Raw genomic sequence first — 72,089 nt, forward strand, 5'->3', positions numbered from 1 at the left:
AGCCACGAAACAAAGATTGGACCGATCACCAAGGCTCAAGTTCCTCTAAGGTACAATTACTAATCGATTTGGAATGTTTTTAAGTTCGATCTTGCATTTGAAACTTCAAATTTTTAACGATCTGACCCAGTGGACCTCGAAATTTCCTTCGACAGCAAGAAGTGAAATCGATTTTTTTTTTTTTTGATATAATCATTTAAGCCAGAATCGATTTCAAGAGGAAAGGACAGTTCTTAACTTTAAATCATGAGAAAATGATGATTTATGTAGAGTTCCAAGTTGATCTGGACTGACTTCCACCAATCAAATAGAGAGACTGAATCGGTTTCTAACAAAGACAATGAAGTTGGGTAAAAACTAATTTAAGAAGATGAAGTTGTGAAGGAAAAAAACAATTTTATTTATGGCACACCAATCACGCCAGCACATCATTGTTGTTAACAATGTTAAAAAACCTTTATTTGATGACTGTCCATGAACAACTCGACTAAATATATATATATATACCTACCAACAAATCAAACACTTACTAAAAAAAAAAAACTCCATGGTTCATTAGTTATCGCTCCATCCTCAATTAAATCTTTTGATATCTTTAATTATTTAGGGTCGTTCTAAATGACCCTCAATTGAATCATAAAAAAAAATTACCAAATCAAAGTATCCAAAAATTGAACCAAATGATATCAATGGGGGATAATACAAACCCAAAAATAACTTAACTAAAAATGAGTCAACACCCATTTTTCCACTTCATCATCATCTCAATATTCTGCATTATTTAGGGTCATCCCAAACGACCTTAAATTGAATCATAGCAAATAATATTTCATAATAATATGCTAAAAATGATGCCGAGAGAATATAATACAATCCTAAAAATAAACGAGTCAAATAAACAAAACAAAATATAAAAAGACTAGGTCTAAATGGCAATGTTCCCATACTTGGGGCTTTTCAAGTTTGATCCTCAAAAATCTCCAGTGGAGTCACCACTGAAAGCGCCCTCAATCCGTGGGGTGTACGGATCCGCTTTTGACTTTGAGGTTTGGGAGTCACCACCTAGTTATTACGGTTTAAGAACCGAACATCGACTCTAAATAGATAAGAAAAACTAATCTACAAAAGAAACTAGATCCGGGGATCATGTTACGGGGTTGGAAAGTATTAGGCACCAACCCCGCTCGATAAGCGTCGGTCTCTACTACTTCACAAAAATGATTACATTACAAAATAGATAAAAATAACAAATAATAATAATAAATAAATTAAAAAAAGTTACCATGAGGATTACAACGATTCCCTCAAAACTGGTAGAGAGTATCCTCGTATGTATTTTCTTGCTATTCGCCCGTCACCGGATCTGATTTTGATCTCCAAGTTGAGGTATTTTCTTCTTAGATCGGTGAGTTTTCTGAATTTTTTTATGGATTTCTGGATATTTTGGAAGGATTTTTAGATGTTTTTTAAATAAAAGTTGGGGTTTTGATGATAGGTAAGGGGTTAGGGCTTCAAAATTTAGATTTTAAAAAGGTTGTGGAGGCTCTTTGACCTACTTTTTATATGGGTTTCTCTTTGATACGAGATTAGGGTGTGGAGGCTCCTATTTATAGACTTTTTTGGGTAGAGTTAGTGTTTAATTAGATTTTCTTTAGGGTTTTAATTAGGATTTTGACTTTAGTCTTATGAGATTGACTTAGTCTTTTTATATTAGAGTTTTACTTAGGATTTTGACTTAAGTCTTATGAGATTGACTTGGTCTTTTTAGAATAGGATTTTAATTAGGATTTTGACTTAAGTCTTATAAGATTGACTAGGTCTCTTTAGATTAGGGTTTTAATTAGGATTTTGACCTGGTTTAAATTAATTTTATTAAGATTTTACTTTATATTAATTAATATTTTATTTATTAATTTCATAATTAAAAATTTTAAAAATTGAAAAATTACCGTTTTGCTTTCGAAGAGAACTTTTGTGTTTCAATTCAGTTTTTGATGTTTCGAAATGTTTTGGAATCAATTTTTCGTAAGGAATTCAATGGGATTATTGATTTGTATTATTTATGAAATTTTTTGGTATGAAATGGTCGCGAAACCTATGAGGTATTTTCGTAAGTTTGTCGAATTTGGTAAAAATTGGTGAAATGATTTATTTGGTTTCAATTTATTTTTTTATGTGTTTGAAAGGGTTTTCCTAAGCGTATTGTGGTTTTTACAGTTTTGTTAGTTTGAGATACTTCATCTGAATTTTTGAAATATATCTAGTAAGAAATAAAGTATTGGAATAATCATCCATCATTGAGAATCGTCACAACCAGGTTGACGAGTTGATTAATCAGGTAAGTGCAAAAATGAGGTGTCTACATAAGGGGTTGTTTATGTCTTCAAAAGTAGTCAAAAATATGAAATGACATGGCGAATGTCATATAAAAGATATGATAATAAGGCATCCAGTAGGCTCTATGGCGTGGGAAACTTTAGATAATAAATACTTATCATTTCATTATGAACCTCGGAATGCTAGACTTGGATTAGTCATTGATGACTTCACTCCTTTTTGTTACATGAGTACTTCTCATAGTACATGGCCCGTTGTTTTGATTCCATATAACCTTCCACCGAAGATGTGTATGAAGCAAACTTATTTATAATGTCGTTGTTTATTTCTGGTCTTAAGGCTCCTGTGAATGATATCGATGTGTACCTACAACCATTAATGGATGAATTACATGAATTGTGGATAGAAGCAGTTAAAACATATGATACATCAATAAAACATAATTTTCGGATGCATGCAGTGGTTTTATGGACTATCAGCGACTTTTCTGCATATGTTAACTTGTCAGGATGGAGCACTAAAGGAAAACTTGCTTGTCCATCCTGTCACAAGGATACTTGTTCAATACGATTGCATAAAGGAAAAAAAGAATATTATTTAGGACATCATCGATTTTTGCCACTCAATCATAAATTCTAACATAATAAAATATCTTTTAATGGCAGAAATGAGTTGGGAGATGCACCAAAACCATTGACAGGCGAGGATGTGCTCGATCAATTACATGACTACGATCAAATCATATTTGGTAAGGTAGATAAATATAAGGATGGGAGAAAAAAAAAAGAGATGATTGTAAATTACCAAAAAATTGAAAAAAGAAGAACATTTTTTTTAATTTACCGTATTGGAAAGATCTTTTGTTGCATCATAGTTTGGATGTTATGCACATTGAACAGAATGTTTGTGATAATGTGATCGAAACATTTTTGAACATTGAGGGTTCAACAAAAGACAGTTTCAATGCCGGTCGTGATATGCAATTAATGGGTATAAGAAAAGAACTTCACTCGATATCGAATAGGAAAAAATTGTTACTGCCACCTGCATGTTACACAATGTCTTCAGCTGAGAAAAAGAAGTTTTGTGAATGCTTGAAAGATGCAAAAGTACCAGATAATTATTCATGTAATTTCTCAAGGTGTGTTCAAGTCAAACAATGCAAGATATCAGGGCTCAAGAGTCACGATTGTCATGTTTTGATGTAACAATTTATTCCACTTGCACTAAGAGGAATCTTGCCTAGGAATGTGTATTTGATTTTGATTGAGCTATCCACAATTTTCAGACAATTATGTTGTAAGGTTTTAAGGATAGAGGACTTAGAATGCCTTGAATCTTATATTGCACTAACACTTTGCAAAATAAAGATGATATTTTCGCTAGCTTTCTTTGATATTATGGTGCATTTGCCTATTCATTTAGTCAGTAAGGCTAAGTTGGTCGAACCAGTGCAATATAAGTGGATGTATCCAATAGAAAAGTACTTTCATAGGCTAAAGTCATATGTGCGTGATAAAAATCATCTATAGGGTTCCATTGCTGAAGGGGTATCTTTGTGAAAAATCATTGATATTTGCCTGAGGTACTTGCATAGGATTGAAATGAGGTTCAATCGACCAATGCGTAATAGCGATGTTGTTGATGATGATTCAAGTGAAAATTTGTCAATTTTCAAAGAAAATGGCTGTGTTATAGGAAAGACAATCTCACAAATGTTGAGACGAAGTGAGTAGAAACAAGCTTGTCTGTACGTGCTAAATAACTATGATGAAATTGCTCCATTTGTTCGGTAAGATAAATCATTTCAAATCATTTTTATTTATATTCATAATTGATAGTAGTCCCTAATTAATGAAATAATTTATTGAACAGACAACATAAAGAGATGATTAAAGACACTCATAATCATATAAGTATTAGGGATGTGGAACGAACACATGTGAAGGAGTTCGCCGAGTGGTTTAAACATTATGTATATGATACATATCATCAAAATTAACCTACTTAAATATATTTTTAAATGTATTAATTTCATTCTTTGATCTTAATAGGTTTTACAAATGCGATTAAATGGTGAAGACGTAAATGAACAAATCTATTAGTTAGCTCTCGGCCCTTCTCATAATGTGATTTGTTTTAAAGGCTTCATTGTAAATGGTTTTAAATTTCCTACCAAAGAATGAGATAGTCAGAGAAAAATTCAAAATAGTATAGTATTTGTCTTTGTAGAAACACATAGTTTTGCAAGTGCTACGGACACTAATTCGATGACAGGTAATGTAGGATACTATGACATCCTAAATGATGTTTTAGAGTTAAAGAATCTAGGTGGGAATCATGTCATATTATTCAAATGTTATTGGTGGGATGTCATAAACCGTGGGGGATTCAAGCAAGATATATATGGTTTCAAGTGTGTGAATGTTACACGGGACCTTAACCACCAATGAACCATACATTCTTGCAAATCAAGCACAACAAATTTTTTATATAAAAGACAACACCCATTGTGATTGGCATGTTGTAATAAATAACAACTACGAGACTTATACAATATGGAGTCGAAATATGATGTAGTAGCAGAACCTTTCAAGATAATGAGCTAGGGTTACATCAAAATGAAATTGATAAAAATGATGATGTTATCACTTGGAATATGAATGATATCCAAGGAGTACTTGTTGAAGGATATGTTGGTAATGATCAAGGCTTCATTAATAATGATAATGACGATTACATCTAGTATATGATTGATTGTGTAAATTGTTATTTTTTTTATAATAATAATTTATTTTAATAAAATGAAATTACTCTGTCATTTGAAGAATATATTGATTTTAATTATTTGAGAAATTATTGGTTAGATATGTTGCTTAGAAAATCATCCAAGCAGGTGGTCCAACCGACAAAGGGGAGAAATAACTATAGTACTAGGAGGAGAGGGTCTACGCGAGGTGTAGGAAATTTTGGGCAAAAAGTAGGGCAGAAGATGTTAGTGGATTGGAAGGCTTATTGTCAGCCAATAGGAAAGAATGCTAGTCATTTTACACATTTCCTAGGATACATTGTGAGGCACTCTGGTCATTCCCCGTTGCAATTCAAGTCATGGACTGAGATTTCAGAGCATGCGATGGATTCCTTGTGGCGAGAGGTTCAAGTAAATATAGATTAGTTTATATTTTAGGTATTATTTCACGTTTGCCTTAACAATATGATATATGCTTATTATTCTTTTTGTAATATTTATTTTTTAGAGATTTGTCGAGATTGATGATGATAAAAGAGATTCGGTAATGCTATCCATGTCAATGAAATATAAAGATTGGAAGAATGACTTAAAATATAAGTACTTACAATTCGATACTGATGAGGAAAGATTGCTCAATATTCCTAACGACGTTTCAAAAGTCGATTGGACCTGGCTCATCCACTATTGAAGTACTCTTGAGGCTCAGGTATAAATTATTAAAAATTTGTTAATTAACAACTCTTTAAATTGAATTATATTATTATAATTTTATAAAATTTTTGTAGGTTGTATCTAAAAGTAATAGTGATAATAGAAAAAAAATTAGGTAATCAAACATGTTAGGGAGACAAAAAGTTGTGCTCAACATCATCATGAATTGGTGCATATCTAATATCGATCATTTTGATTATATCACTATATTCTAATATTCAATGTGATCTATGACATATATTAATATGATTATGTTTATGTTACTAAAGGCTTAGGATAGAGAATCGAGTTATTTACCTACCCGAACTGAAGTCTTTAGGAAAACCCATACTAAAAAAAATGGATTACCATCTGATCCTAAGTCGGTTGAGCTTATGGTATATAATCTTCAATAAATTTTAATATAATGTCAAAATAATAACTTTGAATAAGTTCATACTAATTAGTTCCTTTTTTTTTGTCTAGGCTAAAATGAAAATAGATTATGAAAAAAGTGGTGGATTAGATTTTACGCCTATAGGTGAGTAGATATTCACTGACGCGTTTGGACCAGATGGGCATGGTCTAGTGCGTACTTATGGTCTAGGCCTGACACCGAGTTCAGTTTTTGACTCCTCTTCTCGCTCATCTCGTACTATTTATGTTGAGATGAAATCTCAGTTGATTAATCTACAACAAACGTTAGAGGAAAGTAATCGAGAACATGAAGAAAAGTTTGTTGAGTTGTCAAATTAGAGTCAAGTGCAGGAACAAATGGCGCAGTACTTCCGCACCATGTTTCCAGATGGCCATCCTCTTGGCCAGTGATTATGAGACTTTTCCTATATACATGTTTGTCTTTCCCATAACATTAACTTCTTTTTTTATTATCTTCGTACAATACTTAAGACTATATTAGGTAACTCTGTATGTATTTGATAAAACTTTTTTAACTTTGCATGTATTAAGTAAAACCTTTTTAATTCTGCATGTATTAGGTAAAACTTTTTTAACTCCACCAATGTAAAATTAACATTTTACATGGTCGGTCCCAAGCCCGAATAAAGGAGAAGAGATAAGGTATGTCATGGATTCATCACTGTGCAAGTTCATTATTATTTTCTCTTCAGGAATCTATAATAGGTTTCATTTATGAAATTACTGCGCCAACGGTCAAATTTGACTTAATGGACTTTGTAACTTTCCATAGTCTACACTATAAGTACCACAATTTTTCTATTTTATCTGTGATGCTATTTGTATTTCATGTCTAACCTAGACTCACTTGCTAATTTTCTCCAATTACATCAATGGTCTAGATCTTTTTTCCTTTACTTTATTCATGGAATGGGTTTCCTTTATTAACTAATCCACATCTACATATTATAACGTTGTTTGGCCTCGTAGATTGAAAAGTTAGATGCTGTCAGAATCCATGACTTGGTTGAAAGGCTACAACTGTCTTAGCCAGTCAGAGAGACTGTTTACCGTCCGGAAAATCCTCAGTCAGCGAACAGCTCTTTTCTTGGTTGACAATGTAAACCGCAAATTTTCCGTAGTGTCTTCGTTCACTGGTCATCAACTCACCGTAATGGGGCATGTTTCTTAACCCGTTTTCTTACAACTCGCCGTAGTGGGGTATGTTTCTTGACTCGTTAGTGTTGTGAATAGACAGGATGTGGTTACTGTTGTAGGATACCCATTTAGAGGAGACACCATAGCAGTGACAAAGGGAGTGGTGTCGCGGATAGAGGTCTGATTGGTTATCACAAACTTTTTTGGCCAAGCACCATGACCATTAAATTTATTTTTATATATATATTTCCTTTTATTAACGAATTGCATCTCTCCATCTGTTTAATACAACTCTTTTTCTGCAAAACTTTTGCATTTGGTTCATAAGGAAAATTGTACAAACGGCATAAAAGTAGTTTGTCCTCCAATAAGGGGATGAAGAAAATACTAAATGGATCTCGTCAGATGTGTCCAACCAGATTGCATATGTAATTGATTCCCATTTGCTTACGTAATTGATTTGTTGATTCTAGAGGCTGCTTTAATAATGTTGAATACCCATTTACTTTGTTTCATTGGAGGGGCATTTTCTTGTTTTATAAGAATTTTCACTTTTAGGGAATTTTGTGATGGGTATCGGAAACCCATTAGCTTTTTAATTCGAATGTTGAATTTTGATGCCCATTTTCTTATTTCATAGGAATTGTTGCTTTCAATTGTAGTTAGATTATTAAAAAGCCCTCCTTTTCTATGGTCCAGTAGACAGGCTGTGGTTTAGGCATAAACTACTATGTGACTTTAAACGAAAAATAATAATGTACAAAATCGGTAATATTTACACCCACTTTTACTTTCAATAGGCAAAGAATGCCCTAAGGAAATGTTTTCAACAGGACATTTACTAATGTTAACTGCATTATATCTTGATATCGTTTTAAGATTTGAAAGCTTTGGCAGCATTTGAAGAAAAGTCTACCTGAGGGGTTAAACACAAAGCAAAACACAGTGATGATGGACCATTTGGGATAACTGCTACATGCCTTGAAACATTTATAAAAAGCTATGCTGGATATTCCGTTATCGCATATATATTAGGCATAGGTGACAGGTAATCATCAGTTTTAGACTTTTAGTTCTGAAATGAGAGTATATCATAGAAATGCTCTGGCTATGTTTCTTTTGAGGGAAATGTTCAGCACCAAACATTTTGGCAAAATATTTTTCAAAACATGGGTTAGAAGTTTTGGAATTGGCTGAGTTTTGGTGAGGATGATCTCTATGGTGAGGAGATCATCATCACAAAAAATCAGCCCATTCCAAAACTTCTAACCCCATCAAAAATGGTTTACAAAAAATGGACGGTCCACGATTTTTCAACTTGTAAACATGGGGCTAGGAGTTTTGGAATGGGCTGATTTTTGGTGAGGATGATCTCCTCACCGTAGAGATCATCCTCACCAAAAATTAGCCCATTCCAAAACTTCTAACCCATGTAGGAAAAAAATGGTTGGCTAAAATGTTGGCCAAAGTGTTTGGTGCTGAACGGGACCCTTCTTTTGATTGGTATAAATGCTCTGTATATTTGTTGTTTAATGAAAGTAATCTTTTGGACTTTAATCTTGAAGAATCTAAAGATTGTCAAATTTACCTTGAATCTTAAAATGAATAAATAATGTGGAACTCAAAAAGATATCTAAGGATTATTCAAAAGAAAATAATTTAAATTGAAAAGGAGGATGAAAGTTAAAAAAAATAAAATAAAACAACGCACTTCGACTGCTACCTTAGATCTTTTGTGCTTCATCTGTGAAAACTTGTATCATGGGTTGCAACCCAAAGGCAGCCTAGCTATTGTAGTTGTATTGGGCTGAGTGGAATTTTGATGATTCATTTCAGAACTCCTTAAAGACATAATTTGATCCATTTGGGTCTATAGAAGCTCATACATTGCCATTTGGACATTATTGCATATACATGCAAGTGAAATTCTATCTGTGGCCATTGTCAATCCGCATGGTCATATATAAGATATAACAAGTAGAAACATATATTCTCATATAAATAACACCTAATGAAACATAAAAATAGCTTTCTCTCCGTTGAGAATCTCTTACTTTTCCTTCTTAGTTATTTGAATTTAGTTTAAGTACTTTGTACAATTTGTTAAAAACAATGTAGAATCTTGATAGATTATTTTAACCATATGCAATACACCATTATAAGAATCCTTCCTAATCTTTATATGTAATTGACATCTCAAGTTGGTTATCCCATTTAACTTTTGCTCCTTGTCGCATGTTATCTTTCCTGGAAAATTGTTTCATACATGAAGAAATTGATGTTCTTGGATTGTACGCATCTAGACAACCTTCTTCTCAGGGATGATGGGCGCCTCTTTCTTGTTGATTTTGGTTTTATCCTTGGCCGAGATCCTAAGCCATTTCCACCACCGATGAAACTTTGCAAAGAAATGATCAAGGCCATGGGTGGAGCAGAAATTTATGTTTTTCTTCTTTTTTCTGATTACATCACATGTTTTTTACGGTTGGTTTAAGATCCTGCGAAAAGTTGTCAAATATTATACATGTTCACTTCTTGGATTGGTTACAACTTACAACTAATTGCATATTTTTTAACTGTCCAACATTCCTGACATAGCTTGTGATCCCGAGAAAGGCATTCTCAAGGTGGACTCCCTTCACATTTTCTCCATGTCTTCTCTTAAGAATGACTTACGTTGTTTGTTTTAATTAAGGGGTTCTATTTTTTAATGCTTACGAGCTCCAAGAGAAGTTTTGGTTGGACGACCCTTTGTATCTAGTAACTAAGGTAAAAGTCTCTTTATTTTATTTGTTTTTTGTTCTGTTTATTAAACTTTTCCTGAATTTTCTCAAAATAACTTTCATCTGTTTTCTTATGATTTAATAAATACTTATTTTCTCATTTACGCCCAGTGTGAAGATTGAAGGCTTATAGTACTATCGGAGCAAGGCGATATATTATATGTACAAAGAGTTTACAAGGTTGGCTTTTGTAAATTTACAGTGGGGGGACTGAGCTGTAGGCATTTCGAATTTTTTTTGGTAAGCTGATAGAATTGATGTATGCGCTGGGCTGGCTTTAGTAAATTGTTTTTATTTTAACAAAATAGCATATACCGACGGACTTAGAAAATCTGTCTGTATAAGATATAGCAACAGCAAATAATACTATTGGTAAAGATGTAAACAAACAAATGAAAACAAAATTTCCGCAAGAAATTTTTTTCAAAAAATAATGGATATAGTGACGGAAATTTTATTACGTCGTTGCTAAAACAATTATCGACACTACCAACCCTGGTGAGTGCCGACGAAAAATCTCTCTGTTGGTATATTATTCTGTGATGAACTTATGCGGATTTATCGACAAATCTAACCGTCGGTATAAGTCCCTTTTCTAGTAGTGTTTTGGGGAGATAATTCAAGGGATTTTATTAGAAGTTGAAGAAAAATGATATTTAACTCATTTCTTATTAGCATAAGAAAGAAGATTTAAGTGAAAGTGATAATACCAATTTAATAACATAGGATATCTCAAATATAGTTTCTCGAACGAAGTACCCTTCAGTTTGGGTCTTTGTTAGCCATTATGGATCATGTCCCTCTAGCACAACCCGACCCAATCTTCATGTTAGAAAATAATCCAGAAATATTGGAGGAATATGAGGCTTAAGATTCTGTTGAAAAGGAAGGAAAATTACCTTTCAATCAGGATCCAAGTCTCTTGGATTACTACTTGGATTTGGGTACTGCTACAACAACTATGAAACACACCCCAAGACCATGCTCTCAGGTCTCCGAAGTTAACAATGTCTTAAAGGCCATTTATGCTGCTACCTCTAACCATGTCTAGCATTACATGGAATATAATAGTGATTATAAATTCCTCTTCTGAGAACCGCATTTCTGTATCCTGAGGAGAGCACATCTACGGTTCCGAGCTTGTCACGTTAGGTAATTTGATTGAGTTGCCACGTGCCTAAGTCAGATTATCGGCACTCAAGATTAAATCCTCCATTTATTTCGATATTAGAGCCCATGTCTAAGGAGATCACTAATTTTCAAAGAATTTCTAGAAAATTCAAAACTACATAAGATTTTTCCAATGCTGCTATTTCAAACCAGGGTTCCATCTGGTTTTGTTGGTCTTATGATCCCTCAAAAATCAAGTCGATTCATAAAGCGAATCAATTCATGTTATTGAAAGCAGCTATGGAGAACAAGATTGTTAATATTTGTTTTATTAGAGCTTCGTGCATGGTGGATGAGAGAAAGGTTTTGTGGCAAGAAATTAAAATTTTGACTAGTCCAATTGAGAATTTAATGGTAGTAGGAGATTTTAACACAATTTTGCACCCAGATGAGAAAAAGGGAGGGAGATTTCGGATTGGCCAATTTGAGCTTTTACCACTTTTTTGTTGTTTTATAAAAAGGGTATTTATTTTATATATATGCATTTGACTTGCAATCATGGTAGATTTTATTCTTTGGACTGTTTATGATTTTTTATGCAATGATCCATTGATAATTAGTAAGTGTATTATTCATGTTTAGTTAGCCGTCTTGGTCTTTCTAGGCACCTAAGCCATAAGCTTCACTTACTCCTCTTGCCTCATATAGGATTGCCTTGGACTTAAATTATGGTCTTGGTGGTGCTTGAATATCATATAATTAGTATTTGAGAATGAAAACCATTGCAGTAAATACTTCAACATTGGCATAAAAGGAAACAGAGATTATTGCCACTGTTAATGCTTAGCCACCCCACTGAGAAAAAATCCTGGCCTCACCCCTAAATATGTGTGTTGGAGCACAATCATCGTACACAACCTCGATAGAAGATTTTCCATAGATGGATTTGACTTATTTGCTAAAACACACTTTTCTTTTCTATTATTTCCCCTATTTTATTTTTCGATTCTACAATGGGTTGGCTATCCATTCTCATATCTTTATTTACATAAATATGAATATTGTCCTTGTCTATATGCATAGAGTTATCATATTTTTATGGCCTGCCAAGTAACATGTGTCAATAGCATCACAGACATGATATCCTCTTATAGAAAATAGAATTTAATATCTTTCAAATACATTTTTTGGCGAGTGAGATTGGTGGTTGGTAATTAGTTAGTAGGTGGGGATAGGTTTGGAACCCAAGCTATGGTATCAAAACTCACAAACTTTAACCAACTCACAAGCGATCGAGTTATTGGCTCGTCCGACCCGGCAGCATTCATGAGTCGCTCGTTCAACTGTCCCTCGGAGACACGGTCGAGAAGTGCCATGCATGGTCGCCCCCCGTCCTTTCTTTCTCTCGGTCCCAGCGAAGAAAACGTAAGTGCGCTCCTGCGCACGTAGGCCAGAACATGACGGAACTACACCTGATATCAGTAGTGACGTCAGTTAAGCCGTAGTTAGCTAGTAGCCGCTTAACTGACTACACTTTCTCTTCGGCCCTGACGGAACTACACTAATTATCTCGATTGTGTACAAAGAAAGGTCTTTTCTGTTTTTAAGTTTAATTTGTCCTCGGTCATGAGGAGATTGTTGTCTCTATCCCAAAGCGATAAGTAAATCTTCAATAACATGTCTTCAATTGAAGACAGCTGTTAATTTATCTAACCAGCTGTTAGACCTAATATAAACTGCTGATTAAATAGAAACAGTGGGTCCTGCAGTTGAATTTGACCAAACAATGCTTATCACACATAAATAAACTCTAAAAATATCAATCCAATCGCTGATCGATTGGATTGATATTTTCAATCGTGGATTGGATCTGTCCACGTGCCTATTATTTTGTATTATTTTGACCATGATTTGAAAGTCAGAAATCACCAATCGTGCTGGTTTTTCATGTTTGATGAATGCCAAAATATTCATGCATTAGTGGGCCCAAAAGGGTGTTCCAAGGACATGTTATTGAAGATTTACTTATCGCTTTGGGATAGAGACAACAATCTCCTCATGACCGAGGACATCTCTTCATCATCATAGGTACTCCCTTCACCATCTTCCAATGAATTCTTTTCTTCCTTCCTTTCAAGGTCTGATTGTGAGAATTATCTAAAACAATGTAACTTGTAATTATACTTGTGAGTAATTCAATAAATAAAAAAGGGGGTCCCTCTTTGTAATTGAGGGTATCAATTCTATCCCTCAAGAACTTGCAAGAATTATCTTAGACAATATACCTTGTAATTATAACTGTGAGCAATTCGGTTCAATTCGACACCAAGGTCCGTCGAATTTACCACTTTTTCAAGTAGTGAACCCCAGCTTTCCAATCAAGAAATTAAAAGTATAAATCCTAATTCTTGAACTAAGCATTTGACGTAGAGACCATCCACTTGTGGTAATATATTTCTAATTGAACCCCTTGTATACTTCTAAATTTCAAATTTAGTCACAATGGATCCTCTTGAAAATGTTGTTACTGTCAACTGCCTTAGTGTTCAATTACATGTAAACAGGGGAGATGGCATGATAGTTGATACATTTTCTTATACCAAAAAAAAAAAAAAAAAAAAGACTTGGTAGAATTAATAGTATAAAATAATATTTCTAAATAGGGTAAGTTGCAATTATTAGTTTGTAAGCTAAAAAGATTTAGATTAATTATACTTTTCTTTTAATCTTCTAAACCCTTTACGGTTCTATTTCTTTTAATACACTTTCAGCAAAGCTATTTCTTTTAACTTGCTTCTTAATCAGTAAGATAGATGGGTCATCCCTTGAACTCTGTATCGCCACACATCATAATAGAGAAAGAAAACAAATTAACAAGTCCTATAGTTTAAAGAGAATAATTACAAAACACTCACAACCATTTATAGTTATATACTACTAGTAATAGGAAGGGCTCTATAAGAGTATAGAGAGCAACTAAAAACATAAAAAGAAAAATCAAAACACACAAAACAGAACAATCATACAAAAAAAAACCAAAAACACTAAAAGGTACAATCACTATTGGCAGAAATGCGATCCAGGATCTTCGACACCACCTCTTTAGATTCCTTAAGTTTCTTAATACTCTGGTTCAATTTCACACGCTTGGCAGTGATAGAAGGCGATTCCTCCAGCATCCTTTCGATACCTCCATTACGTGGCTCCATTAACTCGTTCACAATCTCCTTCTCCATCTCTTTGTTCACCAGGTTCTGAATACTGAACAAAAGATGGAGTCCCAAACTATCAACCAACCTCCTCAAAACAATCTTCCAATAAGCAGTTACTCTCATTTTCATATCGAACGCTTGATCTAACGCCGTGCAATACTCCCACAGATGACCAATCTCAACTTCGCCCAATCCTTCAAGCTTTAACATTTTGAATCCAAAGCGTCCGTCGAGTTCATTAATGGCCCTCCTGAGGGTGTCTTGTTGTGCCATTAGTTGATTCCATGTCAACATGTACTCGGGATTACATGTATAATCTGCGAGCTTCTCCATCTCTACGATCTCGTTCACTCGATTGATGGACAGATCTCTCATCTTCGTAATCAGATTACGTGCTGCTCTTATGGTAGAAAATTGAAGTTGAGGGTAAGATTCCGAGTGAAACATTAGCACACGTACAACTATACCTTCTATGTAATTCCAAGCGTTCTGAGCAAATTCAACAGGAGTGTCCGAGACTTCCTTCACCCTTCTCTGTAAGATAGTGAGGAATGCGGTACGAGGAAGGAAATTTGGAAGTCCAATCCCTTTAGTTTCCTCTAAAATTCTAATTTCCTGCATTAAAAATTTCTCCATGGAGAGCTTTTTGTTGGACTTCAACCGAAGCTCTTCCGAGTAGTTATTGAGCATTTCTGCCATTCGAGCGGTGCAGTGCATCTCTTCTTCATCTGGGTATTCTTCGAATTCTCCTCTGATCAAGATTTTCTTCAGAGTCTCTTTTGAAGATCCAAGAATCCGCATAAAAGCCGTCATAGCATCAGCAACAGTAGACAAATTCTGAGGCATTCTGTTTAGATCAGATACATTCTGATTCAACTTCTCGTTGATCTTCTTCACAATATCAGGCAAGCATTTGGCTATGCTACTTGCTTGGATTTGCACCAGTTTTTTAGCCAAAACTGGGATACCCACTATAGATTTATCAATCTTAGACAAAAGTGGGTGTGATTTGAATAATTTCGCCTCTTCAATCCTTGCTTCTTCATAGGTCTCATCGCCGATACGATTCCTCACACAAACATAACCAAGCCCAATACCAACATCATCAGAAGTGACTTTCTCCTGCAGACCTTCAGGGGCTTTATCAGATTTAGTAACAACAGCCAAAGTCCTCAGACCAGTTTTATCGACTCTTTGAGACATCCTAATTGACTCACAAGTTGGGAAATCAACAGTAGCCGATAAAACATTGAGAATTATGCTCTCTTGGGGACTTATATATTCCATAATAATACTAGAAATCTGCTCATATATGTCTTCGGGTTGGCCATGAACAGGTACTCTAGTAATACCAGGCAAATCAACCATGGTAAGATCCGGAACGCCATTTTTTTTTACAACGAGAGTAAGAGGGGTGTGGGAGATGCACTTTCCACCACCAGCTATCTCATCAGTAGCAGTTGAAATGGCTTCGGCAATGTGAGTTTCGTCTGTGGGCACCACCTTGTCATGAAATTCCAATTGTAGCTCTGGTTCGGGTGTTGGGTGATTTTGAAGGCGCATTATGAGTGGGACGCGAGTGCAGATGCCTTGACCACGAGGGAGACTTATGCCGGCCAGGGACTCAAGCACACTCGACTTTCCGGATGACTGATCGCCTACGACGACAATGGTGGGTAACTCTATGCCTTCTTGCATGACTTTTAGGTGGCGAAGGTTATCGATAGCGTCGAGAAGAGGTCGAATTCTGTCGTTGTAGTTGGACACAAGAGGTGTAGTATGTACTGTGGGCTGTGTTTCTTCATCACTGAGGTTGTTGAGACCGAATCTTCCCATTTTATCTTGTAAAGAAGAGGATGCACAACAATGTAGAGAGTCAGATTTCATCATCTGAGAAAAGAGTGAGTGTAAGAGCAAGAGTAAGAGTAAGAGTTAGAGAGGTGAGGGGGAGAGGTTGCTAACTTCATGGTTCATACATCACTCCTCGGAGGTTTTTATAATGGTTGGAGGAAACAATAGAGAATCTAAATTTCTGTTATTTTTCATTTTATTTTATTTTCTTTCCTTTTCATACATCTTTCCTCTTCCTTCTTTGATTCGTCTTTTTTACTTTTTTTTTTTTTTCCCTCTTTTCTTCTTTCTTACTCACTAAGTTTCCACTTCTCCAGTACGATGCAATAAATCCCATAGCAATTGTACAAAAAGTCCTCAAACTTACGTCGGTCGAGATGACCAACCTGTACGATGATATAGGTTTCCCACTTTTCTCTTACTAAGGCTCTTCATTGCTGTCTTCCACAAAGAATATAGTACTGGTCCAATGTTGGATTTTGAGTTGACTCACACACACCTGAATCAGGTTGAAAATGAATATCAGGTTAGAAATCTATTTCTAAAATCCTTAATTTTTCTCTCCAAAATCTATCTCCTTCCGGCACTTTAACATTTTTAACATTCCAACCTTGATTTGTCTATCCAAAAATCTATTAATCTTGGAGCTCTTAAACCTGATGGACTTTGCTTTCAATCCATCAGCTTCAACTTCTAAACTCTTTAAAAAATTTTATCATTTTCAAATTCTTAAATCCATTCTACCTTATTTTCAATTTATATCTTCAACCTCTTAAAGTAAATCTTTTTATACACAACAAGGTTTTAATGATGATAATGAGGGCATTAATTTTAGGTTACTAAACATTTTAATTAGACATTTTTTTTCTTTGGAAGATTTTTTATTTTATTTTAATTAAACTTGTTCAAGTCGACATGACTTGACTCTATGAACATCCAAGTCAACTCGGGTTTATAGTTTTAGCGTATTTTTTGTTTACTTTATTCTGTTTTAACTTTTTATTTAAAAAAAAAAAATTGTGGTCGAAAGTGGTGCGAACAATGTAAAGATGTGAATGGAGGCTATCAACATTTGTTAAACCTCACTTTCGTTTTTTTTTCTTTATTTTCTTTTTTACTTGACTTTTCTTTTCTCATATTCTTCTTACTTCTCTCCTAAGTTTAAAAGCAAACCTGAAAAATGCTGAAAATGACTTAAAATAACTCTCAAAGTAGCGTGTCTAAATCATAGTTGCTTTTTCCCAAGACGAATATTATACATAGGGCTGCAATCCAAACGGATGGAGAGTAAACCCTGGCTCAACCCAAGTGATGGTACCTTCAACCCGATCATAGGGCTTGAGTTCACCAACCCGAACTTCATCTTCTAAAATTAGGTTAAGATTGGGTTAACCCAAGTTAGGTAATTTTGGGGAAGTTGGACAAATTAGTTCGTTGAATATCCTTAATTTCATTATAATCAATAAATACATTTTATATCTAAAAAAAATATACAACGTTAAAAACAAAACCACTAATAAATAAAATCACATATAACCTCCGAATCTATCATTGAGAGAATACTTAGAAAAATGATACTCAATCAAAGTCCATATTCATAATATCCAATCGTTAGCAATCCATAATAATAAGTTGGGATAAAAAAATTAAACCAAAATATATATAATTACTAATAAATTATTTGTATATTAATATATAGGCATCGGGTTCGGGTTGAGTTAAGTTGCTCTCGATCCCTCAACCCTAGTTCAACCCAAATTGAGGTCGGGTTAAGATATTCTAACCTAGGCTCAATTCATTTTCTACATAACGCAGCCCAGGCTTGCCCATCAATCAAGTTGAGCCTAGGTTGAGTTTGGGCTAGTCAGCTTAAGTTGCAGCTCTAATTATACAGGCCTAGAGTTAGGATTTTCTTATAAAAGGATAAGATATAATTGTAAAATTGAAGAACTTGAAGAGGATTCGTTTTGGGGAGATAATTCAAGGGGTTTTATTAAAAGTTGAAGAAAAATGATATTTAGGTCATATTTTATTAGCATATGAAAGAATATTAAACTCAAGGCGATGTTACTAATTTAATAACATGGGGTATACCAAATATGGATTTTGTTAACATGTGCACTTTGTCTAAGTGTATTAAATACACTTTGGAAAGAGTTCTGCTGCGAGTGACCTCAAGCTGGAATCTTATATCGCATTTCTTGAGATGAAAGTGGATAGAAACTATAAATGCTTTCACTTGTTTCTCAATGAAAAGCTTTTATGATTCCCATACACTTTCACATCCAGAAATGTGATATAAGGCTCCAGCTTGAGGTCACTTTAGCATAATTTCTTTGGAAATTTGATTTTCAATCAAAAATGCCTTTAAAAAAATTATTTTTTACAAAAATACCATCAGATTCCAATTTCCAAAGTGCATTTATTGCAGTTTAATTTGTGCCCTAATTAAGGATACATGTTAACAAGATCCCTCAAATATTCATTAAAAAATCCGATCATGATTGTATAAAAAAAAGAACTCAGAGGACAGCCACATGGCAATACCTCAATTGCTCACGCTGAGGTGGCATTAGTTGATGTGGATGTAAGACCTGATTTGGAAAGAGAAGCTTCAAATTAAAAATTCGAAAACCTCCATCTTGTTAAAGAAGGTTTTGTTGCTAATTCAGAGAAGCACTACGTCATATTTCACAAAAAACAACGGGCCAAAGCCGTCGTTTTTTAAGAACAATGACGGCCCCCGCTGTCGTACGGGCAGTTGTAAATAACGATGTCGGTTTTAGTGAACGACGATTGGCACGTGTCAACAAAGTGTTGTGGAAAACGACAGTCATGGTCTGTCAAAATAAAACGACGGCTCAAACCCGTCATTGTTTTGTCGAATTTAAATTTAATTTATAGATATAAACGATGGCTTAGAACCGTTGTTTTTGTGTCAACTTTTTTTTTTTTTCAATTACCCACTATTGTTTGTCATTTTTAATATTTTTCACCTGAAAAGAAAATGACAATTTTCATTGAACAGAAAATTGAAATCTAACAAAATAAATAAATACACCAAAAAAAAAAAAGTTTACATTTTTCAAATGGAAACCATTTTCCTTCAAATTTTACATGTGCAATCATAGTCCAACATGCCCCGTTTTCATAGTGTCGATTTTAATCTACATCCCAATGTTTAAAGTAGTTTTTCAAAAAATATATTCTACCAACTTCACTTCACTTGACTTGTAGAAATCAAAATCAACATCTGTCTTTCTCGGTCCTTGGGTGCGACATATTGCCGAAATCTGTAGTTGAAAAATTAAAAAACATTGTCAGATATATAGTAATGACACCGACAACCTAAAGCAATCCAAGTAATTATGCAAGAAAGATGAATATACCAAATTACAAAATAAAAGAGTTCTCATAACTATCACTGTCAAATATTTAATTATTTTAGTGTCTATCTACCATAAAAAGTAAGAAAAGTACCTCTGTTCAGTAAAACTTTATTCGAAATTTGGGCCAATCAATAATATCACCGCATGTCAAATCAACGAATGTTCCTTCTCCACTCTGTAGAATCACATTCCCATCAAGGACCTCATCTAAAAGAATATCGTAACTATCTGAATCTGCATTAGATGTACCTATCACTCTTCTTTTGATAACACAATCATGTGGTCGTTGTAAGCGATTCACCTTACAAGGACTTGTCTGTATGCTTGGTGGATTAGCATGTGACTCATGATGTGGAGAATCAAGCCTTACCTATAAAATCATGTAGACAATGTCATTGCAACAATAGAAGTTCACTCATCTATCAAAAGTAAAATGCCAATGTTGTACCTGTGAAAAACTGCCGAGATTGGTGGAAGACCACATTGGTATCATTGTAGAAAAATTTGATTGTTGTAAAGTCTCATTTATCTTTTGCACCGCTTCCGTCAACTTATCCACTCTATTATGAAGGATTGTCGTCTCTTACGCCAAGGCTTGCTTGTAAGGAATTGAAGTACGTACGGAACTCTTGAAAACACCTGAACCCATTCCCCGAACACGACCCCGACTATCAAGATCACAAACCTGTACAAAAAGTGTCTAATATCAATACCTACTAACGATATGATATCATACTTACTAATATCAATGCCTACTACACAACATTATATCATAATTAGAAAATATTCTAATTAAAATAATGCACATACCAAAACCACGGGGTCATGGTCTAGATCGTTATGTTTATTAGAAGGGTCATTAGTAATCATTCTATTGATGGCCTCTTACAAAATAAATAATAATTAAGAAATATAAAGAATAACAACTATTAAAAAAAAAAACAAAACAAATCCCTTTAAATTTGATATGTTTCTCAATCAAGTACAGATACAAAACAGCCAAATAGATCATCATAATAAGTCAAAGAAAACCACATTGATATCACTTTTCAAATTATTAGATCTAGCCAAATCATGGAATTTGCTCCATGTTATTGTAAGTCTATGTCTTATTCTTCAACATCTTCCTCCATGTTTCTTTGATCTTAATTTTATTCACATAAATTACTTTTGCTTTTATTTATTTATTTATTTATTATTATTATTATAAAGTAAAAATAATATTATGTCATACTCAAATGGATACCCAGTATAGATACAAAACAGCCAAACAGATCATCATAATAAGTCAAAGAAAATCACATTGGTATCACTTTCCAAATTATTAGATCTAGTCAAATCATGGAATTTGCCCCATGTTATTGTAAGTCTATGTCTTATTCTTCCAAATCTTCCTCCATGTTTCTTTGATCTTAATTTTATTCACATAAATTACTTTTACTTATTTATTTCTTTATTTATTATTATTATTATAAAGTAAAAATAATATAGTGTCATAGTCAAATGGAAAGTTCTAGTACAGATGGGTTGCAATAAATAAAGAGCGGGCTTAGTCTTGACTAACATAGTAAGAAATTGTGGGACGACTTTAACCAAATTTTCCTCCCCATGCTAGGACTAGAAGCCTTAATCAAAGGAGACTTTTTCTTAATTACGAAGGAGAAAGGTTTATCAAGGTGAAACTAATATTATATTTCATTAGCATGGATATATAATATTATTTTAAAATTTGATCCAACCGATAATTACCAAATGACCTCCAAGGAGTTGGTCAATGGTAAAACTAGTGATAAGGGTTTGCTCTTTCTAGTCACGTGTTTGAAATTAGGTGGCCTCTTAACTTATACTATTGTACAAGTGGGCTAAATTTTCCGTATGGATTAATACATATCCCGAAAGGGATATGGGGATACTCTACGTTATTGAAGAAAAAAAAGATAATACACTTGGTTCAATCAAATAAAATAAATCAGAAAATGGTGAAGTAACATTAAAATTGACATTGATTCTCTCATTGTTGGTGTGGACTATAGATGCTTTTCATTGGGATATGGGTGAAAAGCATCTATGGTTATGAGTGCACCTCTACATCAGCAATGTGAGAATTGATGTCAATTATAATGTTACTCCAACACAACTCTTATAAATTTTATAACAAAATTGATTTGATAAATAAATTATTAGTTTTTGTGAATCTTATTTTCCTATGAAAATAAGTGGGGGTGCTTAATAAATATAATTGGTCCAATCAAATGGATTCAGGGTTCAATATTTTTGACGAACCAATTTGATAAAAATTTTCAAAATGCATGATTGCACATTGAATTTGGCCCACTTACCCCATAATTTCATAACATCTCTTATTAGACTTGAAATAGATCTTATACATACAATTAAAAAAATAAATCAATCATTAAGATTAAAAAAGGTAATTAAACCTAATAGTTGGTAGTCACCATTAAAAATAACTGTTTTTACAGAAGTCCAGCCACAGATCAGCCTATAAAGTTGGTAGTGGGCTAAATTTTCTTTAATACATAGCTTATTTTAATTTTCTTTTATTCTATTCATAAAACAGCTAATCTTCTCCTCCAATGACTTGCTCACAAGTTTATATGCAAAGAAACTATTATATTCCAACAAGTTTCAATGACGCAAAATGCATCATAAAATATGTGATCAGGACCAACAGATTTTTATTATTATAGCGGAAATGCAAAGAAATAAATAATGGGAGATTGTTCACCATATAAATATTTATAGACTGATTGAATGTAGTTCATTGCAAATTATAAGGTTTAGTAAATTGGTTTAAATGGGTAGATGAGATGAGATCATTTAGTACTTGTCTAGAAAATAACGAACAAAGTGCTGGAACTCACCACTTTCAACCAAGTCATTCATGTACGGATTGTTGTTAAGCAGCGAGGTTACATCACAAAAATCATGAAAATAAATAAATAAATTATTCTCACCGTTTGTTAGCTTTTGGCATCACTGGCAATGTATATGTTTGTCATAGTAATCTCCTTATGAGGATCTTCTTTACTCTATAAATGAAACAGTCAAATATGTAAATGAACAATATATACATATATTATTCCTAACATGACATTAAACTTACCAATTCATCAGCAAGCCGGGCTTGTCCCTTTCTACCAGAGGTATGAGTGTTTTTATTTTCTTGTCTAACACGCTTCCCAGTCGTCCTCAAAGCTTGGCCCTCAGGTGTCGAGTTGAAGTCGACAAACCTCTCCCAATCATCTTTTCTCACGTAATGAGGTACATGTTTTTTCCTTTCCGCATCCGTTGGATATTTATCATATACGTTCCGACAAAGATTACTTTTCCATTCTTTCCAACATAAGTTTGCTTTTTTGATTACCCAATCCTTATGCCATTTTTGAATTTGATAGGTGCCCTGCAAAGTAAATTAAATAAGATGTGTTATATTTGTAATAAGTTATAGTTAAAATTTACAAGTAAAAATAAATCATTTAATACACATGCACTCACACTGATAGACTCTCAATTTTGTTCCTTGAGCTTAGTAGGCACATTAGTGCACCTATCATATATAGGTGGCACATGTGTCTTTGCTAGTCGCCCGATAGTAGTGCATAATTGAGATGAGTTAGGGCCGATTGGTTGCATAATTGAGATGAGTTAGGGCCGATTGGTTGCCCAGATTGAACTGAACTTGGATAAGCCCACCTATGAAAAATGAAAAGAATTAATAAAAACGTGATAACAAATAAAAACAAATGAATACAATTTATTCACTATTTATACATACTCTCAATCGTAGATGTAGATGTGGATGCTAATGTTGATGTGGATGCGGATACTGATGCGGATGCAGATGCGGATGTCGATGCTGTGTTAGGAGCGGATGATGATTGGGCAAATGACATAGTGCTGGAATCACAAATAGTATTTTCAAGTCAAGTAATTTAAATAAAGGCAATGACAATAAAAATAAATAAATTAAATACATGTTTACAAACATTTTCAATCATCTTCATCCAGGTTATCATATTCTATGATATCTTCTTATAGTAATGATGCTGATGAATTTCCATTCATTCTTGCCTCAAATACTAAGGGATCTTCATAAGAATCAACATCTCGATCCAATCTTTTGTAGGCCGACTACAATCTTTGCAATAAAATACTTGAATTACTTGAGAAGCAAGAATAAATGGCTCATCAACTTCCCTTGTAGTTCTCTGTAACTTCCCTAAATTAACATAAATCAAGTTCGTTTCTAGATCAACTATATATCTGTTTGTGTCTTTTATACGAACCCAATCACAATAAAATACTGGTATTCTAAAATCATGATAATCCAACTCTAAGATTTGTTTGACAATTCCATAGTAATTAACTTCTTTATTAACAACGTTCTTATCCCTGACGCTTGACCTGAAGCTAGTCACAGCCTTCATAGAGACCCCGCTGTTCTGTGTTGTTTTATTCATTTCTTAATCCGCTGTACAAAATACATACCCATTTACCTTGTATGAACTATATGAAATGACTTCAAATTTTGGACCATCAACAAGCCTTTTTAAGGTAGAATTCTCCTCATTCTGTAATTGTTGTCTAAGTCAAGGTATGTAATCCATTGACTTTTCTATTCTTGAATTACCTCTTTGAGTTTGACAACTAGATATGTGGCTTTAAAAGTAGGTAGTGTAATTTCTGCATATAAATGCAACATTCATACATTATAAACTATAAACCATCATAACAAAACAAGTATATAGTAAAATAAAAATTTTCCTTACTTTTCCTACTCGACATTTTCAATTGATTGACGTAGTACCCATTTGAGCACTTGCTGGTACTGTACATTTTCCAAAAGAAAGACCTTCCCTTTTTTATCAATAGGATAAGTACATTCACCATCAACATCCATGAACGTATCCCTCGCTTTCATATGGCTTCTTCTTTCTCCATTGAATATGTAATTCACATACATCATTGATTCATCCATAAGGTAATATTCTGTAATACATCCTTCTGGATATGTCTGATTCACCACATATCGCTTATATGTTTTCATCTTCCTAATGCATGAATCATATATTAGATTGACGCAAAATTTAATTATAAAAATAAACTCATTAATTTAAAATTTTATTTACCGTTCAAAAGGATACATCCATTGATATCTGACGGGTCCGTAAACTTGCGCCTCCTCTGCTAAGTGCACAATAAGGTGTGTCATGGAAACAAAAAAAGAAGGAGGAAAGTAGTTTTCAAATACACATAGTATTTTCATAATTTGATCTTTTATCTTCGAAAGTTCCACACAATTAATAATCTAGAACATAAGACATTGAAAAATATTGATAGTTGTTGAATAGTAGCCCGCAATGGCTTATGACCCTTGAATGCATGCATCAATAACTCTTGTAACAATTATTGCATGAGGATGTGATAATCATGTTAGGTTCTTGAATTTGTTGTCCTCTAAACTCACATTATGTTTCCAATTTGCACTATATCCAATAGGAACCTTAAAATGATACAAAGTTGTACAAATCAATTCTTTTTCCAATTGAGACAATAAGAAAGGAGTTTCTGGATAAGTCAACTTGCCATTCATCTCTACAGGCCACAACGTTTTCTTTATTTTCATAGCCTTTAGGTTTTGATGAGTTTGAAGACCGTCCTTCATCTTATTCTTTGTATTCATAATTGTTGCTAAGAGATTTTCTGTCACATTTTTTTCCACATGCATTACATCCAAATTGTGACGAATAGGTAAATCCTATAGATTGACAAAACATATGTTAACATGAGTGAATTAATATATACCAGATTATATTAATGTTTAGAAAGATAATCCTAACGCACCTTCCAATACGACAATTCAAAAATAATCGATCTCTTTAACCATGCAATAGATTCATTCTGATTCGCAGACCTTTTCTTTCTATTGTCTTTTACCTTTCCGAAGTTAGTCTAAATGGTTTTCATTTTCTTTAATACTTCAGCACCACTCAAACGTAGATGATGTTTCCCATGTTCTTCATGCCCATTAAATTGTGATTTTTGACTTCTGAATGGATGTCTTGAATCTGATAAAAATATTCTATGTCCCATGTAAGCAAACGTTTTCCCATGTTTTAACCATATTGATTATGTTTTTTCACTACATACAGGACAACCATATTTTCCTGTAGTCCTACAACCTGACAAATGACCATATGCTGAAAAATCGTGTATGGTCCACAATAAAATTGCTTTCATGGTGAACCTACTCTTAGTGTAAGAGTCATACGTTATAATTCCTGTGGACCATAATTCCTTCTACTTTCATCACACATAGGACAATTGTCTTTATTTTCATTTTCTCTCAGTATAGTATGCAATCATTACGACATGCATGAATAATCTCGTGCTTCATACACAAAGACTTGATCATCTTCTTAGTAGTGAATGTTCTATCAGGTAAAGTGTTCTCCTTTGGTAGAATTCTTTTGATTAGTTACAACAATTCTGTGAAACTCCTATTAGACCATTGATGTCTAACCTTCATACTCAATAATTCAATTGTCACCAATAATTTTGTATCATCAATTTGACACGATGGATATAAGGGTTGTATCGCTTCTTCCATTAACTTCTCGTACTGAATATTCTCTGAATAATCATCTTCAACTTCAACATCATCTACATCATTAATTTCATCCATATATGTAGATGTACTGGATCCCATATAAGCTTGAGCATCATTTACCATGTCAACCATGTTCGGGACTACATCTTCAATATGATCACTAATAGGTGTATCGTCCCCAATGTTTACACAACTTCTAGGATGAGTTTCGCCATGATGGATCCATATAGTGTAAGATATATCGATACCATCACAAATCAAATGAGTACGAATATCACTAATCGTTTTCTTCCCCCCAACAAGATTACGACACTTCAAACAAGGGTAACAATATCAATCATCATCCTCTAATTTATGTGTATTAGCTTTTATGAAATCAAAAAATGAATTGATTCCTTCCAAGTATTCAATGGAAAGCCTTGGTGCAGTCATCTATGTCTTATTTGGAGGTACGGGCTTCGAATACATCTTCTAAGTATTCAAAAAATTCCCACCTTCAATTAATTCCAATAGTTAAAAACAATACTAAAAAAAAATCAGCCATTCTGTCACTTTCATTTGTAGTACTTCATATTTAAATGTCACTTTCATTTTTCCAATTGTCTAATTTTTTTATTCTCTTAATAATAAACTAAGAAACTCTAAATTGTTTTGTATCTCATTGTCCCCTAAGGAGTTAACCAATCTTTTGCATATAAGTAAAGAGAAACTATGTGGTGGAAATCAGGTACATCGTCCATTATGAACCACAATACAGCATGCCAATGTACAGTAAATATTTGTGAGTGACCAACCTATCAAAGGGGCTTCAAAATATGCAAAGCAATGATCCTGTGTAACTGTAGATGCACGAAATGGCTCTACACTTTCCTTCTCTTTCAGCTCGGGAGGACCTGCAAATCAACCCACTCCGACGATCAAGTTAGACAAATTGATCAGTGTAATTTTTAAGAGAAGAAGAACTCGAACCTCTTTTACTCATAGTTCTCTTCCTTATATAGGCGTTAAACTTGATCCTTCTCTGCGTCACCCTCTGAGGTGACCTGGGGTAGTTAGCTTACTCCCTGACATGTCAGCTGCAGGAGTTGTTGCAACTGCCCCATCATTTCTGAGAAAATCAGAGTTGGTTTGACATGACGTGGGTTTGTCAGGACTGACTGTCTATCACTGGCACATCTGTTAGATCTGTCCTACCGACCTATGAGGCTGTTGCCTGGGCCACTCCACCGGCTGATGGCTTAGTTCCGAGCTTAGAATCCATGCATTCGTCGGGGTTAATAAACCGAGCATGTGTCGCGGTTCGTCCGACCTTAAAATCATTAATCCTTGGCCCTTATTTGAGCCACGTGTCCGTGCTCAAGAATTTTCCCCCACAGTAACCATGCACTGAAAACATGATTCACACCAACTTTAATGCCTATCAATTCAAAATCCAAACCATTCAAACATCCATCCAAATATTTGCGAGGAATGTACATGCATTGGTTTATTGTAATTAAGGTCTCTTTAATTGCTTATTACATTAAATGTTCATATCCTATAAAGTGTGTTACATATATAGGAAATGATCATTTTGTGATGATTAGAAGATTACTATATGAATCAAATAACTCTTAATCAGGGATATGATGATTCTTGTGCTGAGACATAATTTCTCAAGCAATTGTATTAGATTTTCACATTTCGGTTAATTTGAATGCTATAGTAAGTTTTCCGAAGCGAAAGAAGACAATTCCACAAATTTAACTACTGGAATCACAAGTATATTGGCTGCATGATTAGTTGAATACTACAAGCAAGTAATGAACCATGCTACGAATTAACTGTTTCACTACGTATTGATTTTGCAGACCATGATTCTAATTATGGATAGTCAAAATCAGATTATAGAAACCGATTTTCAGAATCTAAAATCCTGAGTGGCTTACATTGTTTCTAAAATAGATTATGTTAGGATTAAGCTGGTTCTCTTTACTTTGGGAAGAATCGATTTCCTTTATTTTCACCTTGAAATGGAAGCACAGGATGCTGTTACTCAGTTTGGTTTTGAAAAGTCAATCCTCTTTAACAATTTGTAAAGTTGATCTTAGATTGTCAACCATTTTTTATACTTGCTTTAATATATGTAAAATGTCGATCACCTTACATATGTTACTCCATTTTCTAAGGATTCAATTGCTTAACTCCCTTGGTGTGCTGACACTTCTTCTACTACAAGCTTGATCTTGCATTATTTCCCAAAGTAATTGTCTATAGTTTATTTTTTAAAAAATTGATCTCTTGATGATAACTTGTTCAACTAATTTGTTACGGCTTGCTTAGAGAACCAATTCGAAAACACACATTAATCTCATTGGTGAGATGGAGGAGTCCCATGGCTTCATTTGCATGATTCTTGAATTCTGCTCAGCAGCAGTGGTACAAGGAACAGTATTGTAGGTTTTATATGTAGAGGACACCGTTTTGAAAATCTTTTCTGATGACTTTGATCACTAGTCACTATAGAGGGACTGTGATATATTTGATAAGATTAAAATGTCCGAACAAGTATTCGAAATAGCTAATTGTTTGGTTGATGGAAATTAATTACGTTGGAGCATCTGTAAACACTACAAAAAAAGGCGAAATAGGAACAAAGGGTTAAAACGGTATTAAGCCGTTTCTATTTAAAAATGATATTAAACCGTTTTACCTTTGCAACCGTTTCTAATCATGGTTTTAAAATTGAAAAATCGCAATTGAACGACTTATTCTTTCGAAACGAACTGGACGAAACCTAACATTCATTCGATTTCTAAGGAGAGGAGTCGAGAGAAGGATATCAGGAATGAACATTAAAGCTCATTCAATTTGGATTTCGAGAGACAAAACCTGAACTCATTTGATTTCGATTTCAATTTCGAGAAGGTGTCTTTAGAAGGAGATCGAGAGCAAACCTTGGTCATTCGATTTCGATTTTGAGAAAGAGTCTTGAGAAAGAGATCATGAACGAACCCTAAAGCTTTGATTAAGGATTTCTCACAAACTTCACTCTGATTTTTGTCTCAAGGAACAAACCCTAAAGTTCGAGTAGGAGATCAGGTAGCTTTTCAATCCTCACAAAATCTTATTTATTTTCATTTCAAGAAGGAGATAGGTTTCTACATTATTATGTCGATTTTGAAGCATTTTCTTCATTGTTGTTGGTTCCTTTATTGCTTTCTACATTTCTATATGATTGTGCCACAATAATCTATGTATCACATACAATACACCACTACCGATCTTGTTTTATATTTTTTTTTCCAAAATGTTGTAGATCAAGAATTTTCTTCTCAGACCATCAATGGTGAGGCTTTTCAAAAAACATTCTTCAATTTTTATTATTATTAATGGTTCTGGAATTTTGAGTTGATGGCGTGCAATTTTTATACTAGTTTATGTCCAGTCAGGACTACAATATAACTGTATAAACAAACCATAGGAATTTTTTTTTGGATTGTCTTGTTCTCTTCATAGACCGTTGGGTGGCATTCCAAACTTAAATTGGGTTTTGAACATGAGATGGGGAATGAGTCATATCATTAGAGTAGTGGTGACTGGAAATTGGATATGGTAAACATCTCAAAATTAAAATTGGTTCTATTTGTGAGATGGGGAATGAGGTATACTGTTGGCAAGAATAGGATTTGACTTTACAATGTTCAAGGAATAGGAAAGGACACTTAACATTCTAAATTGTTGTATCCAAATTTGTTCCAGGCATATGTGCTCGGCAACCCTGTAATAGATGCAAACTTTGAAGGAAACTCAAGAGTCCCATTTGCTTATGGTATGGGGCTTATCTCCAATGAACTTTACGAGGTGAATCAATTTCTTACTCTCACTATATCCATACATTATCAAGGTTGATAGTTCAAACAAGTAAAATTAATTATGAGAAAAGTATACATTTATATGCTCTGTTTCCAGTCGACAAAGAAAAATTGTGGCGAAGAGTATGCTAATGTAGATCCAAGTAATGCACTATGTATCAATATCAAGGATATTCAAGCTGAAAGAGAGGTCAGAACGACAAAACTTCTAATTCTTGTGTATTACGATTGTTCTACGTAGTTTTAGTTGGGTTTAATTGATAATTGGAGTAATTTGCATTTAGAGTGTACTTCGGGCCTTAATTATGTATATTATTATGCAGACAATTGATGATAGATCAATGTAGTTAGGAGGGTAAGATTTCTCATGTCTCCTTTACTCCTCCATACATTTGGTGCCAAATATGAGGTAACTTAGAAATCTATCTGCAAAATTGACTTGGTACTCATCAATTGTATTGTTTGGCCTCCTTAGTACCATGGTGTAGATGGCTTCCTCCACACCCAAAAACTTTTTCATGGTATTTTCACCAGTTTGCCCTCCAGATCCCATCCTCTTGTTCTTAAAGTTGAGGATTAGTTGTACATACTAAGTACTTCCGAAGCCACCTCTTCATTGTCTCCAACCTTAATATGCCACAACTAGGGTGTCCTCAACAACTTGTATGAAAATGCAGATGATTTGCTTCAATTACCCTCGCCCAACAAGACTTTGGCCACAAATATCACGGGAAATGGGTAGAAGAAAGATGGATCTCTTAGTTTGTTACTACGTCATATTTTACAAAAAACGATGGGCCAAAGCCATCGTTTTAAAAGAAAAATGACTGCCCCCACCGTCGCAAGAGCAGTTGTAAATAACGATGTCGTTTTTAGTGAATGACGGTTGGCACATGTCAACAAAGTGTTGAAAAAAATGACAGTCATGGTTTGTCAAAAAAAAAAAAACGACGGCCCAAACCTGTCATTTTTTTTTGTCGAATTTAAATTTAATTAGTAGATATAAACGACGGCTTAAACCCGTCGTTTTTTTGTCAAACTTTTTTTTTATTTAACCATCATTGTTTGTCATTTTTTATATTTTGTACCTGAAAACAAAATAACAATTTTCATTGAACAAAAAATTGAAATCTAACAAAATAAATAAATACACCAAAAAAATAAAAATTTACATTTTTCAAATGGAAATGATTTTCCTTCAAATTTTACATGTGCAATCATAATCCAACATGCCCCGTTTTCATGGTGTCAATTTTAATCCACATCCCAATGTTTAAAATAGTTTCTCAAAAAATAACTTCTACCAACTTCACTTCACTTAACTTGACATAGTATCTGTATAAGGAGGATCAGCAACATGTAGATACTGATCATGATAAATGTGACTGTGCTCTTCGGGTCTGCCAATATGTGTAATTTGTGATTGCAGATGCTGATTTTCCATGGTAACTTTAGCTGATGCCCATGCTCTGGCCCTGGCAGCTCAATCTTCCTCATTGTTATTGGGAATTTTTTCTGTCATTATACAGATTATGAAAACATCACCAACAAGAAATCCTTGTCCCAAATATAGGGTCAGCTACACAGATCACGAAAAACAAACCAAAATGGCAAATATGTGCATCTAAACACAAAATCGTCAGGTCTAGACCAGTCCCCTAAACAGTGGTTTATGTATTGTTAACCAAAAAGACTTCTATAAAGATTATATTTCATTCTTCAGGAGCCAACAGCTAAATAAAGAGCATTAATAACTAGCACACATGCATGAAGCCATGCAACAGACTAGGCAAAACAAGTTTCAATGGTGAGTTGATATTTGCATTCTCACCCAAACAAATATATGAGCAGGTTTTATGATGAGCTGACATCAGCATTGGTTTCCTTTTTATTGAAAGATGTGACCTCACACTTATTTTAAAAAATTCTGTACCTTTTTTTTCAGGTGGGGGAGTTAGGTACTGGGGTAAGTCCCCAAGGAAGAAAGTCAAATAAGTGTAACTAGAATTGTGCCTTCAAGAAATCTTTGGGCCGAAAATAATGACAAAAAATCTTGGTGATATATAATTCATAAACATAACATTCATATTTTCATGTGTAGAAGAACCATAACTGTTGGTACACAATAGTCGTGCATCTACTACAAGGATAGGAACTTAGAAACTCATTTAAGAATGATGAAAATCAAGGATAGAAAATCAGGTTAACACACACATATGCTCACAAGATGGTTAAGATTCAAGGAATATACTTGGCACGGATGAAGTTCTCAATCCCGACTTTATCGTAATTTGGGGGTAGCTCTGCTTCCCAGTAGCTATTTGACTTGCCAATTCCCATTGCTGCATGTAACCAGAATCCAATTAACATGAAGCAGGTCGTTCTTAATCTTAAGTCAGATTGTTTGTTTTTGTTGTCTTTTTTATAGGCAAAAAAAATAAAACAAAGCAAGTCCAAGACTTATAAGAAAACAAAAAAGAAAAAGTAATTGAATTCATGAGAAATAATCCCTGATCTTACATTGAATAAATGCAACCTGTTCTGGAAGCCATGTGTCCAGTATAGTAGATCTAACCTGCAGCAAATATCCAGTACAAATCAGAATTTATTTAGCAGAAAAAATAAAAATAAATACTGTAACAAATAAGTTGTATGCAAATCAAGAAAAACAGAAATAAGGGATAGACAAGAATGTAACATGAGAAAATGATTTGTACGGGAAGAAATGATTTGAGGGGTCTTTAATTTTACAACAGTACAAACTTTGGTGATGGTATAAAACTTGCCTGATAAGGCGCAAAAATACAAAAGTTCAACAAATAAGTCCAAAAAACCATGTATAATGGAAGAAATAAATACAGGTGCATAGAAAACAAAAATAAAGAGCATGAAAATATCAATTGAGAGGCTTCCATAATGTGTTTTTTTTTTTTTTTGTATACTACAGGCATAGCAACAAAGTTTGGATTCGGTAATTATTTGACGGGCTTTCAATTATGTTAATTCAAATAAATTTGGAAAAGTTTCGTAAAAAAATCGACAAAATTTTGGAGATTATACAAAATATGTTTATAGCCCAAATAAATAGGAACAATAAATTCATTCAAAACAAACATAACCTTGGTTGAATTTAATGGGAAAAAAATGATATTTATGCTTTCTGAAATCTTTTTCCCTGAATACCTTTGCCATAAAAAAAAAATTTCTTTGTCACCACCTAATTAATCTTTCCACCACCTTTTCCAAAGTAGAACAAACCTTTGAATCGAACAAATCTGGGTTAGTAGGTTGTCATACATCAGAAACCATCCCCACAAGAACAACAAAAAATTAATAAAAAGGTGGGTGTGATGAGTAGAAGATAGAGGATGAGACAGGGAAAGGTAAACAAGAGGTGTTACAATTCTCAAGAAAAACTTACACCATATCATGAATGACACCTTTTTTTTGAATTTTTTGGGTCACTGGCATGTGCTTGTTCCATGATTTTTTAGTTTTTCCACAAAGCATGAATTTCTTATGCCATGAAAAATTTGCATCCAAAAATGCAAATGTTCCACACAAACACACAAAAAAAAAAAGAAAAGGGACATGTGGAGAATTATTTCAGAGACTGCGAGCTATTTACCATATTAAATAGCTATTCTAGGACAATGTAAACCCTATTTCAGAATACGGATGTTGAGGACAACTATGACAAATTACATTCGATAAGCTTCCCCCACTATCAGTCTCTATGGAAGAATATGGAGCATTATACCGGTAACATAGTTAACAAGTTCAAAGTTCCAACTTGAAAGGAGTCAAAAATAATAGCAGCTAAAATAACATACAGATCCCAGCTACTTTGTTTGGTTGTATCAGTGACATCTAAATTGCATAGATGAACTGATCTTCTTAAGAGAATTGATTGAATTGAAATAACCATAAGAAGAATATCTTCCATGTACTTGGGAACTTGAGAATGTGCTCTTTATTAGTTCCCCCTGATGGGTTCTGATTAATCTATCAACTCCATGAAAAATAAATGAAAAATCTCACCTGAAGCTCAGCTAATATCTCACGAATTTGCATATAGCCCAGGTGAAGTTTTCCTCCAAAATGATCAGCCAGGCGGCGGTCATTGAAAATCACATTCAAAATCAAACTAGATCCTCATCATGCAAAAATGTAGTCAGTTGGATAGATCTTATACAATACATTTTTGGTCAACATATAGCTGCCCCATAAGTTTCTAACAATTTACATAATCTACAAGCGAAAAACAGAAAAACACGCACATTCTTTAGCTGCAAAAGTTTATCCTTCTAAAACTGGGCTCAAAAGCCTGCTGGTGACAAGGAGGTATAACACACCTGGTCAAAAGCTGAAGTACTTGAAACCCTATATGCTAGTCTTTTGTTGCCCTTAGAGAAGCCAAGGAACTTGACTGTGATTACCAAGTGAAACAAGACCAGAATGTTACCTGTCATACACGCTCAAAAATGCTCCACAAATGTCATAGACATGTAGCTTCTGATCAGTCTGTAGATGGAACCAAAATTTAAAAAATAAGAAAGCTGCTTGATATTTTATGACAGAAAATTTTCGATCAAACTATGGAGATGCTCTCAAGAATGTAAGTTCCCAAACTTCCAAAATGCATTAGTTTCAGTTGTAGTAGTTTTCCATATTTATGTGTAAACTATAATTAAGTTACTATAAAAAGAAACAAAGCTCTAATAATATGCTCATCTAATATTGTGTAAGTAACAAATTTCCCTTCAAACTACAGGCCTAGTACGCAACAATGTAAAAATAGGAGGGCAATTCCAAGTTAAGGGAGAAGAAATAAAAAAGGTTGTGTGAAATTGGACTCACAATGCGCACATCAGCAGCAGTGTACTCGGGATACACAATTGTACATTCCCATAAATATGTGCAATTGTGTATCTTGAGGAAAAATATATGATTCTAGCACATGCCACATCAGGAAAGTATAGGGGAGTCAAAAAAATCATTATTTGTAAAGATAAATTTTGGATTTTGGATTTTAGAAAGGTTAGTTTTGGATTGAGAAACCTACAGTTATATAAGTAAAGGGATGTAATCATTCTCAAAGGTATAGAGCTAGCATGGCTAATGTTGTCAAGTTCCTGGCCACACTAAGGCTTCTAGATGCATCACGTGGACGAAAAACCAGTTATAGCTAGTTATACCCAATGTGGGGTGACTAGTTATAGATGGGTTTCCTTCCATGTGGCATACCCGGAAGCCTTCTTGACTAACATAGTTAGATTAGAGTTTTTATTCTCAAACTTAGTGAAACTCTCTCACCTCTCATGGTTAAACCATGTAAATTTTGAATTAATTTCGTATTGTTTTCATGACAATTGACATGCATCGCTAGATCTAGGAATCCACATTCACACAATGTCTCAAAGGAAGATAAATCTCAGGTAGATCTGACCCACATAGTGATGAAATAAATTTTTTTTTTCTTCTCTCTGTAACTCTAACCCACATGGGTGGTATCTGTGTTATGATGAAAGCCTCAATTGAAAGAAATAAGTACATTCAAACCCAACTTTAATAAGTAATACTAGTCTTTAAGAATCCCTCTATCATATAACAATAAAGTGAAAGTTCCCAAATTATATTCTTTGAACTCTCTACAAGCAAAGCACATACAAGTCCAAGTCTAGCAACTAAACAAACCCAAAAGATAAAGAGAAATCTTTCTTTTTTTAACAGTTGCATTCAAACTGAACACCTCTTTTTATCAATATATCTTGTGAGAACAATATATTGATGTTAAGGGATCTAATTTACAAGAATCCTACTTTGATCCCATTGGCTAGTGATCCTTCTAGCTAAGATTGCTAACTCTATAAGCTTCTACCTCTTCTTGGTGATGAATTGCATACGCATATACTATTAGATTGTGAAAATATAATTCTATTTAAAATGGAAATAATCCAAGCAACTCATGAACAAACTATACAAACTGACTTTGGCAGATGCTATGTTCGTTGAAAGTATTTTCATAGCAATGTAACCAAAAGTGTAAGCAATTGAGGTCCTTCAGGCATGGGCAAAGCTTCTCCAAGAACATTTTGACAATAAAAAATCAAATTATTGAGATTCACACTCCAATCAAACAAATGAATGCATTGCTCATTCCACTCAGTTTCTAAAGACAGTATTTGCCATACCTCACTTCATAATAACCCATATAAAATCTAGTAGTAAACATAGTAGGAAATTAAGCACAAATCACTAGCATTTTAACTTTCAAACCAATTCATAGGATCGAAAGTCGACTCTAGAAAATGTTTTTTTAACTATAAACTGATCATAGTTTTCAGCATCTGGAGTTGTTGCATTTCTAAGCATAATTTGACTTCTAAGTGCTCATTGGCTCGGGACTGCCAGATGAAACTAAAAAGAAATACTTCAGTGAACAGATTTTTACAACTAAGCAACAACTTAACAGATTTAACAAGAAAAAATAAACTGTGAAAGATCTCAAAAACCTAAACACATATAAACAAATCAATCCAAAATCATAAAAACCTAAATGTATGAAACAGAACGAATCAGAAATACAGAACCAATAATCTCGAATAGAAATATAGTTAAACAAAGTGTAATCCAGAAATCTTTCTGTATTGAAAATTAAGGAGATTCATCAAAGATCTAATCAATTCACCAATTAGCTCAAAATTTCCAAATTAGTATACATATAGGTAGTCTACGATCATCAGAAAGACATAAGCAGATCAAATATGTGGTTATAAACGAATCAACCTCCAACATTTTGAAGTAATCATCCATCAATCTATCTAATAAATAATCTCTAACAGAAACAGAGTAACAATGTATGATCTACAACAAAACAAGAAGAACACGATTAAACAAATACAATCTATCCACCATTAGAAATCTCCATTATTCAAGCAAAATTTAGCTTAAATTCAAGAAATAAACAGAGATCGTTCTCAAATGGCTGTAGAAAATATTATGCCTGTGAGAGAGAGAGAGAGAGAGAGAACTACCTGGAACGTATGGGTTGAAGAAGATCTGAAACTCCGATGAGAATGAAAATCCGACAGAGATGTTTGTTGCTTTATGATCTCGTGTAAAAAATCTATGAGTGAAAATCAGAAACTCCAAATCGACAGAGAGAAGATCGATCTTCTCTCCCAAACCCTAGAATCGTGAGAGAAGGAATCGAAAATCTCAAACTCTAGAATCGTGGTGAGAGAAGAAATCGAAAAAAAATAGGTTAAATGTGATTTGTTATTTCAGATTTGAGATTCAGGAATTTTTAAGGAAGAAGATGCAAATAGTACATTTTGAGTGAAGAAGATGGAATCGGTGTAACATTAGTAAAAGTTAGTGCGGCAAATAGTCGCACCCAATTTTTATTCACGCCACACCAATTGGTGTAGCATTAGTAAAATTTAGTGCGGCAAATAGTAACACCCAACTTTTATTAACACCACACTAATAAGTGTAATATTAGTAAAAGTTGGTGCGGCAATAGTGACACCAAATTTTTATTAACGCCACACCAATCGGTGTAACATTAGTAAAAGTTGGTGCGGCAATAGTGACTCTTTTATTAATTTAATGACGGATTAAATTAGTTATTTATAATTGACCATTATAAACATCATTAAGGATTAAACAACTGATAAAACCTGTCATTTATAAATGACGGCTTTAGTCCGTCATTTTTTTCGCTATATTAAGTCGTTTTTCATAGTTTGTGACGTAGTGTTGGATATTGCACAATGTGAATCATGCTGTGTTAGTCAATCATGCACTTCATTTTTTCCATGTGTCACATTACTGAGTACTGCAAACTCGGTATGGATCAACAACTACCTTGTCCTTTTATTTATGAAATTTATATTTTTCTAATGATTGTGAGATCGTAGTTGCAAATTTATATTTTTCTAATGATTGGAACAAAAGTCATGATGATGAGGACCATTTGAGAAGATATTATTCTGATGAGGACCATTTGAGAAGACATTATTTTTCTAATTTCTCTTTCCGACCCCAAGCAACGCATGCTCCAACATCATCTGGATCGATCTTTGAATCATCTAAGACAACAATTTCTTCGGTATATTTGTTTGTATTTTTGCTAGTTCTGTGTATTATCTTGTTTTCTTTTATTAATTTTCATTTCTTTTTTGCTTCAATTATGGTATAAAAAATAGTTATTTCATTTCAATTTATAAGGGGAAAACTATAAAGGACAGCTTCCACCAAGGAATTTTCAAAAATAAACCACAGACTAATTTCTATAGTTCACTCATCTACATCTTGCTGAACTATATATAAATAGAGCTCTTGAAATTGATCTTAATAACCGGTACAAGCTTGTCACCTTTTTCAGTTTACTTGGATAAATTTTTCTCTACTTACCAAATCAAATCTGCGTGTGTGTTTTTTTAATTGTTTCTACGTCGCACTTCGTTTATGAAATTGGACTGATTTAGCTTCTGTTCTCAATGTTGGGAGTTTCTTTTCGTCTATTGTAAATTTAATGAAAATTGAAAATTTTAATGAAAATCGAAAATTTTAATGAAAATCCAGGGGTTTTATTCAAGTGGGTATTTCTTATTTATTTATACAAACTCTTTTTTGGTATGAAGTTGTGTTATTTATGATCCATAGTCACATCTGATTGATGGGTACTCATCAATCAGATAAGCATTTTCCAAGGGCTTGCAACCATGAATTTCCATTGCTTGGACTTAAAAGGTGTCTAAAAGCATGAAAAATATAAACCTTATAAGCTCATAGATCAAAAAATATAAATCAAAGGTCTTTCCACTAAGGATAAAACATAAATCAAAAAATATAAACCAAAGGTTTTATCCTGTATAAAGTTTTTGAAGCTCCACAGTGCGGATAATTTATACTACCAGGTTGAAATGCACTCTCAACACAAAGAACACAAAAATTAGGAATAGATGTTGGAACTCCATGGAGACTACTATTACCTATACAAGAAATGATCTTCCACATGCCATTCAAACATATTGAATAGCATACCAATGTAAAGCATAGGCTCTGTTATTCCCTAAAATACACCCAACTTGCATGTGACCTGACTTTGGAAATTAGAGGGGAGTAAGCCACATCGTCTGCCATGTAGAAGATTGTTAATGTCTCCAAGGCAGCATGATGAGTACCTCAGTGAGCATTGTAGTGATACCTCGAATTGCTATTATGAGTGATTTGTGAAATGGACTGGTCTTGGTTATGAGCATGCTACATGGGAGTTAGAGAATGCATCATTTTTTAGGTCACCGGAGGCTTTGACACTCATAAGGGACTATGAATGTCGTCGCAAGAAGGCAAAAAGAGAATCTGACCCTAGAGACGCAAATAAGGTGCTCCTCATCACATGATGAAAACTGAAAATAATATTTTTCTTGATCTTTACAATCATTGACCTTTTTAAGCATTTCTCAATCTTTAAATGATTTCTCTCAAGACCACGGAATGTGTAATGGTATGACATCTCTTCTACACATAATCTCACTTTATAGAAATGTACTTTGTAAAATTGTGAGTTCTTGATATTTTTTCCAAATTTGAATCATAGATTTATATATGAGACCAGATTGATCTACCCAGTAGTGAGGGATCTGGTTGGGCTAGTTTATTCACAAATGTGAGTTTCATGCTTGTAGTGGGAAGGGGTATTTGCACCACAAGGTTATCATTTGCATTTTAGACCTTAGTTTCTTTTGGTGTAAACCTTTTAATGATTTCAACGGCCTCTTAATTTTCAGGTAGGAAGTTGTAAGGAAAGCATGTAAGGTTTTATGAGGGATTCACCGCTTTATTTATTTTTTAGTTTTATTTTCTTTTTTGCCATTAGGTCTCATCGATTCCTTTTGTTTTGTTTACTTTTGATTAATGAATTTTATATCAATCTAAAAGACATGTGATGGATTGTTGTTGGTTGCCTGTATCTAGACCTCTAATCTTTCTTAGTGTAAACATTTACTAAATTTATTATCATATCTATTTTGCCCTTTTGTCAGTGCTTTTCAATGCTTTTTTTTGTTATTCTTGATCTCAATCTCTTCCATTATTGGGGATGCTTATTGAAACCAACATATCTTATTCACTTTTTTGCTGTTTTAGACTACTTACAATGATGGATAAAATCTTTTACCAAGCTAAAATGATCTTACTTTTTGGTTATTCTTGATCTCAATCTCTTCCATTATAGGGGCTTGTTCCATGAGGCTCTATGAGTCATGGATAGAATACCAGAATAGTTCCCCCATTGGATGCTTCTCTTTGAGCAGGCAAACAAAAGCTTATATAGTATCCTTAGTAACTTGATTTATTATTACTAGCTGGATAGTGAGATTTAAACTTTTATGGTGAGATAGCATGTGTTCGTGGTATTTTTTTTTTCCCGGACATCACACTACAAAAAAATTGCAAAATTGGTACAGTCGTTTATGTCCGTTTTCCCGGACATCACACTACAACCTCCACTTTTAGCAGTCCTAATGTCTCCTTGTGGATTTCCTTGTTATTGTTCAATTGTGAACGTACCTCCAATATCAAGGTCACTTCCAAAACATGGCGCCTTTGTTTGGGTACAAGAACGAAGTTTTGGGCAAGGGATTTGGTCTATAAGGTTTAGGGTTTTTTAACTTTATCTCAGCTCTTTTGCAAGATTTACTGTTCAATGATTTTTTTTTCTTTCCTATTGGCGGAGTGTTTGATTTGTTTAATTGATTGTTTTTTAAGGATGATTGGCAAATTCCATCTTCACTGTTCTTCCCTTCTTACGTGCAAGGAGGTCAAGGGCCGCCACCTATGGTACAAGAGTGCTTCCAGAGTATTGTTAGTTAGCTATTTTAGCATGTAAGATTTTCTTAAATTCTTTTGGATGAATCGTGAAATTCTTTTTAGTAGTTTTTTGGTTATTAATTGAGCTGAATTCCTAGAGAATAATACGTTGTGGAGGAGTCGTTGATGATGACATGGGGAACATTATTGTTGCTCAGCTTCTCCATCTCTATGCCATTGATCCTAACAAGGTTTTTTTTTCAATTTTTTTATACTATTTTTACTTAATTGTTTATTGGTAATTTACTTTTTCGTTTATGTTAATGGTTGGGTTTGGATCATTTTGCGGTAGGATTTGGAAATTGAATTGGATTTGAAACATTATTTCTAGGGATTTTAATAATTCATGAAGCGAATGGTATATTTGAGCATTTAAAGTTAGAGTAATTTACACTTTTTAATGGTTGTCTTGTTCTTTGCCTTATCAATTATTGTGATGAGCAATAGCATTAATTCGTTTCATGTTCATATCAAAGCTAATAATAATAATAATAATAAGAAGAAGAAGAAGAAGAAGAAGGAGAAGAGTAAGTGTTAATGGCATTTCAGCCGATCTTAAACCTCTAGATCTAAATGAGGATACATAAGACAAGTCTTAACTGATGCTCAAACCGAGGCAACTCTTCTTCTCTCTTCTCTAATCCTCAACATTTGATGATTCCATGTTTCAATTTCATTTCTAATTAATTTATAAGTTTTTTTTTTTAAATTCTTCTGTGGTGGCAATTTTTACAGATCTTTGATACCTCTGTTGGTATAACAGGTGAATAAAATTTACTTTTTGATTTAGAATTTAGTTTAAAAAAAAAAAAAGCAATACTTTTATAACCAAATTTTATGAAAGTTTAGAGAGGAATTATTAATTATTTATAAACATTTGCTTTATCCCCTAATCTCTGGTCGTTTTGAAAACTTTTCACAGGAAGGACTCTTGTGGACTGCTATTGAACTTTCAAAACAGAGCTTTACGAGTGTTTGGAACTTGTAACATATATATGGTAATGTAGGGAAGAAGTGATGGGTAGGTTTCTTATTTTGGGGGGGTGGTGGTGATTCTATTTTGTCATTTTGTAAATTATGATTAATTGTAACTCTTTTTGTGTATAAATGAATGTGATAGAGAACCTTAATGTACTCTATTTGTGTCTATTTTGACCGCGGTTAATAGTGGCGTAGAAAAAAAAAATTTTAATTAATTTCTTTTAAAAAGTTTACATATCGGTTTATGATCACTTTTGACATCGATTTGTAACCGATGTCTAAAGTCTCAAACATAGAACATCAGTCTTATAGACATCGGATTTTAAATCGATGTCTAAGGTGTTATGTTTTGTACTAGTGCTTTCAGATTTGGAACGGTGTTAAGCCGTTCCATATTCCGAGATCTGGAACGGTTTGTAACCGTTCCAAATCCTGCAATATACAACCGCTCCCAATCGTTTAAACTCATTAACGACGCCTCGATTAGAGACGGTCTGCAAACCGTTTCATACTGGCTTAGGAACCGTTATAAACCGTTCCTAATTGCTATATTTGTTATAGTGAAATGTCAATTTTATCATCATCATTTCAATTGACAGGAGACCCAAACAAAGAGAGGAAGCCTTATATGTATGGGTTGTCACTCGAGATACAAAGAAGAAACAAAGACTGATCTGAACAAGGAAGAAACATGTCCAATGGGCCTAGAACACTGTCGACAATGGAAGCTTCAAAGAACGGTAAAAATGCCATTCAAGGTTTGGAAATGAGGCACCATTTTATGACCCAATCTATTGCCTTGCAGATCTGCACCAAAGGTGATCCCATCGGATCACAATGGCATATAAGGTGAAGAAAATATTTTGCTTATATTGTCAGAATAGGGTTTTACTTCCAAAGCAAATGAAATTAAATAAACAATATTAGTTAGGTGAAGTTGGGTAGAAAGTTGACACCTTCATTTAAGATTCACATTTTGCTTGTATGAAGGTCATCAAAAGGTATGTTGTGGGCCCTAACCCTCTGCATGTGAGCCAAATATGCTTTTGGGTCTATCTAACAATATTTCAATAAAGTATTCTTCTCTAATTATTGTTTTTAATTAGAATTTAATTTGAACAATTATATGTAATTATGTATATATAATGAAGTTGGTGGGAGATGGATCAAGGTTGGATGTGAGGAGAGGGAGATGAATATAATGGACTTCTCAACCACTTTCAACTTTCTAATGCCAAAATCCAAACAACTCTACTAAGTGTATCCTATCATATTGGAGCTGAAATTTTATTTCTTTGGCAAGTCTTCAGTGCGTCCTACATTTCATAATGATAAAAAAAAAATTACTTGTTAATTATGAATCCTGATTCTAATTATGGATAGTCAAAATCAGATTATAGAAACTAATTTTCAGAATCTAAAATCCTGTTTGACTAACATTGTTTCTAAGATAGATTATGTTAGGATTAAGCTCTATCCTACTCATGTTATGCTGGTAGATGGTAGGTGGATCTCTTGTCTTAATTATTTCTTACATAATGATGATCTTAGATACCAAAAACAATTTCATGCTTTGTCCCTCAATGTGTTTCTTAATTTGCTACATTGGTGTAAACAAGTCCCTTTGTCTCCTTAAAAGAGAAAAAAAAAAATTATATCAGACAATATGTTCAATGGGCCATTAACATAAGAAAATCACAAAACTTCTCACTTGAACCAGACTTGCAGGAACTTGAATTCTCCGTGAGAGAACAAAATCAACGAAAAAAAAATGTATAATTTCAAATCAACAGTAAATTTCACAGATGCTGATAAAATTTCCTTAAAGAAGATAATTCATTCCAAAAACTAAAAAAAATCAGTTAGGATCATTACAATCATACCAAGAAATCGAGAAGATATCCAACTAGATCAAACAAACAAGCTCAATCTACTGAGCCTCAAGAGATGAGTAGAACCAACGATGTGCGAACCTTCAAATCAATACTGGAATCGCAGAATCCGTAACGGAACTTTGAGATCTGCAAATAAATAAAGGTTAAGAAGTGAACAATCAACATCTATGGAATGACAATCTATTCACCATTAGAAATCTCCATTATTCAAGCAAAACGTAGCTTAAAATCAAGAAATAGATAGAGATCATTCTCAAATGGATGTAGAAAACATTAAGCCTGAGAGAGAGAGAGAACATTACCGCACAAACCTCACCTGGTTTCGTAAGTCCGAAACTCAAAATCGTGAGAGAAGAAACCAAGAACACTACGTGAAAATCTCAAATTTATATAAAAAATTTTGTTGGGCCTGGCTCGTCGAGTTTTAAAGCCCAAAACTCCGCGGCCTGTGGACCACGTTTTCGATTTTCGGTTTTCATCACTTGAACTCTCACCTTTACTATTTCTCTTCCTCAACTGCCTTTGTCACTGATATTGTTTCTCTTCCTTTCTCTGTTACTGTTCCTCTCTCTCTGCCTCTCTCACAATCATCGATCGATCGACCTTTCAAAGTCTCTGTCTCGGTCAACCTCGGCCTTTATCTTTTTTTCTCTCTCTCTCTCCCTCGATCGATCGATGGACGTCTCCATCGCTTTCTCACAGTCGCTATCTTGATTGATCGACCTCGTCTTTTCACTCTCTCGATCGATCGATCTCGCTTTTTCACTCTATCGATCGATCTCACTTTTTCACTCCATCGATCGATTTTGACCTCTCCATCTCTCTCTCACAGTCTCTTTCCCGATCGATCTCTCTTTCGATCTCATCTCCCTCGATAGATCTCATCTCCCACTCTATTTGATCGATCGATCTCGATCTAGATCTGATCCTCATTCTCTTTGTATCTCATCTATAGATGTATCTCATCGCTACCTGTCTCTGATAGCTCGAATTGATCAGATTGGTCACAAAGGGACTCTCACCTGCTGCATCACCTCACGCAACAAGCAAGGAATCATTGTGACTTCGGGCTAAGTACTCTCTCTAAACCATCTTTTCTTTATATAGACTGTATTAAGGTTTTTTATCCGATATATTTAGATTTGGATTGAAGATTTAGGTTTTTTATCCGATGTATTTCGTATTGATCTCGATACCTATAGATTCCTATATTTTGAAGCATGTAATTTGATGCTTCTAGATAATGTCTGAATGTGGAGAAGAATATTACTCATGACTATAGTTATTTGTTACAAGAATATTCGCAAGCTCTCGAGGAATCGAAGAAAAGTCTTCAATGGTATAGAAATCCTTAACTTGTGTAGATAATCTGCTGTTTTGTTAGTCTCTTAATGTATGTTAATTCTTAGTTACAGAGCAGGAAAGAAAGAATCCAACACAGATTTCCGAAAAATAATGAGGGGAAAAATAAAAAAACAAAGATTCCAGGATAAATAATTACACACGATGTGTGGAGAACTAGTAGTGGAGAACTCTGTAATTTCCTCCCTTGTAGCAAAATATCAATATGTACGGAGCAACACATGTAATTTTCTGCTTCAGTCGAAAAATGCATTTTAATTTATATGAATTGTGTACACAGAACAAGGGGAAATTTTTATGTAAATAGGGACAAATACGATAGAGCAAAATATTGGATAGCAAAGAAATTTTATCACTACATATATATATATATATACTAAATGCTGAGAGGAAGATGTTGAGATAATTTAGTGACAAACTATGATACCAGGAAATTTCAAAACGGATGTCACTCATATTGGTTACTTCTAGTTTAAGTGTAAATGCAGTATACATACAGTACAGTCTCATACCTTTGCTGTATCGGAGTATCAACCAATAGCAGCCAGGGTTTGATCAAATAGTCAACTAGGAAAGGCTATTGATAGCAGTCTCAATAACACTGACATATGTCAAGGGCGATATGGTACTGGATAGAATAGAGAAACAGAACACAATTCATGTAGCCAGCTGCAATTTGTTGGTACAAGGCTTAGATAGTTGATAATTTAAAGCAAATCAGACAAAACAGTTCATGATGTTGCCTACCTATATCTTTGGATTGACAAGCAAGACACTGAAAAAGAAGGCCAGGTAAAGAATAAGTTTCAATCAATTATAAATTTTTTAAAAACTACCTGAGAGGCGAGTAAAATTTTCTGCTTTCTCATGTTAAGTTCAAAAGAAAGTGTGTTTCGAACGACTCTGATGAATTCTTCTGAAGTAGCTTCAGGATTTGTTCTATAATTGGTGAATTATCGAGATCTCCACTAGAGGCACGAGTTACATAGGCACGATAGACTTCCTCACGCAAAGATCGGTTCTTTGCATATGGCACTACAGCCATGAAGCATGGAGCATCCAACGTAATAACCATTGAGGATATTATGTTTAAAAAAAAAACAATTATCTTGACAAAAGACATTATATTAGTTGTATTTTTATTTGTTGTTGTTCGTTTGATAGGAAAGAAGAGTATGAGTTGTTGTTGTTGTTTAAAACATCTGTGGATCTATAAACATTTGTGTACTCCATAACCTAATAAACAAACATTTCTATTGATAAACAAAATAAAAATAACAGTAGACTTCTAATATCAGATCATGATTGTGTTTAAGAACTTTATAAATTAGGTAAGGAAGAGGGATTACACCAAATCTCTTTTTAGAATCCATGTTTCATAGAAAGTCATTAAAATAAAAGGTGATACAATTTTATTTTATATCAAAATAAAGTGTCACACAGAGAGAAATGGAGTGATTATAGGGTTATGCTCTGTTCCATAAGTGGTCCATCAATTGAGTGGTTTGGATAGATAGGATTGTGGACAACATGATTGTTGTTGAAAAGTAGGGACCAACATGGGAAATAGACCTATAGAGTGTACCGCACCTTGATCCCTGATCTAGGGTACAACATGATCGGCTTCATCTTATCTTAACATTATTCAGATGTTTCCTTGTAATCACTGATGAAAGAAAAAAAGAAAAGGTGCTTGGCAGAAAGTAGGCGGCATCAAAGTAGATTTTTTTTCTTCCATCATCAAATGATGAACTCTTAGTCATCCAATAAACTGTGAAACCACCTTATTGTATTGAAAACAAGGGTGACTACTTTACATGTTAGATGCATATTAGTCTGGATCCTTGTAGCGATGCATGTATGGTATAAGCCAAAATTCTTTCAGTGCTGTGTCCTTGTTACATAGATGTGCACTTGTGAGTTTTTTTTTTCTTTTCCATTTTGTTGTTTTCATTTCACTATTTTTTGATTGGAAATGTAAACATCAATCATGGTAACACATAAGGTGCAACTCAGGTGGATTGGGCTTGGGTTGCCAAAGCCTTAACTCATGCCCAACCCAATTTTCGATTGAGCTTAGTAATTTGTGCCTAAGCTCAACCTGAACTTAAAATAAATCAGCCCAAGTCTGGCCTGAGGTTAGATTGGATCTGTCTAGCTCGGGTTGGTTGGGTTTTTGTGGCCCTGGTAATATCAATTTCCTTTTCTTGTTCAGCAACACAGAAGACTGTAGATGGCCCTTCAATGAAGGACTGGTGAGGGGGTCGTGGAGCTGCGCAAAACATCATACCCAGTTCGACTGGTGCTGCAAAGGTATTACTCCGAATTAACTTTTAAACAATCCTTCTCTTGGTTTTGAGTTTTCTATGTGAATTGTAATTATGCTTCTGTGGTTGTAGGCTGTTGGAAAAGTTCTTCCAGAACTTAATGGCAAGCTCACAGGAATGGCCTTCCGTGTTCCAACACCGAATGTATCAGTCGTGGACTTAACCTGTCGACTTGAGAAAAGTGCTTCATATGAAGATGTCAAAGCAGCCATAAAGTATGTCATTTCTAATAGTTTAAACAGAGATCTCATGTCATGTGAATCATCCTTTACAATATTACTCTTTCCCTCTACCTTTCTGGTCCTTAATACGTTCATACTCATTTCAAAGTAAACTTTGATCAACTTTTAAATTCTCTCCCAGGTATGCATCAGAGGGTCCATTGAAAGGCATCCTAGGATACACGGAGGATGATGTTGTTTCCAATGATTTTGTTGGTGACTCAAGGTAGAAGTCCTGTTTAAAATATTCTTTTTTTCTATAATGAATAAACTTGGATTTGGATGCATTGAATCACCTGCACCTAAAAGCAAGAACTTTTGTTTGTGTTTACAGGATTAATCAAACACAAAGGAAATGTGACTTACAGGATCAATCAAAACAAAGGAAATGTGACATTTTCTTGACTGAAATTATACTTGCACTGAAAGAGGTATTCTATATTAGCTTTGAAACAAAATAGAAAGTCATAATTATCTTTTTTATAATTCTGTTGTGTTTCATGCTTGCCAAGTATAGGGAAGTTGTTCCTATGGATATCAAATCTGCAAATTGGCTCACTATGATTGTCCCTTAACTATTATATCCTTAATTGTCCAAATTATGAAATTGGGTCAGTTTAGGCTTGCTTTATAGAAACCTCATTCAAGCTCAAAGCCCACGAACAAAGAATCAGTGAGTTTTCTTTCTTTATTTTTTTCTTGCACAGAATTAACACTAAAAACTTAATAGCTGATTGATTCTCTATCACTGTAAGAGAGGCTCCATCATGCATCTTTGACTTTGAGTATATCATTGTAGTTAGATTATGGCCATTACAATAGCAGAATCTGGACACAACTACACACCATTCAAAATACTTTGAGTATATCATCGTAGTTAGATTATGGCCATTACGAAGATGGAGAAGTGGTCCCCCAACTGCTTTCCAAAATACTTATCTCAGTTCTCTTGTAAGATTATGAAACTTACTTTATAATGCTAACTAATGATAATGATCACACATATTAATTAACCTCCTAAAATTATACCACACACACACACACACACACACACATATATATATGAGATCATAACTAGAACAATATCAAGAAGAAACATAGTAAAGCTAGTAATAACATATCTAGAAAACTCAAATCTAGTTTCTGTCTCTCGCTGGGTTCGTATAAACTCCATAACACTCTCTCTCTCTCTCTCTTCCCATTACCATCTCTAGAAAATGGGTTCATGGTGTTGTATTTCTATCTTAGCCTACCTCTTGTTTTCAAGATTGGGAACTTCCCTTGCACAAGCACCGGCAGCAGCGAATGAGAAACCAGCTTTGTTTACAACCAACTCAAAATAGATTGCAGAGTATTACTAACACTTAGGTAGCTTTCAGAGACATTTTGACCCAAAAATACTTGAATGTATTGAACTTGGTCCCCCATCACACATGCAGCTTTATGCTTCACCAATTTCTTCTTCAACTCTTATTTCCCATCATCTGTTTTATCCATCTCAAGCCAAGCCGGAGTCAGGCCCTTATGTTGAGTCTTTGAGGATTAGGTCATATAGAATCCTAATTACTTGATCGGTGGAATGCCATTAATACACGTGGGTATACGTGATCGGTGGATCCCAGATTTCTGTGAGCACAGTTTTATGTGCAAATTTTTTGGACAGGTTTTGTTTAGCCTTAACCCGGTCCTGAGGAGGCAAACTTAATTTTAAACCAGCCTTATACTCCTTTCTAGCCTTATAAGTTTTTGTTCACAATAGAATTGATGTACTTCAATGTGTGTTTCAAATGTTGATTAGCATTTCAAATTTTCATATTGACTTTAGGATGGATTGTCCACTATCCAGACATTTGCTCATGATTCAAGTAAATAAAAAACAATTCAGCTTGGATATGATGAATAGTAAAAAGACCTATGTCTACTTCTTATATTTTAGCTTGCTCGTTGTTTTGTGAAACTAGGGGTTTGCTTTTTGGTAAAAGTAGAAGAGTTATGATAGTCATTGAAACCAACTGATTAGAGTTTGCACAATAGATTGCGTAAGGGAATTAAGGGAAAAACAAAGATTGACAAGTCGTGTGCATTTAGAAGAAAGTCCCAACTATGGGGCCTTTAAAGTAATTTGGAATTCCCTATTGCATGGTCTTTAAAGTAATTTTCTCTTAAATTCTTATACATGGCAGATTTACCCGAATTCAATCGTAAAAAACATCAAATTTTGTGGCTATGCTTCCAAACGACATACACACATCATCATCTACCCCTCATCCCAATTATTGGGGTCAGCAACATGAATCCTATATCTCATATACTGCTTTAATTTAGATTATTGTTGGATGCTGTTTTTGAATTCTGTAATCCTTGCTTGAATTCCAATTTTGATGATCTTCGTATAGCTTTTTCAATCAGTAAGTTGCATTCAGATTATTTTTGGATTCTGTTTTTGAATTCTGTACACCATTCAGAATATTTAGTTGGTAACATGGGGTGTGTAAGTTGGTTGGCCTTGGCTCGTAGTCTTCATGAGACGTCTATGTCGAAGAGGCATGAACAATGGATGGCTAGTTATGGGCGTGTTTACGAGGATTCCACGGAGAAGGAGAGGCATTTCCAAATATTTAAGGCTAATGTGGAAAAAATTGAATCGCTCAACAACGCTGGGGACCGACTATATAAGTTGAGCGTGAATGAATTTGTAGATCAAACTAATGAAGAATTCAAAACATCTCGTAATGGGTATAAGAATGTTATATACACAACCCAAGAATGTGAATTTGGTTTCTGTCTCACTGTTTTCTAACTTGTATGGAAATGTAGGATGTTGTTGGGCATTCTCAGCAGTGGCAGCTATGGAAGGGATTAACCAGCTCACAATGGGTAAGCTGATCTCTCTATCTGAACAAGAACTAGTAGACTGCGATACTAGTGGAGTGGACCAAGGATGTGGGGGTGGTCTTATGGACGACGCCTTCAAATTCATCCAACACAACAAGGGCCTCAATACCGAAACTAACTATCCTTACAAGGGAGTTGATGCTACTTGCAACACCAAGAAGACAGCCTCATCGGCAACTAAAATCACTGGGTATGAAGATGTTCCAACCAATAGCGAGAAGGCCCTATTGAAGGCCGTGGCAAATCAGCCCGTGTCTGTGGTTATCGATGCTAGTGGATTTGACCTTCAATTCTACTCGAGCGGTGTTTTCACTGGACAATGTGGCACTGATCTAGACCATGGTGTCACTGCTGTTGGTTACGGGACGAGTAATGATGGGACCAAATATTGGTTGGTGAAGAATTCGTGGGGCTCGGGATGGGGAGAGGAAGGATACATAAGAATGCAAAGAGATGTTGATGCCAAGGAAGGGTTGTGTGGTATTGCCATGAAACCTTCTTACCCTACGGCATGAAAGTAATCGATAAGTACGATGGAAAGAAGATGATTTGGATTCTTAGCTTGTTAATCCCTCCCTCCTAAGTTTCTCCTATATATGTATGACTAATGTGTGTGTTAAGAGGTTTAAATGTATATTAATTTTGGGTTATTTAGTTTAATTTGGAGTTTGTTTTATTATTTTTCTTTTTATGATTTTTTTAATTATTATTTTGTTCATTGTGATTGGTGAATTAGAGGACCGTGCTATTGTTTGTTAAACCTCCAAATTCGACGGTCATACTCTATAGATTTTTTTTGTTTTTTTTTTTAAGCCCATTCTCTAATAATTTGATAGTCCAGGGCCGTCAAAAAAAAAAATTCTACAAGAGAATATTTGACGGGCATATTTGACGGGAGGGTCCATCAAATTTTGAGAAATTTGACGGGCTAAGACCGTCAAATATGGGTCTTTTTCACATTTGGAAGAAATCGAAATCGGATTTTTTCTTTAGAAATTTAAAACTCTAGGGTTTAACAAAATGAGGACGAAGATACAAATGAGAGGAAGAAGTCGAGTGATACTCAAATTTATGTGCGTTATAGAGGAAGAAGATACAGAGAAGAAAGGAAGAAGATACAGAGAAGAAAGGAAGAAATCGAATATGAGATTTGGTAAAGTTGGTGCAGCAATAGTGATACTTAAATTTTATTAACGCCACACCAATCGGTGTAAAATTATTAAAATTTGGTGTGGCAATAGTGATTCTTTTAATAATTAAATGATGGATTAAATTAGTTGTTAATAATCAATTATTATAATCGTCATTAAGGGTTAAACAATTGGTGAAAACCGTCGTTTATATACGACGGCTTTAGTCCGTCGTTTTTTCCGCATTATTTAGTCGTTTTTAACTGTTTGTGACGTAGTGAAGGAATTCTCACCACAGAATATTTTGGTTACTTCTCCACACAAGGAATTAAATCAAAAGGATTTTGTTCCTATTTCCTTCCCAATAGTTTCTCAAACGAAGTACCCCTCAGTTTGGGTCTTTGTTAGCCTTTCTGGATCATATCCCTCTAGCACAACCCAACCCAATCTTCATGTTAGAAAATAATCCAGAAATATTGGAGGAATCTGAGGCTTCAGATTCTGTTGAAGAGGAAGAAGAATTACCTTTCAATCAGGATCCAAGTCTCTTGGATTACTACTTGGATTTGGGCACTGCTACAACAACTACGAAACAAACCTGGAGACGACTGCTACCTCTACCCATGTCTAGCATTACATGGAATATGATACTGATTATAAATTCCTCTTCTGAGAACAGCACTGTATCCTGAGGATAGCACATCTACGGTTCCGAGCTTGTCACGTCAGGTAAGTTGATTGAGTTGCCACATGCCTAAGTCAGATTATCAGTACTCAAAGATTAAATCCTCCATTTATTTCGATATTAGAGCCCATGTCAAAGGAGATCACTAATTTTCAAAGAATTTCTTGAAAATTCAAAACTACATAAGATTTTTCCATTGCTGCTATTTCAAACCAGGGTTCCATCTGGTTTTGGTGGTTTTATGATCCCTCTAAAATCAAGTCGATTCATAGAGCGAATCAATTCATGTTATTGGAAGCAGCTATGGAGAACAAGATTGTTAATATTTGTTTTATTAGAGCTTTGTGCATGGTGGATGAGAGAAAGGCTTTGTGGCAAGAAATTAAAATTTTGATTAGTCCAATTGAGAATTTAATTGTCGTAGGAGATTTTAACTCAATTTTGCACCCAAATGAGAAAAAGGGAGGGAGATATCTGATTGGCCGATTTGATGAAGGATTTTGGATCATTTTTAGAAAACTTGGTTTAATTGATGCGGGTTTCTTCCTGAACAAATTTACATGGTGGTGGTGGAACAATCACAGAGGTAGGGAACGAATTTGTGGCACATTTGATAATGTTCTCTTCTCTCCAGGTTGGGTGAAATTGTTAGGAACTCCAGCGATTTCACATCTCCCAAGGCTTTCTTTAGATCACTATCCAATTCAAGTTCAGTGTATTAATCCTTGTTCAGGCCCCGAAACAATTTTGATTCCTGGATTTTTGGGCTGAAAGTGAAGACTTTCTTCAAGTGCTCAGAAATTCTTGGCAAGGTAGAGTTGAAAGGCTCCCCTTTCTTGATTTTCCGAAAAATTGATAAGGCTTTAATTAGCTCTCAAAACATGGAATAAGGAGGTGATGGGGCAGATTCAAGGAAATATTAAGAGCGCTAAAGAGAAACTCCAAGTTTATGAAGAAAGGTTAGCAGTGGGAGGCTGGAATAAGGAAATCTACAAAAACTAAATCAGATTAGAATACCTAAGCTAATCATGAAGAATCTCTTTGGAAACAGAAAGTTAGGGTGGATTAATTGAAAATAGGAGATATGAATAGATCAGATCAGCCCGGAATTCAATTAAAAAAAATTAAGAAAAGGGATGGTATTGTTATTGAAAATCAACTGGAGATTGACAATGATGCAGTTAAGGAATTCTTAAGTATTCTAACCTCAAAGCATTCAACTATTTCATCTTCTACTTTTGAGGGCTTGAAGTCAATGGATTTCTAACTCTCAAAATGCCAAGCTTGGAGGAGATTCTTGAAGCAGTCAAACGTATGAATGCAAATGGAGCCATGGGGTGGTGGGATGGTTTTTCAGGTCTATTTTATTTAAAAGCCTGGGATGTAATAAAACTAGATTTATTCAGAGCCATTATCAGCTTCTTTAAGGAGGGGATTGTTCCAAGATCCGTTAATGCCACTGCCATCCTCACTAAAATTCTCCCTTGTATATATAATATCCCCATAGCAAGGGGCTTTTATTAAAGGGAAGAACATTTATGGTAACATGAAGTCATAGAGTATTTAAATAAGAAAGTTAGGGGAAACATATTGCTCTAAAAACTTGTATGAAAAGGGCCTATGACTGTCTCGAGTGGCCTTTTTTATTTGCGATAATCAGCAAGTTGGGCTTCTCAGATGGTTTTATTTATCTTATCCGGGATTGTCTTCATTTGGCTTCTTTTCCGGTGTTGATCAATGACACAACACATGGCTTCTTCCAATGTTCAAGGGGTTTACGCCAAGGAGACCCTATCTTTCCAAGGCTTTACTTTTAATTGCAGAAGAGGCTTTATTAATGGGCTTAAATAACTTGGTTTAATTCTGGTAAAATGGAGAGGTTTGCAGTGACACGTATGGTCGAGGCTCCAAGCCATTTATTATTTGCAGATGATTTACTTATTTTCACCATAGCCACAAAAAAATCATTATCCTTGTTGAAACAAATTCTAACTGATTATGAGAACTCATCGAGTCAACAAGTCAGTACAGATAAAATCATATATTTTCTCTCAAATTTAGCTGGGCATAGCACCATTGCTTTGGTGAATTGAATTTTGGGTTTTATTAAAGTGTCTCTCCCTTCTAATTATTTGGGGGTTTCACTTTTTTTGGGAAGAGTTACAAAGGATATGCCCAAAGATTTGGTCTCCAAAATTTCTTGAAAATTAGAAGTATGGAAAGGAAAATTCTTGTCTGAAGGCGGTAGATTTACGGGCCTTTCTCATGTGTTATCCTCCATTGCGATCTATTTGGTTTCAATACTCCCCCTTCCAAAGTCTTTATCTTCTCCATTAGAATCTTGCTTTGCAAAATTCTATTGGGGCGATGCTGATAAAAATAGGCAACATCATCTTGTGACATGGAAAACAGTTTGCAATCTGGAGGTTGAAGGTGGGCTTGGACTAAAATCTATTCAAGACATTCATAGGGCTAGGGTGATAAAAATAAGCTTGAGATTACAAACTGAAAAGGGCTTTGGGAAAATTTGCTAAGAAAGAAGTATGTGCAAGATTGCAACTGATGGACAATAAGGGAGACCCGGGGTGGTAGTTGATTATGGAGAAATATCAAAAGTAAGCTACAAGCCATGGTCTCAAACTCACAAGTAATGTTCCAATGGAAATCCCTCGGTTTAGCTTTTTCTCCATAATCGGAGAGGTGATTCCGCTAGTTCTTTTCTACCCAAATGCGATCAAATCTATTAAACTTTGTGAGATTTGGAGAAATGGAGAATGACAAGAAAGAAAACTAAGGGAAATGATCCAAGATGATGCGGCTGTGGATGCAATTTTGCATTCTGATTTGCCCGTGAACTCCATTAATAAACTGATTTGGAAAGGAACTTACGACGGAATTTTTACGACCAAGAGTGCTGGAGAGTTAGTTCATCATATTGTGTGAAAAAAGCCCATATTTGACGATCTCAGCCTATCAAATTTTTTCTCGTAGAATTTTTTTTACAACTCTAAACTGTCAAATTATTGGAGGATGAGCTTAAAAAAAAACAAAAAAAATCCATAGTCAATGACCGTCAAATATGGAGGTTTAATAAGCAATAGGACAATCCTCTAATTTACTAATCACAACAAACGAAACAGTAATAAAAAAAATCATAAAAAAAAAAAAAAACAAATCATAAAACAATGATTACTCATAGAAACCAAATCTTGAACACGCAAGAAACTCAATTCATATCAAATCCAATTACAAATAAAATACAGAACGTATCATTTCAATACCAACTAATTCACAAACAACATAGTAAAACAAATTGTTCAACTAAAATTAAGAATGAGAAACAAAAACGCAGCTTCCAAATTCAAAACTACTTCACCAAAGATGCAAAGACGCCAATTGTTAATGTGCCCTCCCAAGCCCATTCATCATATTGTCAACCTTGGACCTATTTTGCTAGGTTTTAAATTTCACGTTTCATCGTATCGTCATATTATATCAGAAATATTGGATCCGCAAGATCAATTAACCTTTTATGGACTTAATTTTGACCAAGCAAGGGAACAAAGTGATCGATTGCCACATACCTGCATCAAATACAACATAAAACCGTCTTAGGAGCTATATTTCTTCCTATCTGCACACACAACAGTAAATATTCCTTGGGGTTCACTTGTTAGGGCTTTTTAACATTAAAGAGTTCTAAGCATTGATTGTAGGGGTCAAGTTACCAAGGCATTTTAAAAACTATCTACTCTCATAGTTCTAATATATAATCCACATATTATCACCATAAGTCTAAATATGTTTAATGTATAATTAACTAATCTAGAGAAAAGATAAATCTCATAACCAACAAATCAAAACCTCTTAACATCAACATGGATAGAACAACTACAAATGGAAACAACACCCACAATACTATAAAGCACACATGCCTCTTAGTTCCTTTAAATTGACTAAAAATTTCTAGCGGAGACTCGCGAGTATAATACCTACTAGATTCCTACCATTGGCCAGACTCGGGAGAACCATCCCCATAAGAAACCAGGCCTTTACCACTGCAGGACTACCTAAGGGTGATCTAAACATGTCATTGCTTGCATGCTTTGGAGATTGAGAATCAAGTGAGGATTGCAACTCTGATGGACACAATTAATTAACACCTCTACCCACATCTATGAAATCAAAAAGATCCATCTGGTCCCAATTGCAAAACGTTTGGCCCCATTACACCACAAAATAGATCCAGGTTCCATAAGACTCGTATATTCAACAATAAATTCAAGGAAGATATGAAGTCATATATGAATTAAGAAAATATTAAGTTCACTTTACTACTATTGCACCTATTCTCTGTAAAAATGAGTAAGATATTCCAGCCAAAGCAACCTGCAAAGAGGATTAAAATGCACATAAGTAAATACATAACTCTTATAGAAAATATTTAATTATAATTTAATCATTTTATTTTAGAGAAATAAACAAGAACCTGAAAGGCATTATCCGGGCATCCATAGAAGAAATTAGCAATAGGCCCAATAGTGAGTGCAAGGGGTAGCTGAAGAGAAACAGTAGGAACAAGAAGCCAAACTAGCACAAAATCAGCAATTTTGGCCATTACCTAAGAAGAAAGTGAACTAGAAAGATAAACGTTAAGAACCATATAAATTCAAACGTTCAAAGGAGAAGAAAAATAATTATTACTTAAAAGATACTAGGCTAGACACTTCCAGTAAGAAGATACATACAAACATAGGCAAAAGTCGGGACCCAACATGTCATGTTATCTTCCAAAAATCATAAAAAATACAACAATTTGAACCACTTTTTCGACTTAAGCACCATTATAACCATAGATCTTTTTCATCGGGATACAATTATGTGCCCTTGCCACATGAAAGCCACATAACAAAACCGCGTGCATTCAGCAATAAACAAAAAAAAAAAAGAAAAAAACATATACCCTGATTTCCAACCACAATATTATTCAAGCTTGCAACATAAATTGATATTTTAGAAAGATCATAAAGTATTGGCTAGAGGTGGAAAAAGAGATTAAAAGAGTATCACTTTCGGTAATTTTCTTATCTAAGTGTCCTTACTTGTTGAAATTGATGTAAGAGAGAATTATTAAAGTAAGATACAATTGTTAAGAATTTAATAATAATAAATAAATTATGAGTAGTCTCTTTTCGAAACCATTAAGGGTACCTCAAAATAATCTAAGGTTACAATTGAAAAACCCCTTATCCTGTTCATAGTGGTTATAATTCTTATTTTCATAGGAACCGAACCAGAACTAACTCATTGCAACCTGTACTTGTCTTCCTATGTAATCTTTACTCTCAATAGTATAACAAGATTTATACATACATTTCTTGTTTCCAAATATTGGGAACTACTTTCAAGTTTCAACACTATAAAAGCCCTCTTTGTCATAGACACAATCACAATCCAACATACTTAGAGGAAAAATTTTGAGGGACAACTTCTACAAATTAATTAAGCAGAGCAGTTTGGGAATAAATAAAAAAGGACTGAAAAAATTGCCGCATCAAATCATAAAAAAGAACTCCAACTAAATGAGTTTGATTCATAAGAAATCGGATTCCCAAAAAATTATAAAAAGAAAAAAATGAGTTAATTCGTACTAAACTATGATGAAGTGTTTACCTAATAAATTTTCAGATAGATCACAAAATATGAATGAGAATAGATTGCAACAATAATCTAGCAACACAGAAAGGGGTATACAAATAGATTAGCATGAAAGATATCATATATATGATGTAATATGCAAATTAGGAATAGCTTATAAAAGTAACTCAACTCATGCTAAATTTTTTAATGCAAATCCATGATTCAAAAAGCATTATCGAACAAACTAAAAAAAGAGAGGGAGAGATCAGGCTAAGAAGGAGAGATCATTTTCACTTTTGAAAAAAACCAGCCTTAAATTGGATTAAAAAACCTCGAATCCCTAATTTCTAGCAAAATTACATTGATAGTCAATTAAAAAACCATATGGCACCACAAAAAAAAAAAAAAAAAAACCAAATTTTACAATTTGATTGGATTTCCACGATTTGATCAGGCTGTTCCAACAAAAAAATAATCTAAAAATTGAAAAAGGGATATTGAACTTACATATTAGGATATCATAGGAAATCGTCAGTAGACTCTCGTTCTTGAAACTTATTTTTTTTCGATTGGTCAGTTACGTTTCGGACTTGGAGACAACGTAGATGAAATTCAAAGAAGTGTAGATAAGGAAACAGAGCAAAAACAACTTAGTCATGGGGGATTTCATCAAATCTTCGTCTACTTCAGAATCAATGCGAAACTTGCGAAGGTGATCGATTAATGGATGGAACAAGAACCCTAATTTGAAGAGTTTATTTATTAATCGTATCAGTTAAAAACCCTAAATTGCAGGGATTTATCTAGATTGAAACCTAGAGAGTTGAAATCTGATTTCGTATGAGAGAGATCAAAACCGAGATAGATCCTACCTTGAAGAATGAGAACACCCTAGCAGAAACTTAGGTTCCAATCTACGAGAGATCAAAATCCAAAGAGTTGAAATCCGATTTCTCCTGAAAAAGATCGAAACACTTGAGAAATGAAATCCTATTGCGTCTGAGAGAAAATCTGAAAGAAATCGAAACCTTAGAGAGTTCAACCGATTGCGTGAGAGAAATCGAAACCCCTAGAGACTTCAAACCCGATTGCGACTGCGTCTGAGAGAAATGGAAGTGAGGAGAAAGGTGAAATGAAGTAAAACCCTAGAAAGTTGAGTTAGAGAAAAGGTAATTCGTGATGGGTATGCATGGGTGATCGTGGGTGTGGAATGAAAAACTACGGACGATCCAACCCAAACCCGAGTGAAATCCGTGTAAATTTATGGCAACGACTGTTTCTATCAGTAGCTGAAAAATGACTGCTTAACTCGGTCGTTTTTTCTGCAAATTTGGAGTCGTTTTCTACCTATTATGACGTAGTGCTTGTCATATGCTAGCATTCTGTTGAGATGATATCATACAACATTAAATAACTAAGTTCATCCACAAAATAGAAACATTAATACAAAAATAAAATAAGAACTTGGGAATAAACTTGTCTCACTCACTCTTGAGATTGCTCAATTGAGGATGCTTGTGTGATTCAAAATTCCCTGTAATTAAATTCTATAAGGAATCAACTCCAAGCATATGAAAAGTGAAGACAATATCTCCATTTGGTAAAGAAATTTGACAAAAGCACCTCAATATGTTCATATAATTCCTAGAATAATTCCACTATGCATGCAATAAATTCTGACAATGATCTTTTATTTCAGAAAAGAATTAAATCGACAACCGTGGGTTGAGATTATAAAAGTCCTTTAATAAAAGGTGCAATTAAAAAATAAATCTATTGAGGAAGAGCCTTGCTATCGTGAGTCAAAACAGCACTCAACCTTTGATTTTCCTCAAGTGTATAAAATACGTATCTTGAGAAAAAACATATATAGATTTCTACACACTCAAGTGCTACTTCAAGTGTTATTTCAAGTTATACATTTTTCATAAAGGAAATGCTAGCCTCACTTGACCTTTGAGGTATGGCATGAAATACATTGATATTCCCAGCATTTCTTAGAAACAAATTTCTAGGAAATTAGTACAAATCCCTAGGAAATCTCTAATCTTACCTCTCATTAATGCTCTACCTCCAGCCTCTAGGAATAAATAAGGTTGAAAGACTAATGATAAACATTAGCCTCAAACCTCTTTAGAAGATTTATGTCAAATGAATGACTCAGATGGGAGGATATTCCTTAGGATGTCCCTAATGAAACAAATACCTAGGATAATTATCAATCCCTAGGAAATCTCTGGTTTTACTCCCATCTCAGTTGTATATATGTTGTTGTGCATTAAATTCTTTTGTAAATAGGTCCATATATTTGCAAAATACATCATACCCAATATGAATATAGCTGCTTTAAATCCTCCCTAAATTTAATCTTGGATCGTGAAGGTTTCTACTTCTATTTCCAGTTCTTTACCACCTTTAGATTTCCCACGCAATGCCTACTTTTTTCCCAACATTAATAATTCAAAGATCAAAGTGTAAATAATAGACCTATGTCGGGTCTAGATTGGTAGATATGAACAAATCACTGATGGTTCTCACAAGGAAATTCAAAAGTTTTAAAGTGAGACTTGGTAATTGTAACATTCATTAAATAAGAAAAAATAGTAATTTCTTTTTTACCAATCAAATTAGAAAATAATACCAATAAATGCAAGAAACAAATAAACTCAATTTTCCTAACAATTCACAAAATGAAAACTTCAATTTCAACAAATAAACAAACGATAAAAATGCATAATCAACCAAAAATAATGAAAATCAATTTGAGGTGAGTAGACCTGCTTGTTGTAATCAAACTAGAGGGCTTGCTGGGGATCATTCTTCTCATCCTTCTTGAACAAATGACAGACAATAAAGGCGCATTGCACAAGGTGGAGGAAAGAGTCAAATAAATTTGAGTAATTAATTGGGCATACCACCTAGTATTTTAAAATCTAAGGGGTGAATTGAGATGTTTTAACAGGTAAAGCCTTAAGGCGTAAGCCCAATGTGTTTTGGAGAGCCTTTCCTTGAGGTGAGTCTCAAGGTGTAAGCCTCCAACACCTTTGAAAACAGTACCTTGACATGATCTTCAAGGTGTAAGCCTTCAACGCCTTTGGAAACATTATTTTTAATTGATAAAGAAGTGTTCATGTTTCTATGTGATCAATGCTAAGTATGAATACGAATAGGTAGAACACTAATGAAAAAAAAAGAAGATATGCAAATTGATCTAAGCTATCTAGAAAGTAGAAGATATATGCACATAAAAACTTGTTCGAGCATGTAAAGATCTTTTCAAAAGTTGCTAAACAGATAGGATGTTGATGAGCAAGTCTATATTTATAGAACCAAACACTGATTATGCTTTTTGTTCATTCAAATAGAATTGGTAAATTTGTATTTACTTAAATAATTAATTGAGATTAAATGTCTGATTCATGGGACCAAATAGTATCAGCATAAGTCTAGTTCTAGCTAATAGAAAGTTTAGACTCTAATTAAGTCATCAAGGTGCATTAATTTACATTGATTGGGATTCCTCTACTAAGCTATTTTGCAATTAGATGCCCTAGGCACTCCAATTTCGTAAATATGTCCAACTGAAATTACATATCTGAAAAAACTTAGGATCACATCTATCATCCAGTGTAAGGGAATTCTTATTAAAGGCCTCCACCTATCATATGATTTGAGTTGAGAGAATAATAGGGCATTTCAAAACAACATTTTTTCCTTGTGAGGAACACATTACCAATATGTACATGTTATGAATTGGATGATGATCGATTGATGAGATGAATTGGATATAAATCAGAAAACATATCTAGGGTTTAAGGGGATTATACCTCATTTGGCAAAGCACCAAATAAAGCTCAAAGTTATGAAATCTTCAATTTGAGTTCTAAGAACTTCAAAGACCCTTCAAACTCCATTTCCAACCTTGAGAGATTGAGAGAGAGATGTGAGATCAATATACAAAGACCATTAAAACTTAGAGAGAGAGAGAGAGAGATTACCAGTGAAACAATCGAGAGATTGCAAGATTGCAAGAGATTGGGAGATTGATGTGAGAATGAGTGATTGCGAGATTGCAAGTGATTGGGAGATTGTCAGATCGTAAGAGATCGGGAGATCAAGAGATGTGAGATCTCCAAAGTTTGAGACATGTTAGATGGAGATTGAGAAGAGAGAGAGATAATAAAGTAAACAAAGTAAATGAGAGAAATTATATACTGTTGTTACTTCTTCCTTCTTCTGTTTTGTTCAGATAGACTGATTTTATTTTATTTTTTTATTTATAAAAAATAAAATAAAAAAATCCAATTTGATTGGTTGAAGTACAAATTAAACTTTTCAAAATTCTTCGGTTGTTGCTACATGAATTTTTCCATCAAATTTTAAGTTTTTCACATAGTGTCAAAGAGGAGAGCAACACTGCAAATAGAAAATAATTGGCAATCCTCAATACCCACCAAAATGCAATGCCTAGCATGGAAGGTAGCTCGTAGTCCGTAAAAGATGGTCTATAAGCATGGCATCAAATTGCCCATGTTGTGGCACTACAGTAAAATAGGGCTATAGCAACAAATACCGTCGCAAAAGGCATCTAGCGATGGCCAGGGAGGCCGTCGGTAGTCGTCGCTAATAGTCCCATCGCTGTATCTTATACCGACGGCCAACTTTTCACTAAAACGTCGTTAGATGGAATACTTATAGCGACAGTCAATATTGGCCGTCGCTACAGGGTTTTAAAAAAAAAAAAATTTTGTTCTTTAGCTACGGTTTTGGCCGTCGCTGTAAAAGCTTTTGAAAAAAAATATTTCAATTTTACACCGGCCCCCTCATGTATTGCTGAATATTGGAGATACCCCTATGTTTTGAAATTGATGACCTTGACCCCAGACATCAGCATTGCTGAATATCTTTTGAAATTGTTACCTATTCCGGACTGATTTTACTTTTACGTTACAAAAATTAATGGACATTTGAGTAATTAAAACAAAATATCTTACAAATACTGAAGTGTGATGTAATGCAAATATATAAGGAACAAACCCAACTCTCCATCGCCATTATTTTCTAGCAGACTTTGCATTGAACTGTGCTAGATCACCATATCTTCATCTAACGTCAGCCTCCTACACAATGGACACGTGGCACAATCATACTGTGGCCACCTGTCAATGCAGTCTTTGTGAAACAAGTGACTGCATTTCGACTCCCTGATCTCTTCTCCTTCCACAATTTTCGATAAACATATGGCGCATTTCTCTTTAAAACTATTCATCTTCAAGCATACACCATTAACTAGTTTGCCCCTTCTACAAAAAAATCCTAGCTCCGCTCCTGTTCAAAGTAAACATCCTATAATGTCAGCTACATTGCTGGCTGGGTAACTGCTCATATAATTTCTCTGTCTTATCATACCCACTAGCTTATAGAATTATAGATAAACTCTTCCCATCTCCCAGACAATTAAAAATTCATAAATACAAACCAAAATTAAGGCGATTTGACAGAAACCCAAACATAATATCAATAATTATTATACAAAGATAGTACCAATGAAGGTAGAATTCACTTACGAGCTGCGCAGGAGTGGTGGGTGAAGGTGAAGTGGAACCGATGAAGTGGTTCAAGAGAAGTAGTGAACCAAAAGTGTATCCTATCCATCTGGGTAAGTATTGATCTTTGATGATGAATTGGATTAAGATGATTGTGTCAACAAGTAATAGAAAGAAACCTATAAAGAAAAGAAGAAGTAATAGAGAGAAAAAGATAATGGTGAATGTGTGGAGATTTGAGAAGAAATCCAACAGAGGACAAGCCATATATGCTTCTTGCAAAGAAGCACAGAGGCGAAAACTTAATATCTTTAGGTTCCTATTATGACTTTGCTATCTAAGAAATCTTAGCTTGTGGAGACTGATGGGAAGTACAGATTTTTTTTATACATCAACACAACCCTGGATAATATCTTAGATGGATAAGATGACAGGTTATGGCTTGGGGGTTGAGATTTATGAGGTAAACCATCCACACCGTGTGATATTGTGTACCAAACATGTTTGAGTTAGGGTGGAGGGGCATCATTGGATTGATGCTAACTTGGTAACCAACCCCAACGAATTGATGCTAAATTGGTACAAGAAATTGGACTATTTTTTATCCCGTCATTCAAGAACCTACGAAAGAAATGACCTGATTAACAGACAAATAAAATAGTACGCAATCTTCATAAACAAAAAAAGATCAGTAAAAATGGTCTGATATAGTATTAAGAATTGAATAACAACTTGTCAGTTCACTATAAACTTGTAAAAGAATGAAGAAAAAAATAGTTTGGTATGGGAACCATTATAGGGGTTGAACACGCATGCTTAACACCTGCACACGCACACACAAAAATGCCTATTTACCAGTTTTCTTTCTTCTTGGAATAATAGAAATGAGCTTAAGTATGCCTATTTACCAGTTTTCTTTCTTCCATTTCTGGTTCTGCTGCCCATGACAAAAATGTCACGACATCTTTCCCCATCTGCACCAAAATGACAAAAGCTCAAGTCGATAATAAACTACGGTACACTTGGTGTCACTCAATTTCTTGTGTTTCGAATTAAAACTAGAAAAATCTAGGGCATTATATAAAATTTCAAATCAGAAAGGAAATTGACCTTGAATTGAACGAAACCCAGATGAATCTATGATGAAGAGGAGATCCACCGGATCTTCAGCTAAAAAACAACTTACAATGAGAGAAAATTATCAAGTATTTTACAGAGAAAACAAAGTCCCTAAAACATGTAAGATGAGTAATAATGCTGCAACAGTAAGAACAACCAACTTGCAGAGAGAGAGAGAGAGCATCAGACCAACTTATTTAAAAGGAAAAGAAATAGGTACTAAAATATATTGAACTGCTATATCATAAACACCTCTCCAGATTATAAACCATCAGTTAAAAATAACAAGTCTAAAATGAAGGGCAAATGAATTACCGCTGTCCCAGACCTTTATTGTGACCAACAAACTCTTTCACTGGTGATATCGTGTTTCTCACATCCCAGAATTTTGTATAAATATAATAGCCAATTAGTGAACTTAACATCCTTATTAAACTAATACCTAAACAAAAAAAGAATATCTCAAAAAGAGGTTACTCTTAGAGAAGGTGAATTATCATCATCAGATGCAACAATGAGTTGGGTGGCGACATCGGGATTCCACTGCAGAACTGACCACCATCTTCGATTTGAATCTGAAAAACTGACAGCAAACAAAAATCAAATCACGTAATTATAGACAGCACGATGCATAAGTGTCCACAGCATTTCACAGTAGGCATTGTATCAATAGAACAAACAAGAACTCAGCTTGCATTGCTGAAAACATCGATCAAGGGGGTGTATCCACCATTGTACAACGATCCAAGCATGCCCCACTTAGCGGCCTTAGCTGCATTGTATCAAACCACAGTAGGCATTGTATCAATAGAACAAACAAGAACTCAGCTTACCTCTTGCGTGTCTCTGCTATTAGTTACTGGCTTATTCTCATTGTTCTCTAATATGATATGCCGAAAATTAGTGTTTGGTACATCTTTTACTATATGCCACTTAACAGGGAAGCTACCACTCCATTTATCTTGCTGCCAGAAATCCATATCCTTGTTAAAGTCAACTGTGCCAATCATCTCTGCAACACCACAAAACTGCCCACTTGCATTAACCTGCATTGGAAAGAATCCCCGTCAGCAAAGCTTAAAACAAAACCAAAGATGGAAAAAAGCAATACCCAAATTGATTATAAATAAACTCACAGAAAAGAACAGAAATACATGATAGCCTCTTGGATTTCCAGCAGCTATTGTTTGTGCATCTTGATACGCTAGTTCCAGTCTCTTGTTCCCATTAGGAGTACTTGACCATACATTATATTTAATGCTCTTATGCACATTATCCTCACTATACAATTTGATTACGAAGAACTTAGCATTAGCATAGTTAACAGGAAAATCTTCCATATTATACTGATTAGTATAGATAATGATCTTTCCCTGTTCACTTGTAGATCCTGTCTTTGTTGAGTGGGCATCAACAGAATTAGTTGGCATCCATTGGCTTTTTGACCTGTTCATCCTAGGCCCCCGATTCTGTTCACCCAGCAAATCCTGATTTCCATTTCCATTGTTTGAAACCCTACCATAGTGCAACCTAGGCCTATCCACCACTGCCCATCCACGTGCATTTGATCCAAAGTCGGGTAAAACATTAGTAATGGGAGAAGCAACTTTTAATGGGCTACGGATAGTGGAAACCTTCCTAACAGACAATTGATCCGCAGCTTGACTTGAGCCAGTAGCATTTCTACCCTGGAAACACATCATTTCGAACAATGATCTAAAGATCAATTCCTGGACCATTTTGTACGAGAATAGGCAGACATTAGTACACACAAGTTTAGTGGCTGAGTTTGGGGCTAATTTCCAAATTTTCACAATTTATGAAGCAACACCTGCATTCCTGATCCTTCCTGTCGCTACCATGTAAATGGAAGACAAAGGGCTATACCATGTACATTGTTAAATAGACCTCAGTGAATTAATGGCATCATAATCATTATAAAGATATCTCACTCGTATCATAAATTCAGGGAAGTATCCATCATTTTTTTTTTTTGCTCATTACAAAACAGAAAAGTAAGGTAATGTTAATCAAATAGAAGAAATACCTGAGCAACTTGTGATGAAGCTGACTAAGAAACACTACCAGAAGTAAGATTAGTGTGTGCCACAGGCTGCTTACTAGATGCCACATTAGCTACAGAAGAATGGGTTCATGGGTGGGTTCGATTTCATTCAATTTTAAACATATCTATGAGTTTACATTGATATAAGAATCAAATGCTCATATTTACACAGCAGGACACACATTAAAAACAAAAAGAAGTATAAAGAGAGAAAAAAGTCATCACCACAAGCCTGATCTCATCTTTGCTCCACTGCCTTTGTTGTCGACTGGAGACCTTCAAAGCTACATACACTACGAAGATTTGCTGCATATAAAAAAAAAGTTCAGATATCTACAAAACCTGATTATTTATGTTTTGAAATATGAAACAATACCTTATCTTTTCCCTCCTCCTTTCTCCGGGCTTGGGACCGGCAATGTAAAATATTTAATTTTACATTGGCAGAGTTAAAAAGGGGTTAGTTACAAAAGAAAAAAGCAGTTATTAATTAAACAACACGTATGTATAAAAGTCTAAAGTGGAGATATTAAATGTACCAAAAACTAAATGTATCTAATTGACTTTCAAGGTCATTAACTGGGAGGATGACTATTAGGAAACATGGAGCGAAAGTATAGGGCTATATACTCTTGGACTTGGCTCTGTACTTGGCTATGGATCTCTCTTTGCATTTGCATATGCATCTGTATCTACATCTGCATCTGCATCTCCCTTTGTAGCTCAGCAATCCTCTCCTCATGTTGTCGATCACGTTCCACTTGCATGTTTTGCAACTCAGCAATCCTCTCCTCATATTGTCGATCACGTTCCACTTACGTGTTTTGCATCTCATTCAATTGGGATTGCATCTCGGCATAAGTACTATTACAAGATGAGTTAGAAGTAGATGTAAAAACCGAACTCGGAGTCGGGCCTAGGCCATATGTACGCACTCTACCATGTCGCTCTGGTCCCATCTCCTTAGTAAATATCTTCTTACTTATGGGTGTAGAATCAGATCCGCCACTATCTTTATGTTTTTTTATCATATTATTCAGTAAAAAAAAAAATACATTAATAATTATCTTACAATAATTAATTTATTTGACAATTGACTTCTTACGTACAATAAGCTCGGCCGATTTAGGATCACTGTAAGACCCATTTTTCCTAGTATGAATTTTCTTGAAAATTAAACTTCAACCCGAGTAGGTAAACTACCATATTCTTTACCCTTGGCCTATAATTACATGAAAAAAAAAAAATAGTATATATCGTAGGTCACTTAAATATTAAAAAAAACATATATATAATTAACATATAAACACACACCATCTCTGACCAATACTGTGCACAACTCTTTGTCCCCCCCTTAAGTTTAATTACTTGGTTTTTCCTATTCTTGCTATTCCTTTTTGAGATAACCTACACAAATTTAATAACATTACAAACATATCATTCTTTAAAATGATTAATTAAGAAATATGTAATAATTTATACCTGAGCCTCGGGGGTACTCCAATAATGGACAAGCCAAGTCCATTCAGCCTTTGAGATGCCAGTAGGAATATGTAGCAATCTCTCCTCATATGTCTTATATTTTTTGAAATTATTCTTTAAATTATTCTTCCAATCTCTATACCTCGCCGACATACGTTGCATCATCCACTTCTTATTTGAATCATCAATTTCGGTCTTATTCTACAAAAACACATAATTTAATAAATAAATAAAAAATGATATAATTAGAAAAATAACAAACACATTAATTTATATTTACCTTGACAGCTTGCCATAGTGAGTCCTTTGAATGCTTTGGAATGTCAGCCCATTTCTTATATTGCAAAGGGGCATAACTAGAATGCCAAACAATAGTCCCCAATAATTGTGAAAAACGACTAGCATTCTCTCCTACCGCCTGGTCATATTTATTCCAATCTAATGACATCTTTTTGCCTATCTTCTGGCCAAAATTACCCACACCTCGCGTAGGGCCTCTCTTCCTCGTGCTAGTAGAAGCTAAAAAGATGAAATCATAACAAACAAAAAAATGTTAACGATAAATCATCTAGATGCACATGTCATTAACGATAGTACATGATATTCAAAATAATTTAATACAACATATCATACCTGCACTACTCACACTGTCTCCAACATCCTCGGATGGCATAACTCTAGAAGATTCTCCACGAGACATATCTAACTAAGCAATTCATAACAATGAAAATCAATATATTCACCAATTAGAAGGAAATTTCACTTAACAAACTATCAATAAGTAAAAATTTTATTAAAAAATAGGTAAGGAGTCCTCAAGAGAAAAACAAGCAACAAGAAAAAAGAAGTAAAACAAAATGACTAAACATCATCATCATCATCATCATCATTAATGAAATCATGGTCACCGTCATTTCCTTCGACAAGTACTCCTTGGATATCATTCCTATACCCATATTCATCTTGCTTATAAAAAGATTGTGCCTGGTTTGCAAAGATATAAGGTTCGTTAGTAGATAATGTCCGTGTAATATTCATACAACTGAACCCATATTCATCTTGTTTGAATCCCCCACGACTCAAAACATACCACTAATGACATTTGAATAAAACAACTCGATACCCATTAGGTTACTTTAACTCTAAAACATCATTTAAGATGCCATAATATCCAACATTGCCTGTCACTGGATTCATGTCCCTCACGCTTGCAAAACTATGTGTCTCTGTAGATACGAACACACCACTGTTTTGAGTCTTTCGCTGTCTGTCGCGCTCTTTTGTGTGAAATCTAAAGTCATTCACAATATATCCCTTAAAACAAATCACATTATGTGATGGACCCAAAGCTAGATTCTCGATACATTCATCCACAGGCTCACCATGTAATCGCATTTGAGTAACCTATTTAAAATTAGAAAATAGAATAACTAAAGTTACAATTATATTGAATTGTACTTAATAAAAAAATGTAATCATGATATTGAATACATACGTGATGTTTAAACCATTCGAAAAATTCTTTAATATGTTTTCGCTCCATATCCCTCGCACTCATGTGATTATGAGTGTCTTTAATCAACTGTCTATGTTGTCTATAAAATAAATTGTTCCATTAATAAGTGAATAATGAAAATTATGAATATATAAAGAGTAGATTTGAAAAAAATTATCTTACCAAACAAATGGAGCAATTTCATTACAGTTGTTCAACACGTAAATACGTGCTTGTTCCCACTCACTGGATCCCAATATTTGTGGGATAGCCTTTCCAATAGAACGACCATTTTCCATAAAAATTGATAACATTCCACTCGAGCCAACATCAACACTATCGTTATTACGCTCTAGTTGGTTGAATCTTGTTTGGACCCCATGCAAGTACCTCGAGCAAAATGTTAACGATTCTTCACAAAGATAACCTTCTGCAATTGAACCCTTTGGATAATTTTTATTATGCACATATGACTTTAGCCTGTGAAAGTATCTCTCTATTGGATACATCCACCTGTAGTGTACTGGACCGGCCATCTTGACCTCACTAGCTAAATGAATGGGTAGATGAACCATAATATCAAAGAATGCCAGCGGAAAGATCATCTCCATTTTACAGAGTGTTAAAACAATTTGATGTTCAAAAAATTCTAGTCCCCTTACCTTGAGTACCTTACAACATAATTGTCTGAAAAATGTGAACAACTCAATCAAAACAGACCATACATTATTAGGCAAGAGTCCCCGTATTGCAAGTGGAATAAATCGTTGCATCAGTACATGAAAATCATGACTCTTCAGTCCTGAGATCTTGCATTATTTAACCTGAACACATCTTGAAAATTTTGAAAAATAACTATCTGGAACCTTTACACCCTTTAAGCATTCACAAAACTTCTTCTTTTCAAGTGACAACATTGTGTAACATGCAGGCGGTAGTAACTGTAGACACCCCATTTTTGTATTCGCCTGATTAATCAACTCGTCAACCCGATCGCAACGGTTCCCAATGATGGATGTTTATTCCAATACTTTATTTTGTTACCAAATATGTTTCAGAAATCCGGATGAGGTATCTCGAACTGACAAAACCTTAGAAACCACGCTGCGATAGAAAAATATGACTCCAGAAACATAGAAATCATCATCTTGCAGACAAAAAAAAGTTTCACGATAAAAATGACTAAAAAATGATCAAATTACCAAAATACCCCTAACATCAAAATATCCTTAGAGCCTACATTACACTTAGGAAAACCCATTCAAATACATAAAATAACAAATCGAAATCAAATAAATCATTTCGCCAATTTTAACAGAATTTAACAAAATTACGAAAATGCCCCTCATAAAGTTCATGATCATTTCACACAACAAAACTTCATAAATGACACAAACCAATATTTCCATTGAATTCCTTACGAAAAATTGATTCTAAAACATCTTGGAACATGAAAAACCAACTTAAAAAGCGAAAAGTCTTCTCCGGGGGCAAAACGGTAATTTCACAATTTTCATAATTAAAATTTTTGAAATTAATAAATAAAATATTAAATAATTAAAGTGAAATATTAATGAAATTAATTTAAAAATTTGAACTAAAAAAATCAATAAATCGGGCTCTCAGGCAAAATTGTTGAGGGTTAGCAAGATATTTCTTTAAGGACCCCTCCATTTGGGGGTCCAAAGAATTAAAGATATAATAGAGGGGGGTTCTCCAAAAAATTAAAGTCAATCAAGAAAGACTAAAGTCAAGTTATTAAAGTCAATCAAGTAAGACTAAAGTCAAAATTAAAGTCAATTAATTAAGACTAAAAGTCAAAATCTTAAAGTCAATCAATTATGACTAAAGTCAAAATATTAAAGTCAATCAAATAAGACCAAAAGTCAAAATCTTAATAGAGTTTTAATTAAATAATAACTCTATTTAATAGAGTTCTAACTAAAATATAACTCTACCTAAAACAATTCTAATAAAAATACAATTTTGCCTAAAATAATTCTAACTAAAATACAACTCTAACTAAAATAATTATAATCAAACACTAATTCTATCTAAATCAACCCTTAAAAAAATCTATAAATAGAGGTCCTCACATCCTATTTTCGTATCAAATCATAAACCCTAAGAGAAGTAGATCAAAAAGTCCCCCTAGCCTCCCATAAACCCTAGTTTTGGAGT

General features: G+C 34.3%; 4 protein-coding genes, 3 long non-coding RNA genes and 1 pseudogene across 37 annotated transcripts in view; 3 read left to right on the plus strand and 5 right to left on the minus strand.

Annotated features, from left to right (window-relative positions):
- Positions 1–14,091: 14,091 nt before the first annotated feature.
- On the minus strand, positions 14,092–16,461 carry LOC147382746 (dynamin-related protein 4C-like). The gene has a single exon (XM_086429352.1). It carries the CDS (start codon positions 16,347–16,349, stop codon positions 14,292–14,294), a length of 2,058 nt encoding a protein of 685 aa, XP_086285478.1. The 5' UTR covers positions 16,350–16,461; the 3' UTR covers positions 14,092–14,291.
- Positions 16,462–29,101: 12,640 nt separating this feature from the next.
- LOC147382747 (uncharacterized) lies at positions 29,102–30,716 on the plus strand. Its single transcript, XR_015173182.1, has 4 exons — positions 29,102–29,411; positions 30,072–30,173; positions 30,282–30,374; positions 30,508–30,716. It is a non-coding gene; the product is annotated as an uncharacterized LOC147382747 (long non-coding RNA).
- A 616-nt stretch (positions 30,717–31,332) lies between these two features.
- LOC147382748 (ADP-ribosylation factor GTPase-activating protein AGD5-like) lies at positions 31,333–37,535 on the minus strand. Of its 18 annotated transcripts, none has more exons than XR_015173705.1 (7): positions 37,222–37,533; positions 34,465–34,708; positions 34,226–34,331; positions 33,368–33,442; positions 32,705–32,759; positions 32,436–32,526; positions 31,333–31,699 (listed from the first exon to the last, which is right to left on the minus strand). XR_015173705.1 is itself a non-coding variant. In XM_086428686.1 (5 exons), exons 2-4 carry the CDS (start codon positions 34,654–34,656, stop codon positions 32,423–32,425), a joined length of 276 nt encoding a protein of 91 aa, XP_086284812.1. In that variant the 5' UTR covers positions 34,657–34,708; positions 37,222–37,533; the 3' UTR covers positions 31,333–31,699; positions 32,409–32,422. The 18 variants fall into 18 exon arrangements, 2 of the variants coding, with proteins under 2 accessions (XP_086284812.1, XP_086284811.1); XR_015173707.1 differs by lacking the exon at positions 33,368–33,442 and having other exon boundaries at positions 34,465–34,511; positions 34,650–34,708; positions 37,222–37,532; XR_015173708.1 differs by lacking the exon at positions 33,368–33,442 and having other exon boundaries at positions 34,465–34,539; positions 34,650–34,708; positions 37,222–37,532.
- A 6,893-nt stretch (positions 37,536–44,428) lies between these two features.
- LOC147382749 (uncharacterized) lies at positions 44,429–45,373 on the plus strand. The gene is made up of 2 exons (XR_015173575.1): positions 44,429–45,015; positions 45,201–45,373. It is a non-coding gene; the product is annotated as an uncharacterized LOC147382749 (long non-coding RNA).
- A 1,885-nt stretch (positions 45,374–47,258) lies between these two features.
- LOC147382750 (senescence-specific cysteine protease SAG39 pseudogene) lies at positions 47,259–51,404 on the plus strand (annotated as a pseudogene). The gene is made up of 5 exons (XR_015173574.1): positions 47,259–47,616; positions 47,703–47,845; positions 47,994–48,077; positions 48,186–48,282; positions 50,035–51,404. The product of XR_015173574.1 is annotated as a senescence-specific cysteine protease SAG39 pseudogene (transcript).
- Positions 51,405–55,757: 4,353 nt separating this feature from the next.
- Positions 55,758–59,517, minus strand: LOC147382751 (protein RETICULATA-RELATED 4, chloroplastic-like). 11 transcript variants are annotated; one of them, XM_086429539.1, is made up of 6 exons: positions 59,245–59,511; positions 59,074–59,157; positions 58,709–58,942; positions 57,051–57,198; positions 56,908–56,950; positions 55,758–56,145 (listed from the first exon to the last, which is right to left on the minus strand). In XM_086429539.1, exons 4-6 carry the CDS (start codon positions 57,177–57,179, stop codon positions 56,084–56,086), a joined length of 234 nt encoding a protein of 77 aa, XP_086285665.1. In that variant the 5' UTR covers positions 57,180–57,198; positions 58,709–58,942; positions 59,074–59,157; positions 59,245–59,511; the 3' UTR covers positions 55,758–56,083. The 11 variants fall into 11 exon arrangements, 10 of the variants coding, with proteins under 10 accessions (XP_086285665.1, XP_086285661.1, XP_086285663.1 ...); XM_086429535.1 differs by having other exon boundaries at positions 59,230–59,511; XM_086429537.1 differs by having other exon boundaries at positions 58,709–59,157.
- A 4,350-nt stretch (positions 59,518–63,867) lies between these two features.
- On the minus strand, positions 63,868–65,503 carry LOC147382752 (uncharacterized). Its single transcript, XR_015173251.1, has 2 exons — positions 64,858–65,503; positions 63,868–64,721 (listed from the first exon to the last, which is right to left on the minus strand). It is a non-coding gene; the product is annotated as an uncharacterized LOC147382752 (long non-coding RNA).
- Positions 65,504–65,560: 57 nt separating this feature from the next.
- Positions 65,561–72,089, minus strand: part of LOC147382753 (YTH domain-containing protein ECT2-like) — a 10,756-nt gene continuing 4,227 nt past the window's right edge. Inside the window, exons 1-3 of one of the 3 annotated variants that reach the window (XM_086427056.1) lie at positions 67,308–67,383; positions 66,003–67,237; positions 65,561–65,912 (exon numbers count right to left, since the gene is read on the minus strand). In XM_086427056.1, the coding sequence (XP_086283182.1) occupies positions 65,691–65,912; positions 66,003–66,605 (825 nt within the window). In that variant the 5' untranslated portion in view covers positions 66,606–67,237; positions 67,308–67,383 and the 3' untranslated portion in view covers positions 65,561–65,690. Of the gene's footprint in view, positions 65,913–66,002; positions 67,238–67,307; positions 67,384–72,089 lie in introns of those variants that run through there. The other 2 variants (XM_086427055.1, XM_086427057.1) reach the window with 2 other exon arrangements.

Source organism: Akebia trifoliata, chromosome 16 (assembly GCF_017979445.1).
Source record: "Akebia trifoliata isolate Shusen 1 chromosome 16, ASM1797944v1, whole genome shotgun sequence".
In the NCBI taxonomy this organism is placed as follows: Eukaryota; Viridiplantae; Streptophyta; class Magnoliopsida; order Ranunculales; family Lardizabalaceae; genus Akebia; species Akebia trifoliata.

Coding starts and splice junctions, on each gene's coding strand:
- LOC147382748 (XM_086428685.1), bottom strand. CDS start 34,656: ATGACAGGTAACATTCTGGTCTTGTTTCACTTGGTAATCACAGTCAAG. Junction 32,760..34,539: donor GTACTTCAGCTTTTGACCAG/GTGTGTTATACC, acceptor TATTTGCTGCAG/GTTAGATCTACTATACTGGA. Junction 32,527..32,704: donor ACAGGTTGCATTTATTCAAT/GTAAGATCAGGG, acceptor GGTTACATGCAG/CAATGGGAATTGGCAAGTCA.
- LOC147382746 (XM_086429352.1), bottom strand. CDS start 16,349: ATGATGAAATCTGACTCTCTACATTGTTGTGCATCCTCTTCTTTACAA.
- LOC147382751 (XM_086429532.1), bottom strand. CDS start 57,179: ATGGCCAAAATTGCTGATTTTGTGCTAGTTTGGCTTCTTGTTCCTACT. Junction 56,951..57,050: donor GCCCGGATAATGCCTTTCAG/GTTCTTGTTTAT, acceptor TCCTCTTTGCAG/GTTGCTTTGGCTGGAATATC. Junction 56,146..56,907: donor CTCATTTTTACAGAGAATAG/GTGCAATAGTAG, acceptor TATTTGATGCAG/GTATGTGGCAATCGATCACT.